Below are 72,089 nucleotides of genomic sequence, written 5' to 3' on the forward strand. Positions count from 1 at the left end.
TTACATGGGTCAGCTAATAAGTTCTGAGTGGGTGTTTTCTCTGTAAAGTGTGTAATGTAATTTGTGAACTTGTGTTTGTAATGGGTGAGAAAGCAATTTATAACAGCAACTGTCACTCCATGTCCAGAAATATGTGAGCCTGCCAATGTTTTACAGACCCACTGTAATACTGAAAATTCATCTCAGGTCAATTATGAAATCATCTGCGCATGTCATTAAAACTATGGTTATCTTGAGGAATGTGGTGCCTTTGCCATCAAAAGCAAACAAGAGTGTCTTGTTTGTTTCCAGGCAAACATTAAAGCCTAACGTAGCAAAGTAAATATTCTGTGAGTGCATATGAGCACATCGCTGGACAATGGCATTTATGTGGAAAGGGGACAGGGGTAGAGGAAGAGCTGGCTTTCAGAACGGGAGAAGTGAGGACCCAAGGAGGCACTTTGTCTGTGACTCGCTTTCATGCCCTGTGCTGTGTGCTTCCTACAAGATGATTTCTTCCTGAGGTTGATACACTGGGAGTGGTCTCCATCCCCTGCTGTGCCCTTGGAGACTAGAAATATGAAAGCAGCTGGCTGTGTTCCTTCACTCTACTTGGACAGAGATCTTGGAATGAGTAAGAGGCAGCTTCCTTCGTGTTGCCGACCCCGAGTTCCAGAGGCCCATAGGCTGGGCTTTAACACCACAGGCTTACAGCTCTAAGCTTTGAGAACTAGAAGCTGAAGAGGCTCTAGCATTTTTGAGGTAGTGAGGGCTCACCTCTCTGAGTGCTCAAGGCAGAGACTCACTGGTCAGGTTGACAACACAGATACCTATAGACCAGAGTGACAGCTCTTGACCCTGAAGTTCATGACCCTCATCCCTATGATACCTAACACCTTCTCTAACCCTTCCAGTGACTAGGCTCACAGTCCCCCTAGGTTCAACCACTGTTGGTTCATCCCCTGTCTCATCTTCTGTAGCTTCAGCTTCCCTCCCTGACCTGCTTCCCTCCTTACCTGCTTGCAGGGTCTGCCCTCAGTGATTCCCTGGGACTCTCAGCTGCTTCCTGGTATGATAGTTCTGAGTCCCCAGAAACTCTGAACTCTTCAGCTATCTCCTTCTTGCTGTTTCTAGAACTGAAGACTGGAAGTATTTGTCTGGTTTTTGTGCAGCCAACTCTGCCCACTCTGCCCATTGGAATATACCATAAGTAGACAGAAGACCTTTTGGGAGAAGTCTTTATTGTGGTCTAGTGGGGCACAATGAATACCTACAGCCTCTTAGACCAACTGGGAGAATGGTACATTTTGTTTTGGTCCCCGAGTGGCTGGTATGATATCCTGTGTACTGATTTTAATGTAAAACTTCCAGTTCTGTCAATTACATGTCTCACCTAAGTGCCAATCACAGGTCTTTCTGCTGAGCCACCAGGGAAATGTCCCCTCCTATTGGTACTAAGATGAGCTGCAGGGTTAGCAGTCTAGAGTCACTAGCTGAAGCAGATGTGGCTGGAACAGGTTGGCCAGGAGGAGAAGCCTATGGTTCAAGGAGCTGAATGGTTTATAGTGTTCCATTGCTTTCCAGTGTCTGCTTCTGCTTCTTCCTCAGGATGGCCATGCCTGTTGCACATCAGGCTGATCTAAAGGAGGGAAGTTTAGTTAGGCTCAGGTAGCTGCAGTGCAGGATCTCTGTGTGCCCACCCTGGAACAGCTTAGGGAACTGACAAAAGAGTATCTATGTCCCTGGGTAGGTGGCCAGGGTTTCTGGGGCAAGAGGAGAGATGTTGGAAGATACTACATTCACATACTCAGGGGCTACAGGGTGGCGGGGGGGAACCTTATAAAGTCAAGCAAGGAGGGAAGCCTGATAATGGTCAGGGTAATAAATTCCTGCTAGGGTTGATGGCCGGGAAGTTGGCATAATGGCTGCCAGCTTCGGGGTAGGGGCTAGCCAACTCTTAGCATCCTCATGTTTGAGGGGTCTGGGGTTGCAGCTCCCTCCATTCTTCCTCCATAACCCTGGGCCATTATGGTCCCACATTCCATAAAGCTAACTATAGTTTCCTCTGTATCTATGAAACATTCAAAGCTGCTAAGAAGCCATGATGACATTATGACCAGTCAGCAAGAGGGTGATCTTCATCAATAGCTCCCTGCTCAAGGCTACAAGGCTTTGCTGACAGTTGGCAATCAGAGGGTCAAACTGTCTTAGCCCTCCAACCGTTCAGATGAAAAGATTAGACATTAAAAGGAGCTAACAGTAATGACTTGTCATAAACGAATGATTTTAATAGTATTTTAAAGTAATTAATTTTTAGCCAGACACGCTCAGACAGAGTTGATATCAAAGAGAAGCCTCTAGGCCTCTGAACTTTGGTATCTTTGGCAGTTCAACAAAAGAAAAGAAACCAGCCTTCAATGTGGCATGCTTTACATTTCTAGCCTTCATAGGTGTGCAGAGCCTAAGAGTCTAGTCAGGACACTCACATGGCCAGTCATCTGGGCCTTAGAGCTACACCAGGGCAGCAGGAAACAAATAGCCATGGGTCATGAACTATGGATCATAGCACAGAGGCCAGGCCCCAAGAAAGGGTCCTTCCAAGTGACAGACAGAGTACTAGACCTACCAACGATGAAGGGAGGAGACACAGAGGCACTCCCAATGAGACATTGGAACATGCACTAGAAACTGATATGTGAAAATTCAAGGAAACACCACGGATTCCATGCTGTGTTGGGTGGACACAGAGGGATATTGTCTTCCTGCTTTTGGAGAAGGAGGCTGATCAGACACAGAGCACAGGGTCATACCAGTATCTTATGACAGGCCTTTGGTTAGATGAGCCCAGACTGATTCACTCACGCAGGTTGAAGAGGGTAGGCATGCTGATGTGGTTCAGTGAACCACACAGTTTGGTTTGTAGAACATGATTTGTACTCAGCACAGGAGACAGCAGTCTTCTTGTCATGGTGACTATGTTTCTTTACAGAATAGCCTGAGATTATTCAAACCTTGCTGGGTGCCATCTCCTGGCTGCTGCTTAGAGTTCCCAATGTTTTGGTTTGTCAAATGTTGCAAAGCTTCCACATGAATGACTCTCTATTGGGAGTATAGAAACACCAAATGTAGAGTCATCTTTGTTCTTCTTAGAGACTACCTCCCCTTAGGATACAAAACCTGGGCATCCAAGAGGGCAGAACTGTTCCTTCGTCTTTACACCACAGCCCAAGTTCCCACAGAGAGTCAAGAACTGAACTCAGGTGCCATTCTTCAAGATGCTGCCCAGGGGCATGTGAAATAACCACTTCATTTCAGATCATTTTCAGTCAGAGGTTTTTCAGATTTCCTCTGCCCTTCATTTACCTTCATCCTCTCCCTGCCAATGTGAAGTTTTTTCAGGACAAGATTAACCTCAAATCCTAGGTCACTATTCATACATTCATCAATGCATGCTCTGCCCAAAGTCTCTATGGATTCTGAGTTAGGAACAGTCTTGGCTAGAAAGGAATGTCTCCCAGCTTCCCCAAGCCTGGGGTCAGCAGAGAGACAAGCCTGGAATTTGCTTTGCAAGGAGCCTTGTGAGCTGCCTCGGGCTTGGTGTCTACAAGCTTTCTGTTTTAGATCATCCCTTTGGACTTCTCTGAAAAGCTTAAAATCTTAGTTGTCTGATGAAGTTCATGGTAACTCTTTAAGATTAATGTTAAAATTTTCCATTTCATAATCAAATAACAGCTGGCTATAGTCTTACTGACCACTAAGAAAACCACAAATGGTTAGCTGATTTTTTTCCCCAAAATATATATATTTTGTCTTGTTTTGGCTAGAAATACAACTCTTCTTTTTGGGGTGGGGGATTTTCTTGAATAATAATTCTTTATTTAAACTTTTGAAAGCTACTTGAGGATAAAGAGTAAAGGGCATTGTACAAAGATTAGCACTACACAGCGGGGATATTAAAATGAGCAAAATGACAAGGAGACACTCAAACTCAAAATGAGCCAGACACTGGGAACTATACCTGAAGCATAAAAACACCACACACAGGGGGTCCTGTGGGTTCTGAAACTCCGTGCACAGTGGAGAAAAACAAAAAACAAAAAAAAAAACCCACCACACACAAAATTCAAATCCTGAGTAGGTAGGGTCTCTGCAACCCGAGATGAACCTGATCGGAGAGGAGTTTGAGAAAGTTCTAAAGAAACTAGATAATAAAGAGCGGGCTGACCCACAGGAAGTCACTAATGCTCAAACTCTCTTCAGCATTAAAGTACTATTCCATTGTGCCAAGCAGAAAGGGGATTTCTGGGAGCTCGATGACAGCCAGGGTCATAGCGGATAAGACAGAATTTTTGTTGCTTATTACAAAATAGTGGCTTACTTTTTCAAAATTAATTCTTTACATGCCCTGGAGGATTATGTTGTTGTTGTTGTTGGGATTGTTGTTGTTAGAGAAAAGTAACCAAACAACGGGAGTTGGCTTGCCTCTCTAATACCTAGCTTCATATCCTCTTAGCTCAGCTCTGGTCACTCCCCTCTCTAGACAGAGTCCTCATTAACAGAAAGGGGGATGCCACGAACTGAACCAACTCCTTTGCTGCTAAAATAAAGACAGAAAGTAGGTGTCAAGATAGTTTGTACATCTGAATTGCATTTCAAATGTGACATTATTCTGTCTGGATTTCATTTTCCCTTCTGTCATTGAACTGGTAACCAAAAATACTTCACAGATGAATAGAGATTGGAAGAGAAGACAGACCCCCTCACCTTCATTCGCGGTCCTACTATAACCTGTAGCATCAAATGTCTTATTTGTTCTGAAGACCTAAGAATTCTCCACAGAAAACCTCCTCTTGGCCTCTGATTTAGTTTCCTGTCCTGAGGCATACGACACATACACTTCCTCCCACAGTTCTGAGAGACCATCAAGACCTGAGACCCAGATACAGACCCACACAAGTCTCAGTGACACCTGCACCTGCAAAGGTCCTTCCACAGCCCTCTGCCTTCATCTGGTTCTCCTTGAAGCCAGCTGCCCTGAAAGCCTGTGTCTTCTCCCAACCTAACCCTGCTGAGGCACAGGGTCTATGTGTTGTCTTCCCTCCTCCTGCTGTCTGCCCCCTCAGGACTCAGCTTATTTCATCTCCACAAATCACCCGCCTGCCACGTTGCTTCCCAAGGATCCTCACTGTCCGTCCTGTATCTGTTTGACCTAACTTCTACACTTAACCTTTTTCTTTCTAGCCTGTTTCCCTTGGCCTCAGTTATTGGATCTGCCCTTAGCATCCACTAGAACATCCCTGTGGAGTGCCCCAGTCAGCCTTTTTCTCCGGGTAGGACAGCGTCTCTGTCTCCCATCAGGTTAGGGGATCTTGGTCCTTTCCATCGCTGGAAGGAGAGGTCTCTCGGCTTTCCGGCCTTCCAGTTGGAGTTGCCTGAGTCAACCTATCAAGGAGGAGATGCTAAGCTGGGAGAGGAGGTGGAAAGGACGGCCTGCAGAAGGCGTTTACAGCTAGATCCCTAGTAGCCATCACAGGGCCTCAGATTTAGCATAGTATGCATGCCAAGTTTACTCAGCCTCACAAAAGCCCTTGAGCATTGTATACCTTAGGAGCAGACCAAGCCATACTAAATGAGACCTTCATAGCTTTGATTCCAGCCCTTGCTGCAGGACATCAACCCCTCTCTCTGGAGGTCATTGTTCCTTTGTAGATAATGCAGCAGAAACTGGAAATTCCTTTACAAAAAAAAAAAAAAAAAAAAAAAAAAAAAAAAAAAAAATCGGTACTTTCCCAGAATCCCAAAGCATAAATTGTTTTCTGACTCAAAATGACTTTTGAGGCTCTGCTGTGTCAGGAATGTGAGGGCCCTGCTCCTTTGGATGGAAATGGCAGAAAGACAGCTTGGAAACCAGAATCAGCATTAAAGTTCATTTTGGCCCAGTGTACATAGCTAAAAACCCAGGATATAAGCCTGGAGCCAGGACTTAAACTGTGCAGTCCAGGACGGACGGAGAGCATCAAGTCTGAGCAGTCGCCCAGTGCATTCCGATGGGGATAGGCACTGAGAAGAGAAGGTAGAGGGGCTGAGCCTCCTGTGTGACGTCCAGGCCCCAGCTCCAAACTGAGATGCTGAAGAGCAACGGATTCGGGAAATGCCTCTCACACATTTCCTGACTCATTCTGTGGTCATTCTGATTGGAATGAAAATATTCTAAAGAGACTCGTGTGCCCCCTCCCTGTGGATGTCAGACTATTGAAATAACAGGCCCAAGAAATGACACTTTCCCCTGGACGGGAATCTCTTACTGGGAGAAGGGAAGTCTGAGAGGGCTGGAGTCAGCTACAAAGAGAGCTTTCCTCCCAGCAAAGATTTCACACTGTTCTGACAATTTGTCAGGCTGTCTTGCAAAACACTTAAACAATAATAATGGGCTGGACCACACCTTCAAGACTGTTTAGCTGTGCGGAACTCTTTCCTTTCTGTCCAAACTTTCCAGCCAGAACCTTGAACTTTTATGTTAGGTGAACATCTTCATATCAAATAGAGTCCCTTTTTCTCTGTTCCACCCTCTTCTCTCTCTTCAATTGTCCTACAGGGGATGGAATCTAAGCCAGGCTTGTGTATCCCCAGATTCTGACTCCAGTATCTTTTTGTTTGTTTGTTTTGATTTTCCTAGAAGAAGTATTTAAAGGTCAGGGTGAGAAGTCCAGATGATAAAGAGAAGCCTGGCCCAGGCTCCTTCCTTCAGAGAGCAGCCCCCTTCCTGATCCTCAGGTAGATCTAGAAATTTACCTGCTCACATTGGTGGCCCAGACAGCGGCATGCACCTCGGTTCCTTTATCATTCTTCAGGTCCCCAGGTCTCTTCCACACCAAACATAGTGACCCACGGCTACATGGGTACTCTCCTGCAAGCTAAGGCAGGCCCCAGTCAAAAAGCTGCCTTTAATGATGGAGAACTGCACAGGAATCTGGTTTATTGTTATAATAGCTCTAGTCATGGATATGGGACAAACGTGAAGTCATGCTTGTCCAGTCACCAGAATGTGACCCTACTGGGGCATGCTTCATGGTGACTCGGATGGCTCCCTTCCAGCCCCTCAGCAGCCCTCACCTCCAGACTTCACTATCATTCCCCCTCCACACCCTTATTTTCCAAAGTGCGTTATCTCACAGGGAAACTCACTTGAACGTATAACATCAAATCCCTCTGGAAGTGCCCACCGAGAAGGTTTGATTAGGAGTGGATACTTGAGCATCCCCCTTGGAGATGATCGTGGGGAGTTTTCTGTGACCTCCCTAACCTCAATGTCCATGCCCTGTGGCTCAGGCTTACCTCACTTTTCATGATCCCAGTGATGATGACGATGTTCAGAGGCTTCTCGTGGCTGCTGGTCCTCACACTGACCCAAGGTGATGCACAGTGTGTGCCTTGTTCCAGGTCTGTGCTATGGTCCCTCTCTCTTCTTCACACTAATTCTGTTTTCACCTATCTACTTCAGAACATCCAAACGAAGAGTTTAATTTACGTTTTACTATTCATTTCGATCAACTTTCAGGATACGCCCCTCTTTTTTATTATTTTATTTATTTACATTCTAGCCATTGCCTCCCACAGTTTCTCATCCCATTCCTCCCCCGCCCTTGCCTCCGAGAAGGTGGTTCCCCCTGCAACCAGAACTTCCCCTTCCCTGGAGATTCAAGTCTCTCAAGGTTAGGGTGTATCTTCTCCCACTGAGGACAAACCAGACAGACCTCTGTTATGTATGTGCTGGGGGTCTGGGGCCAGCTCAACCAGGCTACCTGGTTGGTAGCTCAGCGTCTGAGAGCTCCCTGAGGTCCAGGTTATTTGACACTGCTGGTCTTCCTATGGGGTCCCTCTCCCCTTCAGCTTCTTCCAGCCTTTCCCTAATTCAAGCATAGGATCCTCTGATGATGAGGTGCTGCATACTGGCTTGTTCCCCAGAGCTTGCTCAGCTTGCTTTCTTATAGGACCCAAGATTAGCCCAGTGGTGGCCCTCTCCACAATGGACTGGGCCTTCCCCTAGCAATCATTAATTAAGAAAATTCCCTATAGGCTTGCTCGAATACACGTTAATATTATGGAAGCATTTTTGTAAATGATGCTCCCTCCACTTGATGGCTCTTACTTATATCAAGTTGACATAAAACTATCCAGTGCACCTCCACTAAGCAAAGGGTTATTCCTGCTCTGAAAATAGATAGGGATATAACACTCAGAATATTTAAGTAGCTTGACCAGGGATTCAGTCAGTCTTGGCCAAGCCAGACTATGAGAGAGGGCAGAACTTCTGAGTAGCTCCACAGCCAAAAAATGTTCTAGTTTCTTTAAAGATAAGGTCACTAGCACACTCCCATGCAGGAGACAATAGTTAAAAACCAATTTTGGCTACAGATTTGTGTGCCAGAGCAGAGGTATAACTGTACAGCTTAGACATCAACGCCCTCTCTGAGTATGTTAAATGTCTTCCCTCTCTTCACATAATAAGGCTGAGAGTGCCAGAGCTGGCTACTCATTCCAAGCTAAATAGGTGACTCATCTGAACACATGCCTCCCTCTCCCCAAGAGCAGGAGCATAGCTCCCACTGCAAACCCTACAGACCCATACACTACACTGATGGTCAGCTAATGCTGGCCCATTCCTTCTTCAGTTCATTTGTGTATACACTGAGAACAAGCATAAGGCACAGAAATGATTGAAAATTCATGTGTGTGTAGAGTATGTACCCTGATGGTGAGCACGGGCTGACTCATTAAACACACATCTGCCCACCTGTTCCACACAAGCATACACAGACATGCACTCCATCCAGGCACAGATGTGACCATCCATAGTGTGTCCTGCAGTTTCCCAGAAGAGTCTGCTCCAAAGCCATAGGCTTTGACATTCTACAGTGTTCCTTTCTGTCTCAACCTCCCCCTCCACAACTGCTGCCTGCCTCTGTCAGCAGATAAACATCCTACACCTGTTTGCAGGGTGTTCAGTTTAGTTCTGACCCTCTGGCTTTCTGATCTAAGACATGTGCAAAGTGTGTTTTCAGGGGAAAGCCAAATGTTGAAATATCTCTCCTCACAATTAAGATGCTTGGAGTGACAAGGCTGTCATATGACGCAAAGGACATCCAAGTGTGGAAACCTGAGTTCAGCCTGTGAGTAGTGGGTGGGGTCCTGCCACAGCTAATAGCAACACACAGTGCTTCCAAAGAGGCAAGGTGGGGATGGATGCCTGGTCTCAGAGCTGACCCATGCTCCAAGGCATCTCAGAATCTCACCTGTAATGAGAAAGGTCAGAAGCAACCTTCCTCCCTCCTCCCCGTGTTGTACAGATGCAAGGAAAGGTAAAAGGTGCTTGGGACAGATACTAGTGACTACAGCACAGGCTTCTTGGCAAAAATACCAAGGCTACTGTCCTGGCTACCTTGGCAGTGAGATCTCTCATCAGAACAGTATGCTCTGCCAAGCATCTTCCCTGGGAGCAGAGCAGCACCCCTCCCTGGGAGGCAGCTGGCATGGCCAACAGTACTGTCCGTTCTTTCAGCTGCTTCACTAGCACTGGAGTGGTAGCTCGGGAAAACTATGAGTATACATGTTCATGTGTACTTTCATGTCTCAGCAGAGCCTCCAATATATGTACCACCAGTTCCATTCCATGGTTGCCCCAGAGCTAGCAAAGTTGCCCTGACTTCCCTAAACTGGTTCTTGCAAACCCCAGTGACCGTTCTGCTCCTGGGGCAAGAAAGACTGCCCTAAAAACCCAGAGTAAACAAAAGGAGTCAGCCTGAGTTTCCAAAACCTCCCATGGCCATAAAGGTTCTAATGTCTCTCATGTCCATAGAAGAGTTTGGCCTAGCATTGGGAGAAGCATGAATCTAGGATTTCTTAAAACATTATATTAATTAAATGCAATTAATTAAAAATAAATAAATTGTTATGTTAAAACATTATAATGTTTAAGGATTATATCATGATTCTGCCCCCAAAGCTTTCTCCCTTTCCTGGTAGTCACATACCCTAAGTTCAGTCACTGGAGAACAAGATGTCTGTTATGACATGGACTTCTTCATTGCACATGGCCATGGTGTGCACCCAGAGTGCACATTGGAGTTCCAGTCCTTTAACACCTACAGCAAACAGTCTTGGCTTCCAAAATCATGGAATTTGGCCATAGGCTGAAAATGTGCAGCCTAAAGATCGTGCAGAATAGATGAAAAGCAGAGATTCATGGAGTCATTCTCTCACGTAAGTCACCAGATTCCCCCTCATTTCCTATCAGGAAGACTCAATCCTGGGGACAGTGACTCCATGCTAAGGGCCATGGGGCAGTAGGGGATGCTGTCAGAGAACTTAAATATGTTTGTAGATCAAACAGCAAAGTAATATGTACGAAGGAGCAGTGGAGCAATGTTCCACCTCAAGACTGGCTTTTTGCCACTGCTCAGTCCTTTCCTGGGCCTTTTCTGTTTCTTGAATTAAACATGTTAGGAGTCCTTCCATACCACCCCATTGACCAGCTAAGGTTATGTCCCATCCCTTTCCACTGTGGTTCTGAGCTTTGCAAAGTCTTGCTAACTCTGTACACGGGCAAACTCTTGCTAACTCTGTACACGCACCTTTTCCTTTATAACTACGAGTTCAAGTTCACCTGCTCGACCTGACCAATACTAGAGGCTTCAATGCCCAACATGTCAGCACAGGGAATGGTCCCTGTGTCTCACCACCTCACCATTTGCTTTCAGAACCACTACTGCTGCCAAAGACACCCATTCTGCCTCTGTCTTTGCCCCTGCCCATTTCTCCTCTGTTTGTGTTACTCTCTCATGTCTCCGTTTGCTTAACTCCACCACCACACGCAAACATCTTCCCATCAGCTGGATACTGACAAATCCAAGGCTGCCGTGCTGTGATCACTTGCTTTGCTGTGTGCTGTCTGGTCTTTGCCTTTTCCTCTACTTGGGATCAGCAGAGGCAGCAGAGACTGAAAGTTCATGAGCCATCCCCTCAGCTTTTCCTGAGTTCTTTAGGGATTGTTGTTGGAGTCATTGAAAGGTTCTGCTCCTGTCTGACAATGAGAACCAGCAGTTGGTGCCCTGCTGAGTGACTGTGTAATGTGAACCCTGGAGACTTCTATTGAAAGAAGACCTATGTCAAAGACAACTTGCTTTGAACTTTGATCCTGCACACATACTGGGAAAACTTGCAGCCAGTTTCAAGAAGCAAAATATCAGTTCTCCCTGGGTAAGAGACCCAACACCCTCCAGAAAGAATCCCACTACTTCTTTTAAAAAAGGGAGAGAGATTCATTTATAGAAACCTTTTTATAATTTATTTGCTGTTGATAATCTTTGGTATAAAAATGAAGCTCTAGCTAAATGAGGGGTTTCGGTGGTGAAATTTAACCCAATGAACAAATAAATAAATATTTACAATCTTTGGCAAAAAAACAATGTTTCATTAACGTATATGAGAAGCTTTTGTTTTTTTTTTTTAAAAAAAACTACATAAATAATTTACAAAAGTAATATGGTACATTGAATGTATTCACATTGCCCCCACCACCTGTACCATTGAACCAAATGCCCAAGTGAGAGCCTAACTGTTCTTCACATCCTCATGGTCAGAAGTCCCCTGAGCCTGTGCTGGCCTTGGGAGTACAGTTCCACAAAAGTCTAAAAAGTGCAGGGTAACAAGGCACAAGGAAACTCACCTTCAGAGATTTCAACAGAAGTAACTGCATCAAGACAAACTGTGGAAACTCAGATCAAAATCGTAGATTCTTTCTATCTGACTTAGAAATGCGGTTGCCCTTACCAGAAAGGGGACTGTGAGCCACCCCACAAGAGGGACAAAATATACTTCCACTGAACTCATGTGGAGTGAGAGAGACAGTACTTCCTGCTGGGAGATCATGCAGCTTAAAAAATAACAAAAACAAAAACAAAAACAAAAAACAAAATAAATCAAGCATATGTCTGTAATGATGTGACTGATTAATAAGTGTGTCTGGAAAAAACAAGTGATGTTTCCTTCAGCATTAAAATAAAAAGAACCTATATACAACAAATAGATAATAGTAAAAAAGAACTGAATTGAAATTATTGGTAAGTATGCATATTAAGGTTCCATTGTATCATGACATAAAGCCTTTTATTTCAAACAGCAGATATTTGTAAGTGTGTCTTTATATCATTATATCCTTGTCATATGCTTATTTCTAGAAATTATACTACGTACTTGTTACTTTGTATGTTTAAAATAAATTATTGGTGAGTGGAGCTATATTCCAAATCATTCAATAAATATTAAAACAACTGTACCTGGAACCTTAATGAATGCATTACCAAATTTGACAAAAGCAGCCTTTGCATCATTCTAAAAGCCTAGGGTAGGAGTAGGGTACCAAAGTGAATCTGCCAACTTATCTGCCAGTCTGTTTCCTAGAAGCAGGGACAGGAAAGGATGCCCAGACAGAGATCCCAGCAGTCAATATGCGGAGCTCGATGACTTCCAGCCAGGTATGCTTTCCACAAGGCCCAAACCAGGCAGGCAGTTTAAAGGGATGTTGCCTCTGCTGAGCTTTTCTTCTGAAAGTTCTGAGAAGCCTACAGCTGGAACCCTGAAATATTCCCCTTTGCAAGAACGCAGCTTCCTTGTCTCTGTCAAGTCAGCTTTAACTGTGGCCGAGTAAGAACTGCTTTTCTTCTAACTTTGTGATCACTGTCTATGTTCTAATTAGCTAATGTTTCAAGTCACTGGACAAGGGACCACAGTCTCATATGACTGTCTTCTGGCCTCTCCCTTACTGCAGCCGAGTTCACCTTATCTTTCTTCCTGTTCAGCCTCACAGGATTTGTGTGTTATTGTAGAACAGCACGAATCCAAGAACAGTGACACCATTAAGCACTGAAGGTAGGTGAGCCATATTTTTCATGCTTAATTTATGAGAATGACTTATACACAATACTCCCTTCAACTCCATATACACATAAATACTGCAAGTAATTACATTTTACATGTAAACGTCATTCTTTTTAAACAAACAAGAAATGGCAACGCAGAGACATGCTCGGTTTTCGCTCCACAGCGAACCTCATATCTCCTCCAACTGTTTTCAGCAGCAGGCTAGATGTTCATCTTGGAGCACTCTTAATGTTTATCCTTTGAAGGCACTTGGACTTGGTGCTGATGAAGGAGGTGAAGATCCACTCAGTTAAGGTTAAGAAACAGGAAATGCCGAATGACAGAAAAGCCACAAGTACCAAGATGGACCGATGTGTCTAGGAAGGGGTGTTTGCAGCCCATTGTTGAAGCTGGAGCCCTGTTCTCTAGACATCTAGAAAAGAAGGAGCAACAGGATTAGGAAGAAAGAACAAAGGGATATTTTACTATGTTTCTTTGTTTTTCTATCATAGTTGTAGTCCAGAACTCAGTATGTAGCTCAGACTGGCCTCAAATGAAATGATCTTCCTGTCTCAGGCTCCCAAGGGCTAATATTAAATGCATGACCTCAGATACCATGATTTTAACTTTAGGACTGAATAAATGAGATAGATGAGTAGAACAGATTGATAAATGACAGAGAGGTATTTGGACAAACGAGAAGATGAGTGAAAGGATAGAAAGACAGACAGATGGATAATTGGATGAACAGATGGATAAATAGCTCTTTGGAAAGATGCACATGTAGATGGATGTATTAATTGGTGGATAAATTAAGAAAAAAGAAATATCTTCAATGGAATCATGACATGAGTAAAGACCTTCAATGGAAGAAGGAGAGAAAATAATGTTCTTGATTTGTGTATGATTTTCAATGTGTAAGCATTGAGAAATATTTTTGAGCTTTACTAATCTCCTTGGTAAAAGGCAGGTCATTAGACTTGACTGGTCAAGTTTGCTTTCAGGTTTGTATTTTGGTTCAGATAAATTAACTTCTCATAGTATAACTAAGAAGGGGCTACCTTTCTTCCCTCACTTCTATTGCTCTTTCTTTCCTTCCTCCTTCTTACCCTTTTCCCTTCCTTTCCTTTCTTATTTCAATGTTTAGTAAAGATAGTAATCTAAGATGACCATAGAAATTCAGAAAGTATGGAAACAAAAAGTTCTAGGACTCAGTAGAGTGTCAGATACAGCCTGTGGTAGTCAGAAAGTATTTGTACTACCAATGACATTCAGATTCAATTTAAAACAAAAGAAACCATCAAAAAAGAAAAAAAGAGAGAGAGGAGGAGGAGAAGGAAGAAGAATAAAGAGAGAAGGAAGGAAAGAAGAAAGAAAGTAAGGAAGGAAGAGAGAGAACGGAAGGAAGAAAGAAAAGAAAGAAAGAGAAAGGAAGGAAGGAAGAAAGGAAGAAAGAGAAAGGAAGGAAGGAAGAAAGAAAAAAGAGAAAGGAGGAGGGAGGGAGAGAGGGAGGAAGGAAGGAAGGAAGGAAGGAAGGAAGGAAGGAAGGAAGGAAGGAAGGAAGGAAGGACATCCCTAAGCCACATCTTTGCTGGGAAGGGCAGAAGCCCCAGCTCATAGCAACAGTTCATTTCCCTGGAATGAAGCCTCTGTAGGCAGAAAAGTGGATGCCAGTCCCTCCTGGCCCTCTGGGACCACTCCCCGATGGGAACACATACTCACCTCTACACTCATACTTGAGGTCCGAGAAGTAGACCATTTCTTGGGAGAAGACAAACAGACCGAGCCGTCCCCCAGCATAGGTTTGGTCATAAATTGGTCCCGAGTCAGCCATGACTTGCTTTCCTTCATGCACTAAGACTCTAAAACAGGCGAAGAGGAAGAGACAAAAGAGAACTTGAACACAGAAGCACATTCACTGGAGGCCGGTGGCTGAGTTTAAATGACAGCTGTTGGCTGAGAGGAATCTACTCTCCCTGCTTAGTTGCTAAGGATGAAAACATGACCTTGTGTATGCTATTCAAGTGGTCTGATCTACCATTGAGAGACACCCAGACAACCCAAGAGGGATCTGCAGCCCCACCCTCTGCTCAGGGTCTGAGCAGGACTCGCTTTCTCTTTAGGAACACCAACTCCTGTCATGCAACAGAATGTGAAGAGCCCATTCCTTCTCACAGGCAAACTTGCTGTGCCCTTGGTGTGTATAATTGCAATAAGCCAGTGACTACAAAGTGCAGTAGGTTGCTTTTAAGAGTCAAGGCAGTGTAAAGAGTAAAGAATGTTTCCTGACTGCTTGGAGGGCAGGGGGAGTGCCTGTTTCTCTTCCTTAGAGCCAGGTCTTCCCTGAGTGTGGCTCCCAAAGCTTTCATTTTCCCTGAAGATCCTGTCTCATCTTTGTCCCATTCTAAAAGCTGCCTGAGAGTGGGAACAGGACTCTACCTTCCTGGCTCAGACTGGGTAGAGATGGCTCAGAATTTCCCAGTGGAGCACATGACAGATGGGACCTCTTTGCAGGGACATTATACCCCCCACACACACACACACACCCAGACCCTCAGGGATCTGCAGACACCAGAGAGTCATCAGGGGTGAGACCGGGTGGGAGAGCATTTGCTTATCATATACAAAAAAGTGGACTCCATCCAAATGGATGTGGGGTAATTTGTATAGCAGCCAATAAGTATTTAAGACATGGCTTACTTGTCAGGTGTTTAAGGTAAGCAATGTATAGGAAGGATACAAAATAGGTGAGAAAGGGCATTTAAAACTAAGGAATCCAGAGAAGAATATAAAAGTGCTCATTACAGTATAATTATTTATTGATACTCTCCCATGGGAAGGTAGACAGAGAAGGCAAATTGTCCATCCAATGGAAAAGTTATCTATGCATTGGGAAACAGACTATCCATCTGATGAAAAAAAGCTACCTGGCCATCCAGTGGAAAGGCAGACTGGTTAGCTTACCCACTGGGATGAGGCTTATCACTGAAAACAATGCAACTGCCCTTACCTCATGTAGCCTGTCTTAGGCCTGTGGATCAGGTGCCACCTGTAAGCCGTGTAATCTTTCCAGCCAATGTTTTTGGGGTCATGCCATAGAGTTCGAACCTGTGGAAGAGGAGCATTGTTGAAAAGTGAGCTATGTGCCTCTCTACCATTCTTCTCCCCCTAGACTGTACAAAGCAATACCCCACTTACTGTACTACCTCCCTAGTACATACATTTTGTTTTATATGCTCTATTTTCAAATGCTGGATCATCTACCTTATTATGCTCAGCTATGGGATACTAAAGTGTGCACTAAGTCCACGTGTTGGGTGTGCTACAGTTAGCACTAAGAGCATGAACACTTGACCCAGAGAGTCATGGATCTGAATTCATTGCTTCTGCTTCTTGGGTATGGAGCTATGAACAGAACTGACACTGTCACCGTCCTATCTCTGCAAAACACTGGACATGTGTTCAATCTTACCAGCCATGTTTTCAGAAGCACTCAGCATTTGTTGTTTACTAAAGTAGGTATTGGACACCAACTATTAAAATGATTGCTATTTGATTAAAATTAAAGGCAGAAGTGTATCTCTCTGGAACAGGTTAGGAGTGCAGGGTCTGTCTAGAAAAGGTCATCAACTGCCCAGTCCCTCACCTGGCCTTCTGTGTTTCCTGTGTGCCACAGGGCATTCCTCAAGTGCTCGCCAGTACCAGTTGTGGAGTTTACCACTTTGAGTGACACACCAGAGTAGCCATAAGCCCGACTAGGCTTGTCTTCCCAGTAGGTCTGGGTCACCTGCTTCCACATCACCACATAGAAGCGGCTGCTTGACTGATAGCCAAAGACGAAGCCAGCATAGTCATCATCCCGGTCAGTGTTGACATAGAAGGTGCCACTGAAGTCCACAGACCCAAACTCATCGAAACCTGGGTGCAAAAAAAAAAAAACATGGATGGTCTGGTGGCCCAGGGAAAAGCACATCAGGGACTTCAGGAGTCCATTTCACAGAAACATGGATCTGAAGAGCTTAGATTAGCTTAGATAACATCTGCTCTTCACTGAGAGATCAGCAAAAGGACTTGTGACCCAGTTGACAGTTATGTGACAGAGGGTTCAGTGTATCATGTATTGTTTCAGAGAGTCCATAATATGAACTGGCTTACTGAATACCAAATTCCAGAGGCCAGAAAGTTGCAAACCTGTGCTTTCCCAGAGCCCTTAACCAGATTATGAAGGGAGACTATTCCACAGACCAAGGAACGGTAAGGCTACCAGAAAAACTATCCTGAATCCTGACCACATGGTCTCTCTGAACCACCTACATGATCTCAGGCTCACCTACAGCGATGCCAGGGTCTGAGTTTGCTGTCTGCACCAGCTCTTTGCCTTGGTGACGAATTACCCAGTTGGGATCAATTTGTGTGGTCCCCTTGGGATCCAGAGGGACCATCTGGAAGTTTCTGAAGTCTGTCTCGGTGATGGCATTGTTCTCGGGGCACACATCATCAATATCTGGGACATTATCATTGTCAAAGTCATCTTTACAAATATCACCTCGGCCATCACCTATGGATAAGGAAGAAATGAATACAAGGGGATGAGTTAGGTGGTTTGCATTTCCCTTCATGCGTATAAACAGAGGCCTCTAGGTCCGTAAGATCTGAGGCTGGGCACCTTGTGTTTAATTGTGATTTGAGGGTCAACTGCCTCCAAAACATTGAGCTTGTAAAGCTATAAGGAAAACATCCTCATAGCCAACACCACAGCCAAGGATAGTGCTGTAAAGCCCCTCCCAAGAGCTCTGCTCCCTACATTCAGAGTTGAAAACAGAAAGTTGACTGCTGCCAATGTCTCTCTAAGATCACTTCTCACTGTCATTCTCACTGTCATTAAACTGGAGCCATTTTAATTTATTTGGCACTTAAAGTAGAGCCTTTCCAGCACACATGACTTCCCCTGGGAAGATCGGCTCTAAGGAGGTTGGTCTGCAAAAGGGGTTAGGTCATGCCTGTGACCTTACAGCTGACCTGTCGTTGGCCACAGTAAGATGCTCAAAGGCAGAGTCGATGGAGTAAACCAGGCACTGCTGTGACCTCTTATTTCAAATGGAGGAAATGAAGCCATATTTGGTATCTAGATTGATATCTTGATTTCCCCATTCTTCAAACCGGTTTTCGGTTCTGATATCCAATACCATAGGCTCCCTACTGTGGGAAACATAACTAGACATCCAGGCATTTTCTTTTATTGAGACAGGAGCTCTGCACAGGCTCACCTCAAACTGACAATAAGGAGCCAAGGATGGTTCTTTAATGGTCCTCTTGCTTCTCCCTCCTGAGTATAGGGATGCATCGTTATGTCTTGTCTGTGTAGAGCTGAGTTTTCATGCTAGGCAAGTGCTTTACCAATTGATCTATTCCCCAACCTCGGCAACAGCATCTTAAAAGTAATAAAAGTACCCCTCGCCTCTCCTTCCAGCCCCCTTCCTAGGTGAGCCAAAGGCCACCTCCCACTGTCTGCACCAGTGTCTGCATCAAGCTGGGAGCTCTCTGCTGAAAACATTCTTTCCCGTGCAGGAAGAATGCTGCAGCTGCCCTTGGGCCTTGGCCAGTCCTTTCACGTGCTTCTGAGTCATATTGGCTCAACACCCCAGGACTCCTGGTCTCCATTTGTTCAGGATAAGTGTGATCCAAAGAGCTTGGATCATCCTGCCCATTGGGAGGGAGTTAGCCACCAGCCTATCAGCAAGCACAGCTGCACACTTTGTTATTCAGGACTGCGGTCTTCCTGGGGTGTGGCATCCTCCAGAACCTGCACAGCTACAGACTTCTGATGTGCATAAGGCTTTCCACGTCAGACTTTCCCTATTTTCTGTAATAGATATAAAGCAATAAATCCCCTCCCATCCTGTCGCTGGCTGCCTTCAGTGAACCTCATCTCTTTCAAAGTGTTTGCCAAAGGTTTTCAAAAGTACCCGGATGCTGAAAGGTTTCCTTATCCTGGCACTCACAAACAAACCTCACTTCTGTTATTGGTAGAATATTAAACACACAAGAAGAAGCTGAAGCTTCCAGCAGGCTAGACAGAAGACCAGCCATCTCTGTGCCCAGCACCCTAAGATAGCCATCCTGCTGATTTTTGAACTAGATTTCCAAACTAGAGAAGTTCCGCCCCTACGGGACTGCTCATGTGGTTTGCAACACACATGTGAACCGAGGAAGGCACCCACCATCTGAGTCTTCCTGGTCTGGGTTGAACACGAGCCGGCAGTTGTCCCTGTCATCTGGAACGCCGTCGTTGTCATCATCAGAGTCGCAGGCATCGCCCTTGCCGTCGTTGTCATGGTCAGCCTGGTTGGAGTTGGAGATGTATGGGCAGTTGTCCTGGTTGTTCTGGTGGCCATCATCATCAATGTCCTCATTGTTATCACACTGGTCTCCAACAAGGTCGTTGTCCTGATCGGTCTGGGAGACAGAGCAGGAAGTGAGCACCATGAATACTCCCTGAGGAAGTACAAGAAGACTCCAGTACTAGAGACCCACCCCCTAGTGGTACAGGCCAGCATTGGGAGATGAGTTGCAAAAATGGGGTATAATGGCTCACTCGCTGTCCACACAGAAGAGAGCTTGGAATGGAGACTCCTGGGTTTAGGATCTCCTAACCTGTGCCCCATCTCACAGGAGACTTCTTACAGCTAACTATCACTCAGTTATTGTGGGAACCACTATCTCCACCATTACTGTATACTGTGCAGACCATATTCCTGGTCACATTCTTCAGGTCCCTTCCAAAGGCAAGCCTAGAAATGTAGCTAGTTCTGGGTTTGCCTCAGGATAACCATGGAGACTAATTTTTCCCCCAGACAGTATGGGGAACTCACTTCCTCCCTTGGCCTGCAGCCACCTAGATATAATGTGCTTAGATTTGGTCTCTGTAAGACGTCCCAACTGAGCTTATAGCAAACTATGTTGTCATGCTTGGCAAGGCAGATGAGAACCACACAGGAGCATCTTTATGAAGCTGTTTGAGGATGAGGAATGCTCTGCTCTGGATATGGGTCACCCTCAAGGCTTATCTCAAGGCAACAGCTGGGGATCACAGAACCCTCTTTGGACACATCTCATCGTCACCTGGTCTGGGTTGTGCATCAGAGGACAATTGTCACAGTGGTCACCCACGCCATCTCCATCCGTGTCTCTCTGGTCAGTGTTGTAGACATATGGACAATTGTCTCGCTCATTGAAAACATCTGTTGGTGAAAGAAACAAAGTAGGTATATATTGGGTTTTAGAGAAGGTGCATCATTTTCCCATCATACTGGATAACATACAGACTTTCACTAGGAAAATGGTAAAAATTTAAATATTATTAGATTCATGGAAGAGTATATGATATATTTTCCATTCGAATTCAAATTCCCAGTGAGACCCTGTCTCAAAAAAAATTCAATTCCCTTAACCTAAAATATAGTAAGTGTTTGGGATTCTCTGGGCAATGCCATCCAGTCAGAAGAGGGTGAGTGTGGTGTGTCCTCTGAGCTGTTCTGGTTGTGCCCACTGAGCTCTCAGAAAGTGTGAGCGAAGTCTATAGGCACATGAGAGCCTCTAGGTGATGTTCCCTCATCACCCACACACAGTGGGAGAGAAGTGATGGTGCAGATATATTGCCAAGGCTCTTAGAAATATGAAAATAGGGAATGAGGTCCACCGGTACTGAAGAGAGAATAATTAAAAAACAAAAAAGATATAGTGGCAAACCAAAGGAAGATAAAGTCAAAGGAAGAAGCCTCTTTGGGGGGTGGGGGGATGGATCCATAGAAAGGACCCTTAAAATGACAGAGTATAGGAACCTGAGACCCCAGACGGCAGAACAGAGGCACCAGCCCACGTAAGGACAGACATGAGGCGCCTGCTGACTGCATCAACCTTCAAGAAGGCAGAGTGATCGAGACTTTCCTGAGGATAAGGTTGGATGCAGAAGCTGACTGGAAAGCTCTGTCTACAAGAGCATACACTTTGAGATGGGTCTAAATGGCAGGGTAAGGCCAGAGGGGATGAAGGAACTCCAGGCTGCAAATGGATGAGGAGTGGGGTGAGGCTCGTGGGGTAGACAGAGGAGTCAAGCAGAGCAGTGATCTGAGTGTCTCCTAGCTCTACAGTGCCACCCTGAGAGAGTGATGACTGAGTTCCAAGGGTGGTGTGGTAGGTCTCTGGGCTCTTGCATAGAAGCCACCAGGTCTCAGCATAAAGGTCAGCCTGCAGTAATATGTCAGAGCTCACAGGGTACACCTGTGTCGCTCTACCTGTCTTGGTACCCAGGTCCCTGTGGTTAGGCCTTATCAATAAACAGTAAGAAACATGAGTGGAAGCAAGACAAACAGCCTCCTCATGCCCTTCTCAGAGCAGTCGCATGCAGCAAGAGCCCTGGTTCTTGGATAATTTAGATGGAGTATTCACTGCAGAAGATACAGTAAAAGAGTCAGATGAGGCAGCCGTGGGGCTGACAGCAAGGGAAGAAAATGCAGAAAACTGTGCTTTTCTAAGAATGGACCTGAGGCTTGTGGGAAAAGGCAAGTTATTTAAGGAATCATTTTTGTAAGCATATAGATAAATTGAGCTCTTCTAAAATCTTCAGAATTGCAGTTGTTCCTGGCACATGTGGAGGGCTGCCACCAGGACCCACAAAGATACCAAAATCCAGATGTCCAAATTCATTACACAAAATGGAGTGATGCTTACAAACCATCTAGTTACAATTCCCTACATACTTAAAAGCCGTCTCTACATTATAATTTTGTTGTTTAGATGAACGGCATGGTAAAGGTCTAGGGGGGTTAGTAAGATGACTCTGTGGCTAAAATTGCTTGCAGCACAAGCCTGATGACCTGAGTTTGATCCTCAGAACCCACATTAAAACAAAACAAATAAAAACCAGATGCAGCAGTGAGCATCTGTGGTGGCAGCACTTCTATGTCGAGATGTATGGAAGACACAGAAGAGTCCCAGAACAGCTTGTTTAGAGGACACAGTGCAACAGAAACCAGAGAGATCCTGCCTTAAGAAGGTGGATTGGGAGAACCAACTCCTGAATGTTTTTTTTTTCTGACCTACACACACACACACACACACACACACACACACACACACACACACACACATGAATAAATTAAAATTTAGAAATCAGTGCATGTTCTGTACATCCTCTTTCTATATGGTTAGTTGATTCATGGCTGTGAACCTGAGTACACAAAGTGCTAGCTCACTTATAACCATTAGCCCTGATCGGCATCACTAAAGTGAGCCCAGCCACTGACCGTCTCCATCGATGTCCACAGAGCAGGCATCCCCCTCGCCATTGTTGTCTGTGTCAATCTGTGCTGGGTTGTGCACATAGGGGCAGTTGTCACAGCGGTCTCCAACCTCATCCTTGTCATAGTCTAATTGACGGGGATTGAAGAGAAGCTGGCAATTGTCCTAAAATCACCAGAAAAAGACATCAGAAAGAGTGCAGACTATGCATCAGGCTGTTGTAAGATGACTCAGTACTTAGGAGTAGCCCACCAATCAGGAAGCAAAGAAAATGAGACAGTTAGCCCTGCACAGGCTCAGCATCATGTGGTTTCGCAGTTCCACACACAGCTGTCCTATTCCCTGAGTGTCGAGATTTCCTATTGTAAAGTGGAAGTCTCCTCTCCTTCACAGGAAAGTCAAAAGGATGAGACAGTAGGTGAGTGTGTGGATGGATGTGTGCAAGGAGTAGAAAGCATGGAATCTCACCATAGAGAACCCATCCTAGGGGAGCTAGATGAGTCCATGTTAAACCTTCTGATTGCATCGGTCACTTGCATCAAGCACAACTCACCAGAAGAAAAGGAAGCTAATAAGGTCTTTCAAGGCAATTAAATCAAGTGAAGTTACTGAGCACTTTCTGTGTTGTGCCATAGGGAGCACCGTGCACCCGCTAATCAGCACTTGCAGGGACTACTTTCTCTATGGGTGGTCTTTGAGAACTGTTCACAAATATGTCAGAAGAGCAGCCTCAGAGTCCTCATCTCTCCCAACTTCTGGGTGCTTGAGAGCAGTGCTCGTCTTACCTTCTCATCACTCACGCCGTCATTGTCATCATCCTCGTCACAAGCATCTCCGATTCCGTCCTTATCAAAATCCTCCTGCCCGGAATTTGGCAGTTTGGGGCAGTTGTCCTGTGATTTGGGGGAGGAATAACAACCATGAAAGCATTCCAAAGTGACCTTCTTTCCAACTCAGGGAAAAATAAAACAAGACTTATGAAGCCAAGGATATAAATATCTGATACAAGTCCTCAGATAGAAGCAGAGTGAGCCTCAGAGCCAGCTGGCCTGGATGTGTGCTGTTCTGAATCCTACCCTGGGAATTATGTCACTGCTGCACATGAGGAGAGACAAAAGGAGCCCTGTTCTGAGCTCAGGATCCCCAGGAAGGGATCAGATACCTGGGAGAACAGAGGAAGATGAGAGCGCCTGTCCCAGGAGAGGTGGAGTGCCAGATGCTTAGCATCCTGTTCCTTCCTCCAGCTCATCAAATGAACTAAAAGCTCCAGTATGCATGTGAGCTCACTCCTCACTGGCCAGCAGGTCTCAAAGGAAAAGCCCTCTCACAGGTGTGCACAGTCTAAGCTTTACAATTCTGCACTGAAGTGAAGCTTAGAAGGAGGGAGAAGAACTCCACTCCAGCTCTTCACATTCGATAGACAGACATGCAATAGTGCAAAAGCTGCTCCACTCTGTCCACTGTGCTGTGACCCAAATGAATGGCAGGGACTCAACTGAGGGACTGAAGAAGGGCAGGGCAGGGCAGGGCAGGGCAGGGCAGTTTTGGTTTCAACTGCATTGATGCTTTTTCTCATGTGTGTGCGTGTGTGTGTGTGTGTATATACATGCACGTGTGCATATTTTCATATGTGTACATACATGCATAGTTTGTGTGCATGTGTATAGGTACATACTGTGTGTGCATGTGTATATATATGTATAGCATATGTGCTTGTGTATATAAACATAGTGTATGTGTGTGTATATGCATGTGTGCATATATAGTGTGTGCATGTATACATACAGCATTGTGTGTGCATGTGTGTTTATAAATACATAGTGTATGTGTGTGATGCATGTGTATTCCTACGTAGTGTGTGAGTTCATATGCATGTGCGCATGTGTGTACATATATACTTTTCATAACATGTGCAGCTTTTCACAACAATGCTTGGAACCGGGAAGAAAAGGGAGAATCCAGCCACATTCAGTGCTTCAGGTGGACTTCTGGGTGGACACCTGTGCACGGCACAGTGCACATCAGACCCACGCTTTCTTCATCCCTTCAGCCGTGAGAAGATGTGTTGCTGTAACATGGTCCAGTCTCCAAGTAGGAAGTTCATGCAGAGTGTAGGAGGGAACAAGATAACTTGGAGTGTCTCACTGTTTAGATCATTGCTTCCAATTGGCCCAATCTTTCCTGGCAGTGAATCACTGAAGAGGCACTGGGTGGGGTGGGGCAGCCCCTTGCACTGACTAAAGAGGACTGAGGGGCAGACTCCTCACTGATGAAGCCAGATGGAGTGGCAGAACCCTATACTTATGAAAGGGACTGAGGCGCAGCTCCCTATACTGACTGAAGAGGGATTAGGACACAGACCCCCTGACAATGACTCAAGGAGGGACTGAAGCAAAGAGTCCTAGCTCTTAGCCTGACTGACTGTGACTCTCACCTTGACACAGTGGTAAGTGGCATTGGTAGCACACACCAGGTTGCTGTTGGGCCAGCCATCCAGGTCTGAGTCTTCCCCGCAGATGAGCCCATCACCTGCATAGCCAATCTGGCATTCACACTTGTACATGGGGTCACTGAAGTGGCCCAGGTAGATGCACTCTGCATGTTTGTGGCAGCTGTGAGTCTTGTCCTTGCATGGATTCTCTGGCTCACACACCTAGAAGATCAAGAGAAATATGAATTATAGACAGGACTTGCTAGGGAAGAAGTTGGCCACGGGCACCCCTGAGAATCTGAAGAGACTAGCTCATTGGGAGAGGACATGGAGACTTTGACATCACGCTGGGTTCTTAAAACATTAATTTCTCAGGAAGCCCATGAGTATTTTTTTTAGTGGTTATCTGAGCCAGATAAATATCATTTTTGAACTTACCATGTAAAACCACTTCCCATGGCTTTGTTGTGACCCCCAAAGCATGGGTTTGAATCCATATCCATGTACTGTAGCTTCAGAGGCTCATTGGAGGTGTATCAGAGATCCTCCAACTTCAGCTTATCAGTGCTCAATCTCACTCTCTGTCTCTCTGTCTGACTCTGTCTCTGTCTCTGTCTCTGTCTCTGTCTCTGTCTCTGTCTCTCTCTCTCTCTCTCTCTCTCTCTCTGGCTTCTGCCATGCAATGACAACTCAGAGACATGGACTAGGTACCTGGTCCTTGGTCTTGTGTTTCCAGATTCTAAAATTGTGAGAAATAAATCTTTGTCCTGTATCCCTATCTGCCTTGGTATTCTGCTATAGCATCCTAGGACTGACCAAGGTGTCATTGCTACCCTGAAGGTCATAGACCCTTTGCATGAAACATCTGGATTCCTCTGTATCAGTAAAAGAGGCAGCAGATGAACAGAGCCTGAGAGGCTTCCATAAGAAAGGCTCCCCTCTGCATTCCTCTCCCAGCAAGGCTGCCCTTTCCCTTCCCTTCCATTCCATCTCCACTTACGTAGACTTACCTGACTCTTTCAAGCCTTTAGATACACAGGCAAGGCCAGAACCACTTACTTGTTTTTCTGTTCTAGCATCCTCCAGGCCAACTCCAAAGGGCTGGCTCCCCTTGTAGCGTGGTGGACAAGGCAGGCAGTGGAAGCCGGGGTTGGTGTTGACACAGCGGGGAGCTTTGTTAGTTGAGAAGCAGATATCTGTGACCACAGCACACTGTGACGACAAACAGAAGTAAGCTTCTCTCCAGATCTCCATAGGACACCCAGCTGCCCAAGGCAGAGGTACCAACCTCATCCAGGTCCTCACAGTGGGTCCCATTGCCCAGAAAGCCCACAGGGCAAGAGCCACAGGACCAGGATCCATCAGGGAAGCTGTTGCACTTGGCTCCAGGAAAACACGGATTGGATAAGCACCCATCTGCGTGGAGGAAGGGAGATAAGGCTAAGACTAGATCACACACACACACACACACACACACACACACACACACACACACACATACATATACACGTGATCACACATACATAAATACATTCAAGTATGCATGCCTTGTCTCCCATAGGGTAGCTCCTATCACACACACACACACACACACATACACACACATACACACACACACACTCACCAATAGGGCAGCTCCTCTTGTTGCACATTTGGTGTTCTGTTACATCCCCGACACAGTCCTTCCCTCCATACTGGGGCTCAGGACTGTTGCAAACACGTGTGCGCTCACGGATCCCTCCAGCACAGGTAACTGTACAGGCCGACCAAGGGGACCAGGGGCTCCAGCGGCCATCAACTATAGAGAGAAGCAGGGAAGGTGGATGAGAAGAGGATGGAGAGATACAGATATGACTGGCACTAGCAAGAGCAAAGGGAAAATAAAGTCAATATCCTGGTTATCCCAGGGTAGTTGAAGAAACAGGGGTATAAGGGGAAATGGAGGGCTGGCTTACTGTGATTTCCACAGCCATGATTCAGAGAGTCATATTGATTTCAGAGTTGCTGATAGATTGCGTGTGTAAAATCCTTACAATCTTTTATAGCCAGAAGCCTGAGTTTCCTTACCAAGCCAGGCCTGCAGATGACCAGCCTCCAATCTGATACACTTTGTGAGACTGATTCTTATTGCATTGGGCAGGAGGGCAGTGAAGATCTGGGTGGACTACCTGTTGTGGAAGCAATCCCCCTGCATCCAGTGTACTGTGAGAACTCAGTCTTCCTGAGGATGTCCTGGTATACTAAGCTGTGAGTCCCATAAGAGTCACCTTGGTGTAACTAAGACAGGCAAAGCCCTGACCTGAGCTTCAGGTCCAAGTTCACATTCTGGCTTATTTTTCTGTAGGTGATAATCTCTGTTCACTTGACTGATCTGTGCAAGGCACAGAGGGCCTCGGGCTAACTCAGGAAATCAGGGTGTGGAACCAGGGGTCGTCACCGATGTCATGGCAACAGAGCAGTCACACCCCCACTGCCAAAACTGCACTGGCTTTTGATTTAGTAAGCAGATTAGGTTGGAACAGGCTTTAGTGACCAGCAGCTGTCAGCCCCATGGCATTGCCAGCAGCACCTACTCACTTGGGCACGGAGCACGCTGACAGGGTTTGGTTTCCCGGCCACTGCCCTTGCAGTTCTTGCCACCCATTTGGGGCACTGGCGAGTTGCAGAGACGTATGCGGGTGACATTGCCAACTCCACAAGTCACAGAGCATGAAGACCAGGGTGACCAGTGACTCCAGCCTCCATTCTGACGGACTGGTACAGGAAACACAAAGAGGTCAACATCCCAGGCTATGACCCCGCACTGGGCAAGCCCAGAGATCTGCCTTCCAAGCTAAGCCATGTTTCCAATGGAGAGGGCTGGAGAGAACATGGCCTCACCCAGGAGAAAGCTTCTCACCCGGAAAAACCTTCCCCGTGGTCACAGCCTCCAGACGCCATCCAATCATTGCTGTTGGCCTACGCACATGGGGAACCATCCACCCTGCCCTGGACACTCACTTCTCGTATCACATTTGCCCAGGCTGCATGTCCTTGTCTGAATGGAGGGGCCCAGGCAGGTGTTGCTGGTGACATCACAAGACCGGCCTCTTTGCTGGGTCCCAGAGCCACAGGTGACAGAGCACTCAGTCCATTCTGCCCACGGAGACCAGCCCTCATCGCTGTCTGCAGCTAGTCAAGAAGGTAGACAAACACATGAGGTTGGGTCCTCCCTCTCTACAAGGCCTAGGGAGATCTGGCACTACAACCATATGGGGCCTGCTTTGGGGACTTAATAGGAAAGAGCTTGGCAGGCGGAAGGTTCTATGGGAAGAACCTATCACCTGGGCAAGAGCTTAAGTGTCATCAAAAGGAGGAGAACACTGAGTAATGAGGAGCAAGTCATCCACATCTGTTTAGAGAAGCTGGCTCCAAAAAATAGAATGCTGAGTCTTATCTACAGGACACATCTTCAAGGTCACCAAGAGGCCATTTCTACACAGTTTCTGTTGACTCGTATAAGGTAACAACATGTCTACCACTGGTTTAAATTAGAAGCTGCATAGTTTATTTCCAAACACTTTAAATTAGTGAAAATTCAATAAAAAGGCAACTCTCTGGAATACATTTCTTATAGACACATAGGGTATGGCGTACCAATGTTGGGGCATGGACTAAAGGTAAAGTACATAGTAGGTCTTTTAGTAGGTGTCCCTTAGTAGGGGCCTCTCAGTAGGGTCCCTTAGGATAATGAAAGAAGGAAAGGAGAGCGGCCGCACAGACAACACTGAGGTCAGACATCCTAGCTGTCATAGCCAAGCTGCCTATTATACCATTGCCCTTGACAATATAGGGGAAGCAGACTCAGGCACCCAGCACTGTGGCAGTAGCATTGCTGGGTTGAGCAGGTAGCTGGGATTCTGGAAACACACCAAAAGGAAAGAGCGAGCTCAAAAACAGGCCAGAGGCATCCCGAACACTCAGAGATGGTGACTGGGTGGGAAGGGCTGCCCACTCATGCTGGGAAGCCATAGTTGAGCACCACTGGAGGCCAGATCCAGAGCACGGACACTGGAATCCACAGATTAACGGTATTCTGAGTGGGGCAGCTCGGGCACTTCCAGAGTGCATCCAAGCCTCCAGGGCTCCTGATGTCAGCCTTGCTCTGTCTCCACAGGGTCGGACCTCACAGAACTGGCTCCTCCATGGACTCAGTCTGGGTCACTTGGACCATGTCTCTGTTACTTGAATCCCTCATTGAGTAAGAGTCTCTGAATTTTGTGTTTATTTACTGTATCATGGGTTTCGAAGCAACTGTTCACTCAGCCTAGGTCTAGCTGCAGCTCCTGACTCACAGCGGCTACTGACAAGAGGGCCTTGTTCTTGGCCTGGGAGTTGGAACTTTGGTCCCTACAGGATCACTGGGGCCCTCCTTGTCTGGGGTGAGCCAGAACAGGACAGCTGCAGACACTTAACTTCTAGAACTCTCAATGGCTTCCTGGCCACTGGCTAGTAGCTGAAGCGGGGGCCTAGCCACCCTCTGCTCCCCTCCACTGCCTATCTCTAGGAATCTGAGCCTCACCCTCCTCTATTCAAGCCACAGAACAAATAAACAGATGCTAAGAAGACTCACAACATGCTCACTACAGGGGACTTACAGTGGGAACAGGATGGACAGCACTCTCCTTCCACAAAAGATGGGTTGGCACAAGTTGCAGGTGAGCAGGTGATCTGATGGCAGACTGTTTTAAATTTCTGAAAGTATAGAAAAATATATGGAAAGCAGTCCTTTGTCATAACGGACATTGTCACAGGAGCTGGGTGGGGGTGGTCAGTAGGATGGCTAGGTATTTTTCTGACTCCAAATCCTACTTCAAATATAGGATTTGGCCAGGCCCAAGGGAACTCTGTGAGCACCCATACTCTGTCCTCCCACCTCAAGCAGAGAGATGACAGCACCATCTTTTGAGTCCTCTGGGTAGAGAAGAAAAAGAATGACAGGGTATTCCCAGATCTCTGGATAACTGAGGTCAACACAAGGACAGGGAACAATAAGAAGAAACTAAGCCTACTGCATTTTCTCGATGCTAACTAGACATCTCCGCTGAGCTCTGAGGCCCTGTCAGAGATGAGCAAACCGGAGGAAAACTGAGGCAGCTCCATTCCTACTGTTCCTCTCCACAGAACAATGCTGGACAAGCCAATCCACACTCTGGGTTGTGGTTTCTTTATGCACAGCACAAAGAAGTCGAAGTTACATTTGTGTGGACTTCTATGTCTGTGGCTCTCTTACTGAGCCTCTTATCTATTTGAACATCATTTATACTTATGTACTGAGCAGGCCATTGCCAGCCGTTAGGATCTGTGTATATCAATTTGAACAGGCCTACGCTATGCAGGGCATTTCTGCCTCCAGGAGGATTCGTCTCTGGAACTCACCTTGCAGGTACATGTGGTACAACTGTCCACAACCCAAGTTTCATTCTCTGCAAAGATTCTGCCCTCCTGCACACAGGCTGACATGTTCCTTGTCTTCAAAGGGCCCCCAATGAGCTCCAAAAGGAACTGGTTATCACTAGACTGGAAACAGAGGTGAGAGTTAGGATAAGCATCAAAGGCCCTCCTTCAATGAGGAGCTTAGGTCAAGCAGCGCAAGTATCAGGTGTAGGTGTGACTCTGCACGCAGACACTGGGGCCTGGTTAAGACAGATGGCACTGCAAACCCACACAAACTTTGCAACGAAGACCGCGCTGCAGAGCTCAGCTACACACACTGTCTCCATGATTACCCTACCTCTTCTCTGCTCACAGATAATATCAAACACATAGTCATCCATAAATAATGTCTCCTCAACCTCCGAGCTGACCTTGCCTCATAGATGAAAGAAAGATGACCATTGTGCACAGTGGGCAGGTATCAGGGGAGAAGGGAGGGGGCCATTCATGATTGGCACAAAACAACACAGCCACAATTCTGGTCATCCAGATATTATGCCAGGCAATGGAGGCAAAACTTACAAATCAGATAAGCCCTCATTGAAATGCTACTAAACATGTACGTATTTACCTCGGCCAGCTCAGCACTCTCTATAGGTTTCTCACAAGGTTCTCCCAAGGTGAAATAGAATACTAGGCCTTAGGGATCAGATGAGTGTTGCAAACCTTCTACTACAAACACACACAGAAACACACTACCCTGCGGCTTTGTGCAGCTTCAGGAGGTCACACATTTCCTTGACCCCATGTTAAGGGACCCAGACTGGAATACACAGCAGCTGTAGAGAAGCTGCCAGGCCCTGTGCTCAACTCCTGCCTCTCCTAAGCTCTGTTGCCAGGTCATCTGGCAAGCCAGTCAGGACCATCACCATGTGGGAACCTCAGTATCTTCTGGTGTCATAAGGAATTAAGTGATGCCACTAGGGGACCCGTACTAAGAGGCAAACGGCAGTAGAAGAGGACTTTTCCCAAAAAGACAGTGTCACAGACCACCCTGCACAGGTCCTTGGGGATGGGCCTTTCTTCCCCTGCCAATGAAAGGAGCCTTTCAGGAAGTGTTTGAGAGGAGTTCTCCCTGTCCCTGCATCTCACAATTTCACAGGTATTATTGGCAAGCACAGCTGGAAGACCATGCGACTCTCCCTCTTCAAAGCCACAGAACTCTCACTCCAGAGCGTGTGACTGTCCCCTGCTTCCACACACTTCGAGACACACATTCATGTCTGTCAGCCTTATAAAACTGGAGGGCAGAGACAATTTCTAAAGCCCGTGACTGCTCCTCTCAACACTCAGCTGCTCACATGAAATGTCTTCCTCTGTGTGGATGGCTTTTACCCTCTGGGAGATGCATTTCTCAGAGCCACAGATTCATTATAGAGCACATGTGGCCCCTGACTGTGTTTTTTATTTGCAACACTTCTTACATCTCTCCATCTTCCCTCTCACTAACTTGTGGTAGGCCAGAATTCCTGAAGGGCCTGACTGGGGTGTCCCCCTGATGTGGCTTTCTAATCAAAGTTCCTCCAAAGCAGTGAAGTATGAGTCCCCAGAGGCCTGACTGGCTGTCTGGTGAGGCTGCCAGAGGGCTGACTCCTGAGGCTTCCCTGACAGACTGGTGTCTGTCGCCACTACCCTCATTTGCCACCTCTACCCTCCACCAGGTACCCACCACTCTCTCCAAGTTCTTGCTCAGCTGGTTCACCACGACATGCAATCCAGACAGTTCATTCATCATGTTGCTTAGCTCCTCACAGGAGTGCGTACACACTTCCTGTGCCTTCTCCACACCCTGGACCACCAGATCTGTGGTGATGTGAGGGCTCAGATGAAGTGTCTCTGTATGTTCACTGATGGTGTTGACTTCAGCTAAAGGAAAGAGAGGATTTTAGTGGAGCACAGTCCCCGGGGAGTCAGACTGGCAACTGTAAGCTGGCACCCATTGACTTGGTCACCAGAGCACATCCCTGGGGTGTCATCTCTGTAGCTATAAACCAGCACACATAAAAATCTCTGCTGCCTTGGAGTGGCCACATGCTAAATTGTATCCATCAACTCAAGAACATTTGGTGGCCACTGCTTCCAGTTAAGACCCTGTTTGGCAAGAGGAAACACTTTGTATGATTTCCTAGTAGGGCAGAGGTCCAGACTAGGAACAGAGAAAGGCAGAGCAGAGCAATGGGAGACAAGTCATTTGTAAAGCAGGGCCATACATCACATACCTCAATCAAACTGAGTTGAGAGACACTGCCTTTTCCTCATCCTCAACCCCAAGTCTGTTCCTCCAACACATAGCCCATGTACTCACCCCTCCCTCCAGCCTTCCTATGCTCCCGTTCAACCTGAGTGCCCATTCATGGGCTTCCTTTCAGAATAAAAGCCTACTCAGGTATCTTCACACCAGAGACATGAGCCCCCAAGACACACTATCTTCTCTCTACACAATATGTTTTGCTGTCGCTCAAATGCAGACACTCAGAGTCCTGGCACAATCACATGGAGTCCGCCTGGACCACACATGCATGCACTCCTTGATTCCCAAGTAGCTCTGAGACAAGTCCAGAAACAGAGTTATTCCAAGTCAAGCTACAGTGAAGAGCTCCAGGGAAAGACAGGCTCCAGGGAAGGACAGACAGACAGAATGACAGGCATTCACTCCACAACTGAGGTTTTATTACTTGGGCTCAAAAATCTTGTAATCTACATGGCTCACTGGGAGCTGGTAATTTCCAGTGTGCAACTAACCATAAAAAAGCCATGCTAGTATAAGTATTTTTTATAACCAAGTAGAGGGACACTATTAAATAGTGTATTTAAGGGGATTTTATTCATCATTTATCTTGTTTGTGCTTTTTAAACCTTTAACTTATTTAAAATACTTCTTTTCATATCTTAGAGTTAACAAAGTAAACCAATGTGTGCCTTTGTTCACCCCTGCCTCTGCCATGGTGGGTTTGGACTGAATGATAGAAAGATGTTTGAACCAGTGTGCATCTCCCAGATATATACCAGGTTCTACAGCTGTGAAATTTGAATGGCTTAGCCTTGAAACAGAGAAATTCCCATTTTAGCAAACGTCCAAAAAGCCATCCTCTGAGACTGGGCTCATGAGCTTACTCTCTGAACAAATAGAATATTCAAGTCTGGTATGACCAGCGGAAGTCCCTGCCAGGGCCAAGATCTTAGTAAAGAACTCATCGTGGGCCCTGACTTCCAGAGGAATGCACATAAACCCAGCTAGTCCAGTCTTTCTCTCCATCTTAAGAGAACAGATTTAGACTCCTGTGTAAGTGTGTTTTATTATGAAGGGCTCAGAACTTCCAGATAGGTTTATGTGTTTGCTTTTAATAGTTCTTTGTGTTGCCAACTTGTAACCCTGAACCTAAAATATTCTGTTGAAGAAGTGTAGGTATTAGAATATTTTCAGAAGCCATGAAAAGGATGAATGGTCTTGATCATGGACTGGAATATCTCATCAGAACCCTAAAATTGGGATTATTATTCTTAAAAATCTATTCAGAATTGATCCTAGACAACTTATCATTTTTAAGGACTGGAAGTCTAAGCTGACCAGCAAACTCACCCACAGAGGATAAAAATACTTAACCCCGAATCTCGACTAGGGTACGAGAACACACATGGCCCATCAGCAACCCACCAGGACAGTACAGAAACTCCTAGAGCAGAGCTTACCCACCTCCCTGGCTGTGTTGACAGCCTTTTTTGCTTAGAATATCTTCCACGGAATCTGCAAACACGAGATGGACATTCTGCAGCAAGCCCTAGAGGGAGAGAGGAGCAGGGATGCAGGTAAACCATAAGCTACATGGAAGCTGATGACACTCTGCAAATGCAGAGTACAAGATTCCAATCACTGGAATCACTGGGTCACTTCTGCTTTAATCCAACAGGTCTGAAGTTACCAGTTACCCTATTCCTATTATTTCAAAAATGTTGCTACACCACACACACGCACACACACACACACACACACACACACACACACACACACACGGGGTTATCATAAAACATTTCTAACTAGGAAAAGACTAACTTTGAAGAAGAATCAGGGAGGCCTAGGGACAGGCAACTTCTGTCCTCTGTACATTACCAGGTAGACATGCTTGGGCTATTTCCTTAAGTAGAATGGAAATGTGTTGTTGTTTGTGATTCAAGCCTCAGAAACATCCAGGTTCACACAAGGTGGTCCCTGGGTCACACCAGAAGGAAGCTAATGCTGTAATAGACTGGGCCAGTCAGACAGCCAGAGGAGCACCTGACAAAGTATAGCCTACCTAGGCCCGTTACTAAAATAACTAATCTCTGACATATACTTATTTCCAAGAATAAATGCATGCTTGCCAGAAGGCAATGGTCAGATGTCCATCCTTTCATCTGCAGTGAGAGAGGAATGGATACACTCATCAGAAGTTAAGACAGCATAGGCAGAAAGTCCGTTGACCACACTTGAACTTGAGAACACACTTTTGGTTGTTCTCTGAGGTTATAAGACTGACCAGGAGCCATGGCTTGCCTCTGCCCAGCATTGAGAGGAAGGACCAGAGTGCAATGTTAGTGGGCCATAAATAAAGTCAAAATACAGAGCCTCAGTACTACTCTACCATCAGTGAATGGTCTTCATGCCAGAGAAAGAATGAATAACCCCCTAGAAAGCCATTAAAATTGGGGGTGTCTGTGTGGACCTGCCATTACAGGTTCTAAATTCCTAGTTTTAGAAGGACCCAAACTTCTTAAGCCTCAATGAAGGGTTTGGGGGATCCACTCACAAAGCAGCAGTTTTTCTTTAAGGAACCCAGTCCCTCTTTAGTGCCCCAATAACTTCATTCCCAGAGCAAGGGCTAGGATGGGATTTCAGGGCTACTAAAGTACCTTGGGGTTTCCTGGAACATGAGGATTCTTTCCCTCAATACCTGACTCAGGCTTCCAAGAGCAACATATCTGTGACACAATTCTGCCTCACATAGCTTAAGAATGTGTATTCTATGCATACTGAGTTGATGGTTTTGAATATGTGCTTACACAAGAGCCATGTGTACAAAAGTGTGGTGCACATGTGTGTGCATGACCTCTTACATGTCCCTTGTGTATGTGTATGTCAGTATTATACTTATAAGTGTGAATGTCTGTTGTGTGTACACATATATAAATGTGTGTATTTATGAGGATGTATGGACATGGCATACAAGCTTCTGCGTGCCTGTACAATGAGTATAAAAATATTGTGTAAGCTAATACATATAAACAAGTATGCACTTGTGGTAGATATATAGGTATGTGTGTATGTGATATGTTCATACACTTGAGTGTGTACATGTGTGTGCATATTATATAAGTATAGGTACTTAAAAGTAAGCACAAGTGAGCATGTGTGATGTATATGAATGTGCATGCAGTATGTACAGGTGTGAAAAGTGTGCACACATGTTACATGCTTCTCCAAAGAAGGATTATATCCTTTCCAGCACAAAAGCTACACTGAGTTGTCCCATGCTGCGATCTCCCTACAAGGCTCTATCCCATGACTGCCATGCTACATACGCACCCGGAAGTGACTCTCTCGAGATGCACCTTTGGCCACGTACATCTTGCTCCTGTCTGCTTCCAGCTGCTCATAGAACGGTTCTTCCAGGGTGACACTGTCAATAAGATCGCAGCCCACATACAGGCTATAGGTGTCACTGGCCACCTGCACAGTCACATTCTTCCACTGGGAGTCAGCCAGGCCCACATCCTCCAGGAAGTTGGTATGCTGATTGCCCTCTACCCAGTAGTTGAGGTCCAAAGTGTCCCCTGGGCCATTGGACACAATCTCAAACTGCCTCTGGGAGGTGCCGGAGCCTTCCAACACCAGGAGTGTTCCACGAGACTTGCGGTCCTGCTTCAGCTGGGCCGTGAGGAAGAAGCCCTCCTTTCTCCTTGCAAGCTTGACAATTCTGTTGAGGTCATCTGTGTTCACTGGGGGGATGTAATCAAACCGTACAAAACGGTAGGCGGGCACCCCGGGGTCAGGCCCTCGGAACTGCTTGGCACCGATGGTCTTCCGGTTAATGTTGCTGATGCTGAAAAGGTCAAATGAAGTGTCCTCACCGTGGTCACCGGCTGCCAAAGGGAACCGCAGGGGCACAGTTACCACAGGCTGATGCTGAGGCTTCCTAGATGCAGGCTGGAGAGCCATAAGCTCACAAGGGCTTTCTCTACGACGTATTCCCCCACCCTAGCTGAGCCTGAGCAGTCTACCCACCATGCTGGAGGCCCGCTTTCTCCACAACTGCAGTGCAGCAGGTGTTCTGGGCCTTCCCAGAATCCAGAACCTGGCTTCATCCATAAATGTCAGCACTGTGCACCTGCTCACATCTCCCTGCAGGCCCCTGAATTCCAGCCCCTAACCCCTGCTGTTCTTTGTCCCAGATCTGGGCTGAGTACAGCCTCTCCTCCATCTTGTGACTGAGGCAGAGAGGGGCTGAAAGGGGGACGTTAGACTTTATTGCCCATGGTATTTCAGCATCCACTGATGCTGGGGATGATATTCTTTCTCAAACATCTTCTCATTTCTACAGAAAGACCATCAATCAATAGTAAATAAATAGTGTGCACTATGAACCGGTCTCTGAGACAACAATAGACCTCACCCTATCAGTAACTGTTTGAAGTCACCATTGAGCTGCCAATGAGAAAATCATCAAACCCCATCAGAATTAATCAATAATTCAAAATAATACACCAACAAGAATATTAAAACACTTGATGAGAGCACAGCTTCTCATCAAGTAACTGACAACTGAAAACACAGAATAAATATTGTCATTTTTATAAAGGTATTGACAGTGGCACAATTAAAATAATTAGACTGTGACCATTGTTACTAAATATGGCAGTTTAAGTTTTATAAATTATTTTATAAACTAGAATAATGTACCACGGTCAAGCTGTGTGAAGCAAGCATCTCACTACCAGGTGCAGTGCACTGGTCTATTCCTAGTTTCCAAAAGACGATCGCTCTGTGCTATACAGACTTAGAAATCTTTGATTTTCTTCATTTACAAGCATGTTAAAACGGCTTCATATGCAAAACACAACTACAGCTGCTTGCTGGTCTCCTGCCTGAAGCTAAGCCACCACTGCACACAGAAACGAAAAGAAATAGCCATCCTTACCATAAGCTCTTGGCCCTATGCCCAGAGCCAGCAGGGCCAGTGCCCAGAGCATCCTGTCTCCACCTGGGACACTTAGGAGAAAACCAAGAACCTCGTGGTTGAAGAGTGCACAGCTACAGCCGGAGTGTCACTGGGAGGTTTGTTCACGTGACCTTTGAAAAACAGTTTTCACACAAAAATCAGGAGCAAATATATGTGTGGGAAACAAAACTCCAAACAGCATACTTTCATTCCAATTAGATTCTTCCAACTGCTACTAGCCTTTATCCCACTACTTCTCCCTGGCGTGGAGGTGAGGGGGGTCCTGAGGCTGCTTGCTGTGCTATCACCATAACAACTCGGGGTTCCTGTGGCTGTGATGGCGCCTGCTCTTTGGAGGAGCCAGTAGAGGATATACCAGAGCCTTGTTTCCCTAGGGACTCTACTATAGCCCAGTTGCAAGATTTAAGTCCAGGAGACCTGAACCCAGGCAAATCTCCTGGCTGGTGCAAAGACGCTGGAGAGGCATCTACGTAAATGTCCAGGAAAATCAGTTATGCATAACTTCATTAAATGTAATCAATACTAACTGCATTTCAAAGTTTGGAATTAACCCCGTGCATTTTTCTCAGGACAAGCAGAAACTTTTCCTCAGCAAGGGGTTTTAGCCTACTTTTCTATTCTCCTGCAGGCCTGTTTTTCCATTCTCAGGGATTCTAAGTTGGCTCAGCAGACTCTGGATCAGAAGTCAGGAGGCCTGGCCTGAAGCCTGGGTTCCTCTGCTCCTGTTAACTCCTTATGGGCTTCCCTGTGCTCCACTCCCAGCTCCCCTTCCGATGACCCAGGTTCTGTTCCATGTCATTCCCTGCTCTGTGGAACTGATCCACACACTAGAGTCCCTCATCTCTGTAAGATGGCTAAAATGGTATAGCTTCTCATTGAGAAGAACATCCAAGCAGTGCCCTACTCCAGGACATTTTGGTAAGCTGGAAACAGTGCCCTCCACAAAGGGAAAGTTTCCTCCCCAGAGGGAGACAATGGGGCAAGAACTTGGTCCTGCCCTATCCACAGCACTGACCAGTGCTTGCAGGAGGCAGCCAGACATACCATGTCACTAGAGCACTAACACCAGCTTTTCCTCCCAGCTGGAAAGACGGCAATCTTTTCACCCTCTGACTAAGTTTCTTTGTCCATGGCTTGAAAAACCTTACTCTTAAAGTATCCACTTCTCTAGGTGCTAGAGAAAAACCCCATGCAAATGAATATCTCAGGAGCTCTCTGAGGCACAGACTGTGCAACTGTGGCTTGGAGGACTCCCAGTGTCAGGTCTTGAGGTGACATTTTCTGAGAATTCAAGTATAAGGTAGACCAATTGTCAGGTACTTTAGAGAATCTTCAGAGTCCACGTCTGAACCCTATCCCCGAGTCCCTATGCAGGTGTTTGCCACAGGATAGCTGCCTCTGAACTCCATCCCCAACTTTCTCCCTATTCTAAGGACAAATGCAATATGCTGTCTCTGTAAAGGCAAGTTCCATCTTAAAATGACATTTTACAGCTCAGGGTGCCTGGCATACAAACACAGAATCCATTAAACTGTGTTTTTGGTAAAACCAAGCTCAGTCAGGAGTGCCACAAGTAATCTGCAGTCAATATTAGCATCCCATCTCATCTTGTTGCCTTCCCCACATGGAAAAGGGACCAAGAAGTGAATAATATTTGGTCCTCCTGGCAACCAGTACAATTGCATCCAAGCTCCATGGGCACCACACACACACACCACACACACACACACACACACACACACACACACACACACACACACACACACACGAGCCTCTTCCCTGTCCACAAGTCCTCACTGCAGGTTATGAATAGATTTTCATAGTTTTTTTTTTTTTTGCAACAGGCTATTATCACAGCTTATATAGGTCTTACACAAGTTCACCACACAGGAACAATCAAAGTGAAAGTGTGTTTGCTGGGCGATGTCTAAACATCTTCAGCTCCTACTGTTCAACGCCTTCCCCCACCCCCTTCAGCACCGGGCCACTTTCGTTTGACTGCCTCTGGTTTCCAGCTCTTTTGTATGCAAATTAGCCAAGCAACAACCCAAACACAGTCCCTTCAGTACACTTCCAGCCCTGCACATTATAATTATAATGACAGCAACACTTGTTCAGCTCTTACTAATGTTTAGAGTCAGATCGCTATAATCCCGTTGATTATTTTCACATTTTCAAGGGATCCCTTGACATTCCTTTCTCTGCTTCCTCTTCCATAGCAAACTTTGGTAGAGAAACTTTCTTATTTTCAAGTAGAAAATATCAGTGCCCCCCGCCCCCCTCCCCAAACCCAGCATCCTTGGACTGAAGCCAACAAGACCCTCATAGTTTCACAGGGTTCCTGCTGTGAGAGACCAGGAAAGGACTCGATACCCCCATCCCCACCCCTGACAAATACAGCAGTGAATGTTCCTGGCAGGTCAGTAACTATGCAGGGCAGACACAGTTGAGGAAGTTGAGGCTAGGTGTCAGAGGCCACAGCTGGACTTCCCTTTTAGCCTCCTGGAAACCACAGCCTCTTCGGAAAGATCACAGCCAATGAAATGTCTTAGAAATAAAAAGGTACCTGATGTGTCTGAAAGTGAATGATGACCGACGTCAGTGCTCTGAGTCTGTCCTGAGGTGACTAGCTGCCGCTGGAGAGGAGAGGCCTGACCAGGGAAGCTGCAGACGTCGGACTTGCTCTCTCTGCCTCCAGGCAGTGACCGGCTCCTTTATAGGCCCTTTCCCCAGGAGGCCTGTCAATCAGACACATGCGGAGGCACGTTTAATTCATTCTTTTGAAGGAGTGTCATAATTCCTCCTCTGGTCTCACCATTTGCTCAGAGTACCTGGTTACCCAGTCCAAATCCAGCCCCTCAGAACTAACGCCCCTCCTACATGTCCACCCAAGCTTTCCAGACAGGGGCCCTGGGAGGAGTCAGACAAGAGGGGCAGGCCGGGACTCACTTTTCCTGTCTTCTCTCAGGAAATAAAATGCTATAAATAAAACCAGCAAGATTGGCTGGGACTCCCCATTTTGCTGAGGAGAAAAAAAAAAATGCCAATTCTATGCTTTAAATGTGTTTCAAATTACCCAGTGTGATACTGGCCTTTCTAAAGCAAATGAGTAACAGTCAAAAAGACAGGACAGACAGTAAGTTTACCACTCTGCTGGGAAGTTATTATAGTCAAAGAATTAATTTCATCATATGCGAAAAAAGAATTTACCATAAAAGAGAGCCCGCCCATTGTATCTCAGACCTGCTTCTCAGGAGAACAGATTTTAATTTAAACTTACTTCATCTGTTCAGTCAAGGCCTGCAATTCTCTGTGACCAAGGCTCCCTGAGGAAACCCTGTCCATCCGTCTGCACCCAAGTCTTGTTGGGACAGCTTTCCCAAGTGTGGGAATCCTGCAGTTAGAGGCAGTCCTCATGGTTAACAAGATGGGCGGCGGGGGGTGGGGGGAGGGCAACTTAGAAACTTGGTGAGAATAGGGGCAGGATCGTGACCTCATCACACCCCAAAATTTATATAACCATGGCAGAGGGCCAGACCTAAGTCCAAGGGGGTTAAAGCCAGTGCTAGGGTGCATGGTAGCTAGATGGGATGGGGGTCATCCCTAAGGAAGGCGGTCGACAGGAAAGACATGGTGGGATGGTGATGCACCCAAGCTCAGAGAAGATGGTAGATTTGTGGCATCTCCCACAACCTTTGCTTGAGCTTCATTCTTTATAGATGATGTTCAAAGCCTTTCAGGATATTTATCTGGGTTGACATGTGATGCTAAATAAGTCAAGTTTTACTTAAAGAAAAGGAGAGAGAAATTAAATGGAGAACGTGCTTGGCCACTTTCTGTTCTAGGCAGGAGACTTAAGGGAAGGATCCTGACATTGTGCTGGATCCTCTTCATTTGGGACCAAAGTGGGCAGGGAAGCAACAGACACCAGGACAAGGCCCCCTGGCCCCCCGGCCCTGCTGATCTCCAATCTGTGTTTCTGTTGAGGTGAAGGAAGCAGTTTACGACAGGGAGATGAGGAAAAGGAGGGTGCAGTTGGAAAAGCCTTCTCTCTTCCTAAGAAATATCACTCTCTAATATTAGTTTCTAGACCTACAACGTAGCTCAGGAATAAAGGTACTTGCCAGGAAGCCTCATACCCCGAGTTGGAACCTTTGAACCTACATGGTGGAAGGGGGAAACTCCTCCCCACAGTTGTCCTCTGACTCACGGGCTGTGATACAGGTGTATACACACCCAAACACATACACATACCTCCATACAGAAACCAGTCACATATAATAAAACTTTAAAATAAATATATTATTTTCTAATTTACAAAGACAAGAGAGTAGTCTCTGACTGTACATCTTTGAAGGAAGATACATTGCTTTGAGTTACCAAATGAATGGCAAAAACCTTCATTTTAACTAAAATACTTAGCCTCAAATTTGTATTTGGATTCAAACCCTGAAGGGAGATGTCACCAGGCTCCCTGAAGAGGTTTCAGTGCCTAACTGCCCCTCTGCTGCTTACAGTGGGACCCTATATGGCAGAGATTACAGGGTAGAGCAGAGGGCATAGGGTATAGGAAGGGTACACTCTGCAGCCTGCAGGGCTCCCTGTGGCTGCTAAAGTGTAGAAAGATTTCACCTTTGAAATATCACACACACACACACACACACACACACACACAAACAAACAAATCAAGAGGGTTTGATGGAAGAGGTGACATGAGTTGAGAGCGAATAATGTGGATGGAGCCTTGGGAAAGCAAGGAACAGACGAGGCAGAGACCTATGTGTAGTAGAATCAGTGTTGAAATGAGCTCCTAAGGCAGTGGCTGCTGAGAGCTATGGGTGAGTCCAGCCACGACTCCAGGAATATCCCAGGCAGGAAGTCATGGAGCTGGTGACATTGCTCCTCATGTCCACTCTATAGCATAAAGGGGACTCTCCCAGCCACCTCATTTAGTGCCCTTAGAAGGGGTATGATGTAGCAACAGAGCCAGTAGAAAGATAATAAAACAACTGGAGTTCTCCAAGTAACATGTGAGGAAGGTACAAGACACAGAGATGGGTAGAGAGGAAGGTCTGAGGGATTGTGTGTCCACCGGACCCTGGGGATGTTAATTTGCTGGACCAGGGTCTGCATATATAAGAACATTAAGATGAGGTCATGTTAAAGGAAGTGTGTTCCCACCAACTGCTTCTGTCTTTGTTAGAAGAGAAGAACTTCAACTCACTGACAAGAATGATAGTGATCAGAGAGACTTGCCCAATCCTGGCTGGGCAGCTGCGGGAGTGCCGCACTGTAAAGCACATTTGAATGCTTCAGGGTGGTCAGCTCTGTGCAGAGCCCTCATTAGGTTTGGTCTGAGGACTCACTACTGATGCTTTCTGTGAGTAACTGAAACTGTCACAAGTGGCCATTGACAGGTCATTCCCTGTGTCTGGCAGCTCTGGGCAGAGAACGGTCAGCCAAGCCAACCATTCTCTGGCAACTGGCCATAATGTCTACATAGCCAAGTTGGTAACTTTGTACACTTTACAGTAATTCTAAGGATCCTCTAGCATTCTGAGATGGTCAGGACATGGCTGAAGATATGCTCCAGCAATGACCACTCTAGAAAGCCCACAGACAGCAGTAAGTGCTAGATAACTGTCGTTATATTCATCCAGGCCAGAGGAAAGCACTTCCCCTGGTGACCCAATAAAAGTGTTGGGATCGGTACAATGCTGTCTTTCACTTTCCTGAAGGGCTGATCATGATGGATTAAAATACCCTTGTCACATTTCTTTCTGGTTACCTAAACAGGTTCACTTTTCAAGTGACCTCGAAGACACACTTCCGTGCTACTCCTGGTACTGAAGCACAGGGCTCAGTGAGAGTCTCCTTCCAAGAGATCTGTCTTTGTCTGCTTTTGACTTTGTCAAAAATAGAGCAGCCTATACTGGACACACAAAGAAGAGATCTCAGAGAAGTAGCAGCAGTAGCAGCAGAGCCAACTATGGGGTGCATAGGAGCAAGAAGGGAGTCCAGAAAGTGACAGAGAGCGTCAGAACAGTGAATATAAACAAGATTGTAAGAGAACATGGAGCTCCATTCCTGGGAGTGTTCCAGAGAGCTGCCAAGCCTTAAGGCCTAGGATCCTGACATGCAAAGCTCAAAAACTGTGACACTTAGAGCCATTAGGAGCCACAGATCGTGCATGATTGACAAGGCTTGAGAGCCACCACATTAGGTGGCTCAGATGATTATCCTACAGCAGCTGCTAAGAACCAAAGGTAACTCCATTTTACCAGTGCCAGAACACTGACAACTGAAGCCCAAGGCAGTAAGACTTCAAACTGAGTTTCCAGAGCTACATGTCCCCCACCCTAGAACCAAACACATGAGCTTCTGGTTCTCAAAACTGTAAACCTCAGACTATAAGGTCTGTTGTCTTTGGTGCTCACAACCCTTTGGTATTCATGAGCCCAGGTCTGCCAGCACTAAACAAGCACTACTCATAATTTCCATGTGTTTAGCTCAAGGACTCAGCCAGCTGATTATAACCAGAATACATACAATAAAGCAGGTGTATCCTAGAGTAGTATTTATCCAGTCTGAGTATCATCAAGGACTTCTAGGAAGACTAAGGCCATAGGAGACAGAAATAGTCCCCAGGCATTGGAGCCTGGCCTAGTTGCACCATGAATTCAGATTATTGGCCTCCAGAACTGTGGGACAATCTTTGTCATTTAACCCTCACCTGACAGACACACTGCTTCACAGACATCTCACCTGGCAGAAACACTACTGGACAGAAACCTATCATGAAGAACACACAGCCTCATAGATTCCTTGCCTTGAGCTCAGTACTACAGATATCATTTACTACTATGCAAGCAGCATAATGGGAGTCCCCATTATGTCCCACAGAGGACAAGCCCTACTGATCTACTGCATCTTAGTTCAGCTCAGAGAGAAAAGCAGGGTAGCCAGTGATGTTGGTCTAATGGCAGGGGGAGGAAGGGCTAGAACAGGGCAGTGAGTGGGGAGAAGTTGGAGGAGGGACTAGAACACCCCACACAACTCTTCTGTGAACACTTCCTCAAAGCAGGATAAAAGCTTATTATACCAGTGCAAGTCAGATAGGAGGCGTTGGTGATGAAGCAAGAGGTCCTGGCAGGCTGACAGGATGAGCTGTTCTAATCATATAAACTCTGCCCCAGAGCTGGAGGTCAGTGTGATCTCCACAGGCAGCAAAATCTGTCAGATCAATGCTTTCAGAACCTGGGCATCAGACACCCACATGTGGCTGGACTGTGACCCACAGAAGGGAGCGTTCAAGTTCATCATTTGAAAGAAGTGGGGATCGTGTGGACAGGACAATGGAACAGTCCAATGGTCATGCATTCCCTCCAGATCCTGAGACTGGGCAGAACAGGAGACAGGCCTAATGAGTGATAAGCTGAGTTCAGTTCTGAGTTGAGTGTCCATGTGTCACAGAAACATACTTGTAAGGGACAGATAAAATAGTCTCCTTCATACCTAAGGTTCATAGTACTTACAGGAGTCAGAAAACCCAGCTCAGCCATCTTGGAGGTCTTGGAAGCCTTCATCCAGGAGGACATGTCTTCCACATGCCCAAGTGCATGTCCAGTGTCGCCCAGAGGGACCATGAAGAGGCTGCAGCTGCTGTGGGCAATAGGAACAGAGTACAAGGACTCTGGAAAAAGGATCAGAAGTTCAAAATTGACAATCCAGGTCCTAATTATCTGGCTTTTGTGTTCATGGTCACATTTTTGGAGAGCCACTCTGAATTGACAGAGCAAATGAGAGAAAGGCCAAGTAGACTTGGAGTGTTAGTAATATGGTTGGCCAGTGTCAATAGGGTCCTGGAAGAGTAAGGATATGCCCAGAGTGTGGCCTGAAGGCCCGTCACCCATTTACCTGCTGGTGTAAGGGGCACTCAGGAAGCTGGGGTGCAGAGATTTAGCACCATAGTGGTAAGGGACAGAATATTTGTATGTTGAGGCTTTTGTGGGGCTGGGCTTCTTCTTGGTGGAGTAACCTATTACATCTCTGCAGGTGGCACCAGCTGATGCTTGATACCATCTCATAGAGTGTATACAGTCCTGCTTTGGGTATATGACTTAGTCATCAACGGAATATAGATGGTTACAAGCCCTCTGAGTAGAAAGGATCACACATGAGCACAGAAAGGGAATATGGAGAAGAAGCAAATCCCCTGAGCAGTTGTTTCCTATAATTAGGACCAGATCAATATCTGGGCAACATCAATCCCTCCCTAATGGAGTTTTCTAGCTACTGCTTTAAAGTTAAATCTGAAGATAGGAAATAAGAAATATATGGGTTGAAAAAATAGAATATCCAAAATCCCAATACATAGGGTGAGAGTGAACATCTTCACATCGGTTCAAACCCCACATGCTCTCAGATCATCCCAGACTGGAAGTGCCAAGGAGGCTTGAGATACCTACATGGTCACCTCTACATGACTGTGCTTGTTGACATCTGTGGCCCTAGGAAGACATTCTCAGACACGGTATAAAGAAGGACTCGATCACTAATGGAGAAAGGAAGAGAAAGGGACAGGAAGAGACTGAGTGCAGGTGTCCAGTGACAGGGTTCAAGAATTTCTCCGCTGTCAAAGAAGACAGAAATGCAGGAGATAAACCAATGTCTTACCTTAGTGTGGTGGTACAGCAGTCCAGAGATGGAAACAGAGAGATGATTGACTTGGTACCAGTCTGAGCCAGTTATCAAGATCGCATCTCAGAAAAGTCAAGTATCAGACAAGATACATGCACAAGGAGATAGGCAGATGAGCCCTGTTCATCTGTCCCAGCATCCCGAGGCCTCGTTCACAGGACAGATCAGAGTGCCTACCAGAGACTATGATTGCAATCGCTCAAGATTTGGGCACATATGATTTGGGCACAAGACTTGGTAAAAGGGTGAGACACACAGGTCAAGGACTTTGTGACACTCAGTGTCATATCTGGAGATCAGTGTCTTGGAACAATATCTCCTTTGAATTAGATGTGGTAGAGCCTCAAATATTTTTAATAAAAGAATAAATGAAAAGATTTATAAATGAATAAGCAGAATGGCTTCTAGTTTCTGAACGAGCACTGAGTCAGGAAAGTGCAGATCGTGCCAAAAGAAGAAAGCTAACTGGCCCAACACTGGTGTGAGGACCCCAGGGGTCTGTTCCAGAAAGGGCCAAGTCAGTGGGCTCCAGAGACATTGTTGTCTTCTCTGCTCTGCAATGAGAAGATGTCAAGAGCCCGAGACAACATCCATCTGCTGACACTGTGTCTTGGGGATGCCCTACAGATCCTGGCCTTCAAAGAGCTATGGACATTGAGTCCAAAGGCTGCTGGGCTTCAAAGTCACAGCTCTAGACATCTGTTTCCTCTTAGCATGTCCTGGGCTTAGTGAGTAAGTAACAGATTCGAGTCCCTCCTCTGGGAGAGAATTACGGGAACCAGCTCTCCTCTAACAAGCAACCAAGGAGAGCCAAAGACTGGGAATCCAGCGTGAGCACCCCAAGGTTGGTTGGTCGAAAAAGGGAAGGACCACCTGAAAGCCTTGTTGGGTGGGCCAGGCAAGATCTGCCTCCCCGTTCTGTGAATCAAGCTCCAGTACATTCTCCTGCTTGCCTCAGAATGAACAAGAGCCTTTCTGGGGGAAGCCATACTATGTGAGATGAGATGAGGACCAGGGCAGTTTGTTATATTCTGAAGACAAACCTGGCCTTTGCTCCCAGGGCAATGGGTGCACTAAGAAGCCTTGGTTGGGAGGTGAGAAGGATTATATCTGTGAGCTTTGAGCACTCATCATGGCTCTGTCCTTACAACACTGTCTCCAGCCTAAGTCTCTGGGCCATTGCCTGGCTCTGTGAAGGCTCCAGCCAAAGGAACCTCAAAGAAATTGTGCCCTTGCTATGCAAAGAGACATGGGCAGGAACATAGGTGCTGATCCTCAGGTGAGATGTTTTGAGTCAGGAACTTCAGCAGTATCTAAGCCTGTAGCTCTTTCTTTTCAAATCATCTAAAACTCAGAATGGACAGGGAGACAGAGAGAGACATAGCTAGAGGGAGAGAGACAGAGAAAGAGAGAGAGAGACAGAGAGAGACAGAGAGAGAGACAGAGAGAGACAGAGAGAGAGACAGAGAGACAGAGAGAGAGACAGAGAGAGAGAGAGACAGACAGACAGACAGACAGACAGACAGACAGACAGACAGAAACAGACAACAGAGTTCTTAGATTGCTGTGTCAGTAAAGGTATGATGGAGAAATGGCAAAGTGACCCAGGGACACACAGGGTAACCTCTCTGGTAAGGCCACATCAGTCTCTGTGTGGATCTCAACTATTATAAGGTGGCCACCACTCTCCTGTCTCCAGTATTTCATATGGCTTTGCCCTGTCTGTGGTTTAAATATCACCTCATCTGTCCAAATGCAAAACTCTTGCCACAGGGCCTAAGTTTCTTGTCCTGGTATGCTAAACAAGTTTGGCACCTTGAGGCCCATACGAAGGGACAGTTCTTGTTCTTCCACAGATTAGTGACACATATTTAAGTGCCAGTAGATCAGCCAATTCATTATCTTCTGAAACTTTCACTCTTCTTAAAGATGACCATAAGGATACTGCATGGTGGTCATCTGCTAGAAGGTTTCAGTCACTCCAAGGGTACAGTCTGACCACTTCATAGCCAAAACATTTTATTTTTATTATTTTATAAGCTTTATTATACACAATTGTAAATAAATAAAAATATCATCTTTTATATAAACTAAGAAAGTTAATTAGCCTTCGTGGGCTAAAACCTGCTAACCTGTTTACATGGACCAGCCTGAGACAGTCTAGGCACTTCTCAGCACACTCTGGGCCTGAAAGTGCTTGCAGTCCCTGGAAATATGAGGATGGTATATGTACAACATGCCATAGAAACCATCACAGGGAACCTGGGAGATATCAAGGCTAAGAACAGACACCTCACTGCACGTCCAAGACAGATGCATATGTCCCTAATTGTGAGATTGTTTGAGCGTCCTTTCTCCTAGTCTCAGAGTTGGCACTTTGCTATGATAACTAGCATGCAGAGATGCCAGAGAAACTAACATTTCCCTCAGGTCTTCTGAGTCACCATCAAGAGAATCCAAAATAAAGAGTGAAAATCTGAAGACTGCATTTGGAAACTTCCACTGGGTAAATCTCTGAGATGATTGTCAGTCACTGACTTCTTTCATTAGCAAGGTTCACTGTGCAAGGTGCCAGGTTTCACATCTATTCTAATAGATTATTCACTTTGAACATATTCACCATCACACCCTCTCCTGTCTGTTCTCTGGTATGCCTGTTCCTCTTCCCAAATAGGTCCCCTTTGTACTTTCATGTGTGTGCATATGCATGTGTGCTTGTGTGCACATGTGTGTGACCGTGTGTGTGTGTGTGTGTATGCATATGTGTGTGCACATGTGTGTGAACATGTATGTGTGTGTGTGTGTGTGTGTTTGTGTGTATGTGTTTAATCTAAGTTCCATCTATGGGGAAAAACATGGTATTCATCTTTCTGGAAGAAAAAATTCCCCATAATATAATGATCTCTAGTTCCAGTCATTGTTCTGAAAATCAGAAGAGTCTAACATCATCAAAATCCCAAATCCATCTCTATCAATGAAATGAAAATCCCAGAGACTTTCAAGGCCCATAGGAAGGAAGCAGCTGTACCCTTTGCTGGGACCAAGCTCTTCTCTGTCAATAACAGATGGTGTTTCCTAACTGTTGGCTCTTCTAGCACTAACTTCTGTCCTCGAGTCATGCCACTGTGTGATCACAGCAGCTATGAGCACACCCAGGGCCTTGGCTGAGCAGGTGCAAGAAAAGGGAGCTGGTGCAGAGCAGATGGAAGTTGGGGATGCGGCCTGGTGGTGGAGACAAAGGTCAGGAATGAAATAAAAACACAGTTTGCTGGGAGCAGAACCTTCGGTGAGCTGATGGAGCACACAGAGAAGCCAGGGGAGCAGAGAAGGCTAGGCAATCATTCAGCATCATCAGGAATGTGCTGAGAGAAGCCCGGAACAGTATTATACCCAGTGCAAAAGAGTTAGGAGAGGAGAAGGTCAGGTGGAGGTAAACACAGCATGCTCACAAAGGGCTTCAAGTTCAAGACAGAAAAATGAATGTGGGATCCAGTATAATCGTGGGTACACAAGGGAAGTAGTCCCAAGGGAGGGAGGCAGAGAGGTTATGGGGCCACAGCTGCCAGCCTATTTGGTCAGGACAGACTTTAGTGTGGAAGAGGACTGAAATCTGGGCCATTCGCCCATCTAAGTAGCTTCTAGAGTTGGAAGAGGATAAGGAATGAACAAGAAAGCAAGCAAGGTAGAATGGTAGACAGGCAGTGGGTGGTCTCGGCAGCTTTACACGTGGAGTATAAACATTCTTTACTCTCAGAAGACAAAACCCATGCAGCCTAGGCTCCAAGGCTGGGTACACGAGGGTGCATTTACCCACGGCAAACATCTGCTAGTGTCTCTGAAAGTGACCACACCATCTCTGCTCGCCCCCCGCTCCCCAGAGTGAGTTTGCCCAGGAAGCTGGATATCAGCTAAAACGTTGTGTTTATCAGTGCTTTGATGTTCAAATCTTGCCAGCTGCTGTTCTCTGATACATCACAGAAAGAAGAATGCAGGGTCCACACCAAAGCTGGGTGCGGAGATACGGTCTCAGCACAGTCGGATTTCGTTGCTGCCATTATGCACGACAGCTGAGCACTGTGCTGCGACATGTCCCTTGTTTGCTTGGCCTTAGCATGCCACTCTGAGGATGTCTCTGTGTAGGGAAGATCTGGGGCTGAATCACTCACCGCATCCTCCCAAGAGAATGCGCACATGGCATCCAGGGTTTCACAAGCAGATTCACGTGACTGACATTTGCACAATGTTTTTGTGATTAGGCAGGAATTTGTGCATGGAGACCAAGTAGAAGGCCCCAGCCAATGGCCTCAGAATCCCACTCACTTGCTGAGTGCATGTGTGTGTCACCTTGTTGCCAGGGGACCCATGAGCCAGTCAAGAAGGCAGAAGTCTGATGACTATGAAGCAGCCCAGTCAGCACGACAGATACAAGCCTGACTCCCCCACATTAAGCAAGTGTAACCTTTGAGAGAACATGGCTTCAGAAGAGTTTAGGGCCTTCTTTCCTCTGCAAGTCATCAGAGTTCAATAAGACCAAGTTTTGCAAGATGTGATTAACCACAGAACCCAATAAGGACAGCTGGGGTACTATGTTCTCAACTCAATTCTGAATTCTTTTGAAAAGTGTTTGGCTAGTTGGATATAGAGTACGGTCTCTCAAGAAAGACAGAACCAGTGTTTGTGTTGCACGAAGAGGTGGATGTGTGTGTAGAGATGGTCTGAGCATTAAAAAAAAAAAAAAAAATAGGCTATGTGAATAAAGGGAGTGACAGGTACTGAAATCTGATTCCGTAAGCAGGAGAAACAGGAGAGATGAAGGTGTAGCTCTCACCAGAGGCCAGTAGGCTCCAGACCTAGGAATAACATTTCCACTCAAAAATAAAGAGAAAAGCCAGTGTCCCTTTAGAGAAGTTTCCAGGGCCAAAGAGGCTACTCTGCCTTTTGTGTGCTCAATGAGCCACACTGGAAGGTGCTCACCATGTTGTAGGAAACCAATGATTCCTTGTCCACTGAGCCAAGCATCAACTTAGTGGAATCATTCTCAGGCTCACCCACAGTATTTGACCAAATATCTGAGCACCTCATGGCCAGTCAAGTTGACACATGATACCTGTGGCCAAGACTAAGGCCCAACAGAGGATGGAGCACAGTAATTACTGTGTTTTGTGGATGCTCAATGGACACAGGTCAGGAAGAGGCCAGGAAAGCAGTATCCATGTCTGGGGTGGGTCATTCTCCATACTATCACCTTGAAACCTCTGTGACTGGGGAAGATCAAATGAGTTAATAATTTAAATAGAGCCCTCCCTTGGGCTAAACCTCTGATCCTGAAAGTACTTCCTACCATATTCATTCTGCTATGATTTTTATAAATATCGAAAGTATGGGGGTTTTATGATCATAGTTTTACAAAGTGTTCTGCTTAATTCACTCAGAAGGTAAGAACAAACACCCATTAGAAAGGCCCATGGTTCCCATTAGATCAACTGTCATGTGAACCTTAGAATCATTCAGAACCCAAGCTTCTAAAGAGCTTTCCCTCAGCATCTGCTTCAGAGCAGGGGCCATAGCTCCAAACTCCAAACCACAGGTCAAGGACACAGAGTGTGGGATCCCTGTGGTTTTCCCACTTCAGTCCCAAAGCCTACTTTGAGAGGCACATCTTCACCAGTACAGAAACAGCAGAAGCCCAAAGTAAGCAATGAAGTCTAGGACCATGCCATCTCCTCTCTGCATTCCCAGCTCAGGCCTTGTGGGCCACAGTCATGGTTCAGAGTCCAAGACTGGGACAGATGGGTTGTGGGAAGGATGGTCCAGGCATGGGTAGACTCCCTGGTTCCTATGGTGATGAAAATAGTGTTTATGTATTGGGTGTTGTGGAGTGTAACAGAGTAAGTCCATGCATGACTTCACTCTCTGGGGCTCCAAGGCCCATCACCCAGGTACCAGTCCAGCTGTGTTCTGAACCTGAATGATAAGTGCAGGATGTTCAGGCTCCATCCTGAATTTCCTACAGTTGGCCATGCAAGCTCTAGACAGAGAACCTCAGCTGGAGCAAGCACGAAAAGAGGTTCATATATTCATGAGTTTGGAGTTTATAGCCACAGAGGACTCCAGGATAAGTAGCTAAAGTCAGCAAGCAAGTAAACTTTGGAAACCTTGGTAGATATGAAAGCAAGAAACTTGGAAGCAAAAAACTATGACTCAGCTCTTCAGTCAAGCAAGAGGTGTCATGTGCTCAAAGATGGGCAGCGTTTACTAAGTCCAAACCAGGTTCATCATGCTAGTCCTGGCCTCCAGAGCTTCCTCACAGCAGCTAGCCAAAGCTGCATGAGATCACGGCCCAGGAAATTAGAAGCGGAGTCTCAGGTCCTGTCAGTGCCTACCCACACACACCTGCATGGGGCTTGCTGGCACCTGAGTGCTTATCAGGGCTTCCACACTTACACTGTAGCACCGTGACGACAGATAGCCGTTCTTGTATCAAACGTTCCTTTTATATTCATAGGGACACCACCCCACCCTCAAGGCTAGAGCAGAGCCAGCCCTAACTGGCTCCTCCCAAGAAGCTGTGGGGAAGCTAGTGGGCCATATGCCCAGCCCTGGAGTCCAAAGCTGGCTAGGAAAAGATGTCTGGAAGCAACTTAGCTTCTGCTAGTGCAAGCCACTCCATCTCCAGCAGAAGCCATCTGAGAAGCTATCAATTTTCTGCCCAAATCAAGAGAAACAGAGGGCCCTTCTGAGAATCTAGACAAAATTCAAAGTCATCAAGCAACGAGAAACTATATATATATACATATATATATGTATATATATATATATATGAAAGATATGGAAAAGTGAGATCACATGAAGTTATAATCTTTCAGATTCTGGACATCAAGAATAAATAGAGGGTGGCGATATTAGGTCGTGAGAGAACTGCTAACCTGGTTCTCCTCCTCCCTGTCACAGGCCTGGGAAGAGTACCCGGGTGTGATGGAGCCTAAGATGCTCTGTGCTGAGCCAACACACATAAGGTCCTGGAGAGGAAGAGGCAAGAATACACAGGGTGGGGCTCAAAGAGAAGCACTTAGAGTACAGAAAGCTGCAGTCACTTGTAGAAGCATCCTGCCCCCAAGTCTTTAGGCCTAATCCTCACCACAGCATCCGTGTGGAAATTGTTACTGCAGATACCCAGGGCTTAGATGACACTATGCACCCATTTCCCACTAGCATGACTGTAATCTGTGTTCCTGAGAATGAAGACTTAGAAAACTCTGCTCATTGAACAAGTTAGTCCCAAGTGATAGTGTGCTCAACTCCACCCCATACATCTCAAAAGGGAAGAATAAAAAAAAAAATTTAACTATTTTAGAAGCTTTACTGGATCCAAAGGCGTTCCCAGGAGTTCATGCCTTTAATGCCAGCACTTGAAAGACAAAGAAGGCAGATCTCTATGAGTCTGAGGCCAGCTTGATCTAGATAGTGAGTTCCAGGACAGCCAGAGCTACATAGTGAGACCCTGTGTCAAAAGACAAATGCAAAACTGAGCAAGTAAAAAGATATTTGGTGTTCTCAAGGTAAACATACAATATGTTGTTATTTGACCAGAGATCAAATATTTGACCAAGAATGTACCATGAGGAAGGAAACAAGAACCCACAACCTGGAGAACACTCCACACAGTAATGCTGACCTACACTGATGCACACATACATGTCTAGAACAAACCTCTGGATGCAAACCACAATGTGTGCTATAGGTGATATGCATATGCAGACTAGACACTGAAGAAGGCAACTAAAAGATCTAGTCTCCACAGGAAAAACAGGAGCAGAACTGTATGGTAAACACACCCTTAATTATCCACTGGCTAATGAGTTAACTTCAGCAGACATCTGCTTGTAATTGGAGTCCCAGAGAAAGTGGGCAGCACAACCAGCAGGGCAGAAATGTGTCTCTCAGTCTGATGCAGCACACTAACCACAAGTAACACTAGGAAAACCATGCTGATGTGTGGTGTCAAATGGCCCAAAGTACAGAAAAAGAAGAGAAAAAAGGAAGAAGAAAAGAGTTCTGTAGGGGCACATGATGTGGGAAAGAACAGGGCTGAGCAGATTCCTCTAAGAACCCATCTATATAAATAAGAATACAAGACCCCATCTTCCAAAAAAGACAGACAGCCCAGATTATTATACCTACCCACCCCCAATCTTAGTTTTCAAATCCAGTAGCGAAAAATACATTTTCAGATGTATGGAGGCAGAAGAACCTTTCTAGCAGGTGTACGTGACAGACCAAGGGTCCTCCATCTTGCCTCAGGCAGAACCATCTTTGGTTTAACGTGAAACTGATCCACCCTCTTTTACCTACACTGTGAAACACTCATATAGGGAAAAATAAGAGAGAGAAACAGAATTTGGGAGGTTATGGCCACCTTAGGGCATCTGTTCAGCCTTGTAAGTGATATCATGCTCAGTGAGAAAATCGTAGGTCCTAAGGTACAGAACAAGGGCTGGGGTTCATGGGAACCATCTCTGAATGGGGTTGTGCTAGGTGCTCTAGTCAGATGGAAAGAACAGAATACTCAGGCAGGAAAGCCAGAGTTCTTGCAAAGAGCAAGGCCATCCACATAGGTAACTGGATGGACTCTATAAAAACTACCAGGAAGCCATCAGAAAATTAAAAAATTAAAGTTCTATACTATCATCAGAAGTGTGAACTCTTCAAAGACAAATCAGACAAAATACATGTTCATTGAAAACAGCACAGCAATTCTAGTTAACCAAATTCTGATTAATTAAAGCATGGAAGGTACTACACAAACAGTGAAGATGCTCCCATATCCAATTTCAGTGTTGGCGAGGGGCCGTGGTGCTCTTGCTCACATGAGTTCCAACACTGAACCTCCTCTCCACTTTGGAACATGCAGTTAGTTCTCTTGCCATTTTGACCTGAGAATTCTTTGGCTTCTGCTCCATCAAAAGGCTATTTTAAAAGTGTCTTTATTATAAATAAGGCTGCTATGAACATAGTGGAGCATGTGTCCTTATTACATGTTGGAGCATCTTCTGGGTATATATGTCCAGGAGTAGTGTACCTGGGTCCTCAGGTAGTACTATGTCCAATTCCCTGAGGAACTGCCAAACTGATTTCCAGAGTAGTCATACCAGCTTGCAATCCCACCAGCAAGGAATGTTCCTCTTTCTCCACATCCTTCCAGCATCTGTTGTCACCTGAGTCTTTACTGTGTTCATAGCAGACTTATTTATAATAGCCAGAAGCTAGAAACAACCCAGATGTCCCTCAACAGAGGAGTGGATAGAGAAATTGTACATTTACACAATGGAGTACTACTCAGCAATTAAAAACGATTAATTTATGAAATTTTTAGGGAAATGGATGGATCTCGAGAATATCATCCTGAGTGAGGTAACCCAATCACAAAAGAACACACATGGTATGCACTCTCTGATAAGTGGACATTAGCCCAGAAGCTCAGAATACCCAAAGTACAATCCACAAACCACAAGAAACTCAAGAAGAAGGAAGACCAAAGTGTGGATACTTCGATCCTTCTTAGAAGAGGGAACAAAATACCCATGGAAGGAGTTGCAGAGACAAAGTGTGGAGCACACACTGAAGGAAGGACAATCCAGAGACTGCCCCACCTGGGAATCCTTCCCATATTCAGTCTCCTAACCCAGACACTATTGTGGATGCCAGCAAGTGTTGGTTGACAGGAGCCTGATTATGCTGTCTCCTAAGAGGCTCAGCCAGTACCCAACTAATACAGAACTAGAGACTCACAGCCATCTATTGGACTGAGCACAGGGTCCCCAATGAAGGAGTTAGACAAAGGACCCAAGGAGCTGAAGGGGTTTACAGCCCTTTACAAAGAACAACAATATGAACTAACTAGTACCCTGAGAGCTCCCAAGGACTAAACCACCAACCAAAGTGTACACATGGTGGGCTTCATAGCTCCAGCTGCATATGTACCGGAGGATGGCCTAGTTGGTCATCAATGGGAGGAGAGGCCCTTGGTCCTGGGAAGGTTCTATGCCCCAGTGTAGGTGAATGCCAGGGCAAGGAAGCAGGAGAGGGTAGGTTGGTGAGCAGGGGGAAGAGGGAGGGAACAGGGTTGCTTTTTTTTTTGGAGGGGAAACCAGGAAAGGGGGATATCATTTGAAATGTAAATAAAGAAAATATCTAAAAAAAGTAACATGCACAAAATGGAAATAAATAAATAAATAAAAGACTTTGAAAGAAAACTATTAGCCAAGGGGGGAAATGGATACAGAAACTGTGGTACATCTACACAATGGAGTACTACTCAACTATTAAAAACAATGAATTTATGAAATTCTTAGGGAAATGGATTGATCTGGAGAATATCATCCTGAGTGAGGTAACCCAATCACATAAGAACACACATGGTATGCACTCTCTGATAAGTGGTTATTAGCCCAGAAGTTCGGAATACAGGAAGAACAACCCACAAACCACAAGGAACTCAAGAAGAAGGAAGACCAAAATGTGGTCATTTAATTCCTTCTTAAAGGGGGGAACAAAATACCCATGGAAGGAGTTGCAAAGATTAACTATGGAGCAGAGACTGAAGGAAGGACAAGCCAGCCTAATATAGCTGTCTCCTGAGAGGCTCTGACAGTACCTGACTAATACAGATGTAGAGGCTCACAGCCATCCATTGAACTGAGTACACGGCCCCCAATGAAGGAGCTAGAGAAAGGACCAAAGGAGCTGAAGGGTTTGCAGTCCCTTAGGATGAACAACAATATGAACTAACTAGTACCCTCAGAGATCCCAGGGACTCAACCACCAACCAAGGACTATACATGGTGGGACTGATTGTTCTGGTACCATGTGTATAGTAGAGGATTGCAAAGTCGATCATCAATGGGAGGAGAGGACCTCGGCCCTGTGAAGGTTCTGTGCCCTAGTGTAGGGAATGCCAGGGCCAATAAGTGGGAGAGGGTAGGGTGGCAAGCATGGGGAGGGGAGAGGCAACAGGGGTTCATTCTTGTTGTTTTTGTTTGTTTCTTTGTTTTTTTGAGGGAAAACTGGGAAAGAAGAAACTATATGACATGTAAATAAAGAAAATAACTAATAAAAAATTTTAAAAAGAAGCAAATATAAAAAAATAAATAAATAAAGTAACATGCACAAAATGGAAATAAGTAAGTAAGTAAGTAAATAAATAAATAAATAAATAAATAAAAGACTTTGAAAGAAAACTATTACCCAAGGGAGGGAAAGGGTCTTTAATCTTAGCCCTTGAGAGGCAGAGGCAGGCAGATTTCTGAGTTTGAGGCCAGCCTGATCTACAGAGTGATTTCCAGGACATCTAGGGCTATACAGAGAAACCCTGTCTCAAAAAAACAAAACAAAACAAAACAAAAAGTGTCTGTTCACATGACACTCCAGACATTCGCTTTACTCAATGTCAGGAACACATTTAGAATTTCTCTCAAAATGAGAACTAGCCACATGAATAGCATACATATTTTAGAAGTATGAATAATTTGAATTTGTTTAGAATTCAGATATAAAATTTGATTAGAAACATGTGCTCCCCTTTGCAATTTCTAGAAAGGACTATCAGGTCATGCTGGTGTGTCTATCCACTTGGAAATAGCCTGCTATGGACGTTGAGGGTATCCTGAAAGAGCAAGGATGCTATCATGCTCCCCAAGGCAGCTATAAAAGCCACTGAAACAATGCATCAAAGCCACTGAAACAATGTATCAAGGCCATTGAAGCAATGTATCAAGGCCATTGAAACAAGATGTCAAAGCCATTGAAACCAAGCTAATGAATGATTTGAGTTGAAATTCAATACCACATTTTAGCCACCCATTGTAGCTTTTGTTTTTCTTTTCGTAATGTTTATTACTTTTAGATTTTGGCTAGGCATGTAAGTAAAGAGGCCAAAATGTTGAGAAGAGAGGGGAAAAAAAAACCCTGTCCCTTTCCGGCTTTAGTAAAGACCATAAGGCCTAGGAACTCATCAAGACCCTTGGCGGCCCGTGTGCTTCCTTTAGTGTAGGGCAAACCAGGATCCACTTCCATAGGTGCCTACATATCCACTCAGTGCAGGGCAACAGTCTACCCACGATCAAATACTGCTTTGAATTTTAGGATTTTTTTTCCAGAAAGTCTGCTACTACCAGCAGTCAAACACCAGCTTTAATCTTTCAGTCTAAGCAAGAAGATTGGGGACTGGACATCCAGGCCTGAGGCCAACATTAGAAACTCCACCTCTTCAGGCTTCTCAGGGACAGATGGATGAGGAAGCCAACTTCCAGAAACAACCAAGAGTTTTCTCTCATAAATAGAAGGGAGAACAAGACTGGACAAGGCTTAAACTTTATAACTCTCTCCACTGCTGTATTTTAAGGCACCATTGGGAATTCTGTGAAGAAGTCAAGTGGCTGCGCATCTGGAGAGTCCAGCAAGGCGTCCAAGCATGCTACACACTGAAGGGGCTCCAAAATGTCCAAACAGAAAACCACCTGTCCTTGTGAGTCAGATAAACAGAATTCTAGAAAGCAGGTAAGTTAAATAGCTGCAAGAAGTACCTACTGATAGCAAGAATGTCAGAGAACTTTGAATGCCCAGCTCCACATCATTCATGGGTGTTCAGTTCATTCACCTCTCTGTTGATCTCCTCCCAAAGTCTGGGTGTTCGTTCACCTTGAAGGGATATGGTTAAAATATCCTAGAAGGCAAATCAAGCATAGAGTTTAATCTTGGAAAAGTTATTAGCCAGTTACACATTACACTATATTTTAAGCTAAGTACATTAGACATGGTTTCTCATCCATCATCCACTATTAACATTGTGATAAAGGGTTTAGTGAGCAGAATAGACTCTTGTTTACCTGGGACCCATGAGAGAGGCAGAATCAAGCCTGTATTTTACAATAGTTGAGTCCTTTCTGTTTACTATCATTGTGACCAACTGCCAGAGGCCTACCTGACATTTCTAAAATGGAACAGTTCCTTTTTCTTCTCATTAAATAATGCGTAGGCCCCTGCTCTGAAGCTTTCTCCCCAAGGTTGCTCTGCTTGGCTGGCCCAGCATGCATAGACTCAACTCCAAAATACAGGTCATGGTCCAGGATGTCTGTAAGCACTGCCAGGAACCCGCAGAAGAACAAACGGGAGCAGAAGACAAATCCCCCTCCTTAGGAGTACTTTTTGGAAGTCACACCCTGTTTTCACTCCCATCTTAGAGTCCAACTATTAAGAACTCAGAGCCTGTGGAGGGAACTGGGAAATGTTGTCCTCACTTAGACTCTTCATCCACTGGGCAACTCTTCTCTGGCTATTGTAACAAGTAGCCACAGACTGAGGCTTTTGGCACACATTCCCTTGTTCTCATGGTTGGGGAACTCAATTTGAAATTTCATTAACGGAGACTGACTGCCTCAGGACAGAAATCATTCCCTTATCTCTATCATATTCTCAGCCCTGTGGCTCCTGTATAGCCTCTTCCTCTACCTTCCATTCCAGAGCACGGTCTCTGCTCAGTGGCCCGCATCCTCTCTGGTGCTGTGGAATGTCCTCTACATCCTGTTTATAACAAGCCACATTGCATTTAGCATCAACATAAACGTGAAGGGTCACTTATTTGTCTGAATATCCTGAATCCCGCCACCACTTTGAGTCTCTTTTGCTGTGTAAGGTGACAGTCACAAGATCCAAAAACTAGACCTGAGGACTTTTGCCATTTGGGTGGTCATGTCTACTGAAGTCACTTGGAGACAGAATTCCTGAAGAAAACAGATACCAGATCACCTGGGGCTTCCATAGGGAGAGAAAGGAACAAGAGGAACTCCCCTGGGAATACAAGAGATGTCACCTGGATACCCAGAGCTTCCTGTATCCCCAAAAAGCTGTCTTTCACAGTAAGTGTCTGACTTCCTCTAGGTCTTGGCATCTAGGAGGCAATAAGAGTCTTGGTAGATAAAAGTCTGAGTTCAAACACCCTCTATCCACATAAAAAGCCAGACATGGCATCACATACTTATAGCCCCAGGATTTAGTTAGGAGAACAGGGACAGGTTAATCCTGGGAGATGACTGATCAGCTGGTTTAGCCAAATGAATGAACTCAAGTTCAGGGTGAGATGTAGTCTCAAAAATAAAATTGAGAACATTAATTAAGTTCAGATTTGGGGGCAGCTGAAAGTCTACCATTTGACTCTCTCATGGTTCTTGCCTCTGAGGAAAACTGATGGCCACAATTCAACATGATAGATAGTACCACAACTGGCACGCCTATGAAGGAGAAAGTACACGATGAGAGGGAAAAACAGAGATTAAAAGGCAGCTCTGCTTATTCTTTTAATAGCAACGTACTTTCATGGGGATGGACTGGGGTCCCACAGAACTACATTAATTCTAAGAAAAGTATACCACTTTGCAATGAGCTTTGATTAGGCTCCATCTCTCAAGGGTTCTACCAACTCTTCCTCCTGTAACATTAGGTTGAGGAACATAATATGTCCAAACCAACAGATGAAGGAGAAAAGGACAAAAGGAAGGAGAACAAGGGGCAGAGGAGTTCCAGTTGCATGGAATGTGCTTACAAAGTCATGGAGACTGAGGGCTCTGTAGCCCTATACTACTTTAGCTCCCATCGGATCACACACATGTACCCACCCAGGAGCTATCCTTTCTCATATGGAAGACACACACACACACAGACACACACACACACAGACACACACACACAGACACACACACACACAGACACACACACACACACACCAGTTAATTTTAAAATGCCTTGGCTACCTCAAAGGCGGGACACTCCTAAACCTTCCCCTGCTACTCCAGGCCTAATGGGAAAGTGGCCAGTGGCCACTTACCCTAATTCTTATCATTGGCTTTATCTCCTGCAGCTCCTACATCCATCAGTATCCCACTGCTTCATGAGGATTTCTCCTTCTCCTCTCCCCTGCTTCCTAGCCCTCACAACTCTAAGGGTCCTGCCCAACTCTTGGCCACTGGCATCTTTATTGATCATTCAAAAACCAATTGGGGACAAGGACCTTTAAGCATTTGGACATGCAGATTTCTGATTGAATCAAAGCATTAGAACCAATCTCCAACAGGGTTGTTGATGGTAGAACAGAGTATAGAATTTGCCTCTGGATGGACTCCCATGACAATTAACGGTGCAGTAGTGAAGCTGGCTGAGGCAGGGCTTGGTGAAGAGTATTTGCTGCCACTAAGAGACCACAGATGACAACTGGAAGCACTTGTGCTACCTTTGAGAGTCATAAGCCAGTCTAGTTTCCAGCACAAGCTCCATCAGTTTTTCTGAGCTACCAAAATGTGAGATGGAAAGACCAGAAGCTGCTACTGCCATGAACTAAGCCTCTCTGGCTGCTATATCATCCCTACCATGATAGACTATGCCCTGTAAAGTGTAAATCAAATAGCCCTCTCCTCCCTTAGATGCTTCTGTGGGTAGCAATGACAACTGTAACTATTGCCGTACACATGGGTGCACATACACTAATACTTGTACATGTATGTAATATACACATGTGTAGATACATTCAGGATTAACTCTGGCCAAACCTGTCATTCTGTCAATTGCTGAGTGTCAAGTCCTGAAAGATGACTCATAAAGCAACTTAGCTTCCCCTTATCCCCATAGTTCAGGACACAAGCACAAGAAATCCTCTGTAAAAGGAGCCATTGTGCCACTCAACCAGGACAAGAGTCATCTGTTCTTTTTCTAAGCAGCCATTACTGCAGGCACCTCACCCCAGAAAGCCCAGGCTATGCACACCCAGTTTTCCCACCAGCTGCATGAGACTCACAGGCCTGTACAGATCCAGTTTTCTGTTTTACCTCATTTATCTCCTGCCAATGGGCTGGGATAGGAAAGAGAGGGAAACAAAGCCAAACAGCACAGGGCACTGAGTAACTATGAAACAGAACGTGCAGCCACTTCTAATAGTGTGGGGATTGACTTCCCACAGTCCCTGGTACTTTGCCCAATACCTGTAGCCAGAAACACAAGCCTAACTTAGCCGTCACGGGCATGAGAGGTTTGGATGTTTCATGTGGAAGCTGGATGTGTTTAAATCTAAGTCTGAGACTGTTGAAACCCAGACTTGTCATAAGCAGGTTTGATTCCCCATAACCAGGGACAGGACATTTAACTAAGAAAGAAGCAGTGAAGCCTAAGCCATCCAAGCCTAGGCTGAGGACCTCGACATCCTGACATTGACATTCTGTGGCAGGGTCCTCCCACTGAGGAAGCTTGTGGACTCCTGGCCACTCTTTACCCCACATACTGGCTTCTCTTCCATCTGGTCACCCCCCACAACCCCTGTGTAGAGCCCTCTGTCCTCTGAACTCATTCCCTCTCCTCACTTATGCATAAATTGAGTGGTTCCCATAATCTCAGCTTTGACTTACATAGCCCCAGGTTCAAATACTTTTCACAGTTTTATCGTTCCAGCTACACATGAAAACATCTATCGGCAGATGTTTTCTGGTTCCACTAATTCATCTCTGTCAAAAAAAAGAAGAAAGTTTTTTTGTTATCTTCTCAACCTTCCCTTGGGTCTTGTGGACTAGGCGATGGACATGAGTTCCTTGGCTGCACACTCCAGCTCTGCTCCCCTGCCTTGTCTTGTCCTCAAAGGTCTCCCCAGTCAGCACTCACTTATGAAGGAGTACTCCAGTGGTACTTAAAGGATTCTCATTGCTGCTGTTGTTCAGTATTGCCTGGTTAAACTTCAAATCAATTTTAAAAGCTGAGTGTTAGTATTCACCATTCACAGAGAAGAGAACCAAAGGGACTCACTCACCGGACCAAAGCTCAAAGCATGAAACCTGTGAGCTGTGCAGCCCATACCTGTGAACTCAAGACATGGGCAAACCCAACCAAAGCCTAGGGCAACAAGGTCTCAAATTGGCCTGCAGCACAGCTCATATTCATGAACCAAAAACTTGCCAACTCTTGTCTCCATGTAGAGAGCAGTGACTCAGAGTATCAGGTGATCACCAGCACATGACAGCAGGGTAAGCCTGAGTAGAAGGCACCTGAATGGGTCGAAAAGACTGAAGTGGGGGTGGCCTCAGAGGTACACAGCCAGCTGGGAAGTCAAAATCCTACCTATCCACTATCTCCAAAGAGTTCCTGCCCTGCCTCCATTTAGGAATAGAGTGGACTGACAGTAAAGAGTGAAGACCTGGGGAACTCTTTGTCCCCTCAGGACTAAAGAATTTTAAATGAAGTAAAACAAAAGGGAAGTGAGAAGAGTTTTTCATTCAGTGTGGATTGTTGGCTCCTGCATCTCTTCTGAGAGAAATGACTGATCTATTCTTTTTTTTTTTTTTAATACTGAAACATCTTTTTTTTGTTGTTTTTAATTCGATGTTGTACTTTTTGCATTTCAAATGTTATACCCTTTCCCAGTTTCCCCTCCAGAAATTCCCTATCCCATCCCCCTTCCCCCTGCTTCCATGAGGGTGCTCCACCATTCATCCACCCACTCCCTCCTCATAGCCCTGGCATTCCCCTACACTCAGGCATCAAGCCTTCACAGAATCAAGGGCTAATCTCCCACTGATACCCAACAAGGTCATCCTCTGTTACATATGTGGCTGGAACCATGGGTCGCTCCACCGCTAACAACAAAAATAACAGGAAGCAACAATAACTTTTCCTTAATATTTCTTAATATGAATGGACTCAATTACCCAATAAAAAGACATAGATTAACAGACTGGATATGTAAACAGGACCCAGCATTTTTCTGCATACAGGAAATGCACCTCAGTGACAAAGACAGACACTACCTCAGAATAAAAGTTTGGAAGAAAGTTTTCCAAGCAAAAGGTCCCAAGAAAGAAGCTGGAGTAGCCATTCTAATATCGAATGAAATCAACTTTCAACCAAAAGTTATCAAAAAAGGTAAGGAAGGACACTTCATACTGGTCAAAGGAAAAATCTACCAAGTTGAACTCTCAATTCTGAACATCCATTCTCCAAATGCAAGGGCACCCACATTCATAAAAGAAACTTTACTAAAGCTCAAAGTGCACATTGTACCTCACACAATAATAGTGAGAAACTTCAACATCCCACTCTCATCAATGGGCAGATTATAGAAAAAGAAACTAAACAGAGATGCAGTGAAACTAACAGAAGTTATTAACCAAATGGATCTAACAAATATCTATAGAACATTTCATCCTAAACCAAAAGGATATACCTTCTTCTCAGCACCTCATGGTAACTTCTTCAAAACTGACCATATAATTGGTCATAAAACAGGCCTCAACAGATACAAGAAGACTGAAATAATCCCATACATCTTATCAGATCAACACAGACTAAGGCTGGTCTTCAATAACAACAAAAACAACAGAAAGCCCACATACACATGGAAGCTGAACAACACTCTACTCAATGATAACTTGATCAAGGAAGAAATAAAGAAAGAAATTAAAGACTTTAGAATTTAATGAAAATGAAGGCACAACATACCCAAACTTATAGAATACAATGAAAGCAGTGCTAGCTCTGAGTGCCTCCAAAAAGAAACTGGAGAGAGCAATCACTAGCAGCTTGACAGAACACCTGAAAGCTCTAGAACAAAAGGAAGCAAATTCACCCAAGAAGAGTAGATGGCAGGAAATAATCAAACTCAGGGTTGAAATCAACCAAGTAGAAACAAAGAGAACTATACAAAGAATCAACAAAACCAGGAGCTGGTTCCTTGAGAAAATCAACAAGATAGATAAACCCTCAGCCAAACTAACTAGAGGGCACAGAGACAGTTTCCAAATTAACAAAATCAGAAATGAAAAGGGAGATATAACAAGAGAAACTGAGGAAATTCAAAAAATCATCAGCTCCTACTACAAAAGTCTATACTCAACAAAGCTGGGAAATCTGGATGAAATGGACAATTTTCTAGACAGATACCAGGTACCAAAGTTAAAACAGGATCAGATAAATCATCTATACAGTCCCATAACCCCTAAAGAAATAGAAGCAGTCATTAATAGTCTCCCAACCAAAAAATTCCAGGCCCAGATGGTTTTAGTGCAGAATTCTATCAGACCTTCAAAGAAGACTGATCTATTCTTATGTCAAGATTTCTGCATTCTGTCTTTATACCTCTTTCTGTTGGAGCTAAGGCCATAGAGGCTTCACTCCCAGGTGTGACCCCTTTGCAGTTAGATTTTATCTGAGCCCAGTTTATCTGCTTGCTTTTACTCTAGTACAACCTATACCCATTGGTTTTACTGCTTACTGCCTGTGTCACTGTGGGAGTGGGATGGGCTGTTGAACTTATTGTCTCGTCTTCAGGAAATACCTCCTTCATTTTTTTTTCATAGCATTCCATGCCTTCATTTAGACAGTTTACCTCCAAAAATCCTGAACGAAAATAGCATATTCTTGTTGCTCTAGGTCTCCCATAATTTCACTGTGTCATGAAACACTGTTGGGGTGAGACTGGCTCCCATTTAATAGCTCATTGATATTCATACCTCAGCACTGGATCCTCTCCATGGTGTGAGAGTTACTGTGGAGCTAGCTTTTGGCAGTCTGGGCTTTCCTAGGTTTGGGGCATCTGGACCCCAGCCATTGTTCAGTGATATATAACAGTGTGGACAGTGAGCTCACCCAGGGCCCCAAGGACTCTGCGTGAACTGCTACACCATTGTGCAATCGCCTAGGAGATGATGAGCTCCCCACTTGGGAAATGGGGTCAGCTCTCCCTACACAAGGTGACTCATCTGGCCTTTCATCTTCTTGACAGCAGCGTTTTGTCTGTAGCTGTCTCAAAATATTCTCTCCATTTCATCATAGCTAATATTTTATAGACTTGTGTTCCTCAACAAATAATTAAAACCACCCATATCCTCTCTGGGCAGGAGCAGCCTGGGAAGAGGATAATGGGATGCTTCCGGCTATTACACATGGCTATTGTATATGCTCAAATCTTTTACATTAGTCATTTGACATCTGACTGTGACATTTAAACTATTAAAGGGGGAATTATTACCAAATGATTATAAAAAGAAACAATTAGAACATTCTAAGGGGTTGTTCATACAAACATCCTACAAATATAACCAAATCAGATGGTTCTAATTCATCCTTTGCAGGGTAACAATTAGGAATAGGTGACTAAGGTCAGACTCTTGCAGCAAAGCACATGTTCTGCTCCCTTGAACTTTCCAAAGCTTGAATGGTTTCTATACTCATTCTTCCTATGAAGAGTATAGAGTTTCCTTCAGAAAGGAAGATTCCCACAATTATACAGGTTTAAAAACATTTTTTCAATATAGATATATTTCATAATGACCCAGAGATATGTATGTGTAAGACCAGTTCCTCAATAACAAAAGAAATGAATGAATGAAATTGATGTTCTAGTTGCCTTTATGTCTTTATTTTGAACTCTCAATGCTATTAAAATGTGGTCTCTGAAAAGAATATCCTGGAGAGCCAAAGATGGGATTATACTTGATGATTTGAATGAAGCATGCTAAGGTATAATTTACATGTGCTGAAGATCCCCCAATTTCAGTTGTTCATTCCACAAACATTACAGCACTCTGAAGGTCTACATTCTGTTGCATTCAGACTGGCCCAACCTTGACCCAACAAATACTGATTTCCTGTGTCTCTACTGATTACTTTCTCTTTTCTGGAATTTTGTATATACTGTGAATTTTTACTACTTTCATTATGAAATTGTTTTTCAGATAGTTAAAATGAGCAGCACAAACTTAAGATACATAACTTGATAAATAGTAAGCCATCCAACTGTAAAGTCATCTCTAAGAGATTATGGGAAAGTCTGTCACCTCCCTGGTAAGTAGCCCTCCCCTCTGGCTCTTGCCACTGGTCCTTAGGAAATGGTTCATCTACTTCTTGTCACTATAGATTAGCTTGTTATTCTACAATTTTCTGTAGATGAAATCATGATTGTATGAGTCTTTGGTCTGGCTTCACTCTCAGCATAGAAGACTTGATTCATCCATGTTGTACCGTGTTTTTACTGCCATGCAACATCCCATCATGTGGGCATTGCACACAGCTTACCCATTCACCTTTTAATAAAAAGCCATGACTTTTTCACTTCCTGGCTCTCAGTGATCAAGCTTCTGCTAGTGTTCTCATACAAATCTTTGCCAAGACACATGCTTGCATCTCTCCTGGGAAAATGCTAAGTGGCGGAAACACCCCGTCATTGGGCAGGCTCACTTAACTATCTCAAGAAACGTCCAGGCTGTTCCCAAACAGCTGTTACTCCACATGTCCATTAAGTGTGGATGAGTGATCTCTTACCACACCTCATCAGTACTCACTGTGGTCATCATGTGCAGCACTGTTTTAGTGAGCATGTCCCTCAGGGTTAATGCTAGATAGTACAACATTCTTGCCACCTATCCAACATGGTAGGTGAAATGCCTCTTAGATATCTATCCTTAATTAGGCTGCTTGGTTTTTGCTGTTCAGTTTTGGATGAGTTCTTTATATGTGGGTACAAGTTCTTGCTCAGATAGGGTATGCAAATATGTTCTGCCCAAGTGCCATGTATCATTTAGAACTTGGAAAACAAGATATGTTTAACCTAATTAGAAACAAAACTTGTTAATTCTTTCCGAGGAGATACCATGGCCATGAAGCCTGCTGAGACAAGTGCCCTTAGTGTCACCTGAAGGTGTCTCTGGAAGCTTGTGGAGCCATGACCTGGTGGGACACGTCCATGATAACTTTGATGAATTGCTGGAAGCTGAGCATCAGCCAGCTGAGATGAGACCCCTGGGAAACAGGCATTGGGAGGGATTCACACGGCCATGGCTTTACCTCCCAGAATTCAAGCAGCTTCTCACATTAAAAGCCAAGAAAATTTCTGGCAAAGAGAGAAGAAAGCTAACACTATTGAAACACCCAGGGAAATCTCTGCAGCAGAAAATCTTCTCCCAGGAAAAGACTGGACAGAGCTTATTCCAATGGGGAGGCACATGCTTGGCCCAGCCCCTTAAGATCACCATGGCTAGGCACACTTGTGAAGGCCACTGCCCAGGAGCCCACCAAAGCTAGGAAAAGCTTCCTTTTCCCACATCCACACCCACCCATGAGTCTAACAGGGACCCAGAGCAAAACCAGTTCAATACAGCATAGAGTCATAAGACCCAAATTCTACCTGGGTAGAGTTGTAGAAGTCAGATCCCAGAGAATTTGATCAGGGTGAATTTGAGTACTCTAAGCCCTCCAGCCTAAGCAGCTATTAATATGATGGCCCACTGAAATTCTCCTGCTTCTCTTCCTATTATGAAATCCATTATTGGGTGGCTTTAAATAAACAAACTACAAGTTACAGGGCACACTAACACCAAGAAGTGATGTGTACAAGGACAACAGGCTGACTTGCCAGACAGCTGCAAGTAAATCTTGAAATTGTCAGATAGTACCTTTAAAATGATCTTGGTTAATAGTGTAAGAGGCTTAACAGAAAAGACAGAAAAAAAAATCAAGAAAAAGAGGTGATGTCAAGAGAGCCAGACACTTTAGTGAGTTTTTTTTAAAACAAAAAAAGGAAAGCAGAAATGAAAACCACCAGGAGTTCACCAGGAGACTGTACTTGTCTTACTCATGGAGGAGAAAAGTTTGATATGAAATTATGAGAGCGATCGAGTGAGATAAAGACAGAACAAAATGTCAAAAGAATTGAGATGAATTAAAAGGCCTGAGGCATGTTTGATTAGGACATTATAAGCAGAAAGGTAAAAGGATGGAGCAGAATAATGTTTGAAGCAGAAAGGACCAAAAATTTACCAAATATAATAATAACAACAAACCACTTGTCAAAGGCCATGGACCAGGAAGATGATTAACACTAATGTTCAGGCATTTCATAAACCAAACATAAAGGCTCAGAAGAAATCAGAGCAACTTAGCTGTGGGAACAAGAATAAAACACTGCCATCGAATTCCCTGGGAAGCCTTATAAACCAGAAGAGAAATATTTAATGTTTTGCAAAATCATATTTCAATATTAAGGGAACATGAATAAAATGTAAAAGAGTTCATTACCAACAGACCCATACAAAGGGGTGTGCAGAGACCCTGCCGGCAAAGGAAAATAACACAAAACAGAAGAAGCTTGTGTCTAAAGGAGAGAACACTGGAGACAACTGAAGAGTGGAGAAGGGAAAGCCTGTCTTTTCATACTTTTAATTGAGCTAAGAGAATGATTTCTTTAACGAGGGGATCCTAGCCATGTGTCCACCACACATGGATGAGTGTGATGGGCAACAAAGGCAGGAGGGCAACTCTGGAAAGCCTCGCTGTAAGATACTAGCTTCTAGGAGGTGGTATTTGAGGCCATTGCAAATGGGACTGGAATCCTGACTTCTTTCTCGGTGTGTTCATTACTGGCATACAGAAAACTTTCTGACTTAAGTATCTTGATTTCATATCCTGCTACTTTGTTTAAAATGTTCATCAGACCTAAGAGTTTTCTGGAGGAGTCTTTGGGAGGTCTCTTAAGCCTAAGATCAGATGATCTATGTATGAAGAAGAACAAGAAACAATCTGTCCTCTTCCTTTCCTGTTTATCGACTTTCTACTTATTCATTTTTCTTGTCTTCTTTGCTAAGAATGACATTAGAATGAGAGTTGTGATTGGACAAGCTCATGCCATTCCTGATTTAGTAGAAACGTTTTCATTTTCCCCATTTAGTATAGTACTGGCTAGAGGTTTGTTAAATACAGCCTTTACTATTTTGAGATATACTTCTCTAAGGTAGTCACCATGAAGCAATGTGCTTTGACTTAGTATTCTGCTTTTTATGCATCATCATCTGTCTTAGAGAATGCTCCCCAGAATGTGGTAAAATATATGTTCTTCTCTCATTGGCTTAGAATGTCCTGGAGATATCAACAATAGATCAAAATCTCCCAATTCCTAATGAGTTTATTGGGGTTACTTGCAAGAATATGGGTGCCTCAAAGACAACTGCCTTACCAGGAGAGAGGGTCACACAGCATGAGTATGACCCATGAAAGTTGCTTTCCTGGAACTCACTGTCCATTTTGCAGACAGCTCTGCTGGAAAAATCTCCTCTTCCCTGGCAAGTGTTTGTTATTTATAAACCTTACCTTAAGGCCTAGGGAACTCGACATTTTCTGAATTCCCTGAGTGTCCTAGTGTTAAGAGCTTCTCTAGCTTACCGATATCTATGATCCCCCACATAACAGGGAATATTTCAATTCGAAGGAGATAGATACATAGTATATTTGCTTGAAATGTCATTTTCCATCCTTCCACATTTAGTTTGCATATATCCTTCCTCATGAAGTGTAATTCTTGAAGTCAACGAATAGTTGGATCTTGTTTATCAAGAAGCAAGTCTTTGTCTTTTAATTGTAGTGCTAAAACCTTTACATTTAGAGTTATTGTTGAGAGGTGGTGTCAATTCCAAAGAATTTGCTGTTGTTCATTTCCTGGTTGACTTCAGAGCTTTTTATTCTTTTTTTAATATTTAGACATTCTTAATTTCTTTCAATGATACTTTATAGTTCATATCATAAACCTTGAGCTATTTGATAATTTTATTCTCATGTATTTATTCTTTTTAATGCTATTGTTACTATAACTCTTTTCTGAAATAAAATTTCAGATTTCTCATCGTGAGAGTATACAAATATAATTAAATTTGTATATTTATCTTTTTCCTGCATCTTAGCTAAACTTGCTTCTAAGTTCCAATATATTTTATTTGATTATGATTTTCTATTTGTGAATCATGTCTTCTACATGGAGACAGATTTAATACTTCATTTATGATATGAATACCTTTTTCTTCTTACCTTACTGCTCTGATTAGAACCTACATTAAAGTGAATAGAATGGTTAGGGTGGATACTTCACCTTAGGGTGAAAGCATCCAGTATTTTACTGGAATTTAATGTCCATTTTAAAGATATGTAGTAGAGGACTGCCTTATCTGGCATCAATGGGAGGGGAGGCTCTTGGTCCTGTGGAGGCTTGATGACCCAGCATAGGAGAATGGTAGAGAGGTGAGGCCAGGGAGTGCGTGGGTAGGTGGGGGAGCACCCTCATAGAGGCAAAGGGGAGGGGAATGAGATGGGGGATTGTGGTGGGGAGACTGGGAAGGAAGGACAACATTTGAAATGTAAATAAATAAAATAACCAATAAAAATGGAAAAAAATTCCTTTCTATTAGTTTGAAAATATTCCTTATATTCCTAGTCTATTTAACATTTTAATCATAAAATAACAAGGGATTTTATCAAATGTTTTTCTGTATTTGCTACTTTTCTTGTCTCTGTGACAAAACATGTGATAGGTAAGGGAGGAAATTTTTACCTTGGCTCAGAGTTTCAGTTTGTCATGACAGGGAAGGTATATCATATGACAGAGACCTTGTACGGCACAAATCAGGAAGCTGAGGAAAAGGCTAGAAGCAGAAGTAAACATAACCTTCAAAGCTCCTCCCCTATGGCTTGCATCCACAAAGCCCTGCCTCTTACAATGTATCATCAGCTGAGGACCAGGTGTTCAAAGAGCCTGTGAGGAATCATTTTAGATTCAAGCTACAGCCCTATCTAATCAGATGGCCAAGAGGCTGTGAGTGCTTTCTGTTCTATGTGATGTGATGTACTACAACAACAGCTCTTACACGTTACTTTTCCTAAATTCCACTTAGTCATGGACAGTAACCCTTGCAGAAAAAAAAAACTTTCTTTTTCTAGGGTTTGGTTGGGATTTTTTTCTTTCTATAGTCATATAATTTCTCTCTTATAGTTTTCTTGTGTTGACCTTTGTCTGGTTTGGCCATCAGGGTAATATTAGCAGTCCAGAATATGGTGGGAAGTTGTTGTTATTGTTATTGTTTTTCTCTTTTATGTTTTGCAGGAGTTTGCAAAGTACCGATAAATTCTCTTTGATATAGGAATAAGTTAGCAGTGAATCAATGTAGGTTTTAGAAAATTTTGTGGTTAGTTATTACAATTAGTAATGCTGTTACTATATGAAATAATAG

General features: G+C 44.9%; 1 protein-coding gene across 1 annotated transcript; it reads right to left on the minus strand.

Annotated features, from left to right (window-relative positions):
* Window positions 1-11,300: 11,300 nt before the first annotated feature.
* On the minus strand, window positions 11,301-40,176 carry Thbs2 (thrombospondin 2). Its single transcript, XM_031352831.1, has 22 exons — window positions 39,884-40,176; window positions 37,276-37,427; window positions 35,664-36,220; window positions 33,798-33,882; window positions 31,773-31,969; window positions 30,047-30,187; window positions 29,266-29,362; window positions 27,629-27,799; window positions 27,206-27,382; window positions 26,253-26,426; window positions 25,917-26,044; window positions 25,688-25,840; window positions 24,632-24,850; window positions 22,983-23,090; window positions 22,203-22,362; window positions 20,020-20,138; window positions 19,119-19,353; window positions 17,228-17,455; window positions 16,544-16,815; window positions 15,908-16,005; window positions 14,620-14,759; window positions 11,301-13,330 (listed from the first exon to the last, which is right to left on the minus strand). The coding sequence occupies exons 2-22, from the start codon at window positions 37,325-37,327 to the stop codon at window positions 13,323-13,325; spliced, it is 3,519 nt and encodes a 1,172-aa protein (XP_031208691.1). The 5' UTR covers window positions 37,328-37,427; window positions 39,884-40,176; the 3' UTR covers window positions 11,301-13,322.
* Between the last annotated feature and the right edge of the window lie 31,913 nt (window positions 40,177-72,089).

The sequence above is a fragment of the Mastomys coucha genome, unplaced genomic scaffold (genome assembly GCF_008632895.1).
Source record: "Mastomys coucha isolate ucsf_1 unplaced genomic scaffold, UCSF_Mcou_1 pScaffold5, whole genome shotgun sequence".
Classification (NCBI taxonomy): Eukaryota; Metazoa; Chordata; class Mammalia; order Rodentia; family Muridae; genus Mastomys; species Mastomys coucha.

What these genes read in the sequence shown, in the direction of transcription:
- Thbs2 (XM_031352831.1), bottom strand. Translation starts at nt 37,327, where the DNA reads ATGCTCTGGGCACTGGCCCTGCTGGCTCTGGGCATAGGGCCAAGAGCT. An exon ending in GTACCACATGTACCTGCAAG is followed by an intron (nt 29,363 to 30,046) that starts GTGAGTTCCAGA and finishes CTATACTTTCAG; the next exon opens with AAATTTAAAACAGTCTGCCA. An exon ending in TGTGGACATCGATGGAGACG is followed by an intron (nt 20,139 to 22,202) that starts GTCAGTGGCTGG and finishes TTTCACCAACAG; the next exon opens with ATGTTTTCAATGAGCGAGAC.